This window comes from Oryctolagus cuniculus, unplaced genomic scaffold (genome assembly GCF_051225735.1).
Source record: "Oryctolagus cuniculus isolate XC-2025 breed Fujian yellow rabbit unplaced genomic scaffold, ASM5122573v1 ptg000044l, whole genome shotgun sequence".
Taxonomy (NCBI): Eukaryota; Metazoa; Chordata; class Mammalia; order Lagomorpha; family Leporidae; genus Oryctolagus; species Oryctolagus cuniculus.
This window is the reverse complement of record NW_028301709.1, coordinates 31687-103775: the sequence shown is the minus strand read 5'-3', so window position 1 is coordinate 103775 and position 72089 is coordinate 31687. Positions and strand designations below refer to the sequence as shown.

The 72089-nt window shown below is 40.6% G+C and overlaps 2 long non-coding RNA genes and 1 pseudogene across 8 annotated transcripts; 2 read left to right on the top strand and 1 right to left on the bottom strand.

Moving 5' to 3' along the window:
- Positions 1–38507: 38507 nt before the first annotated feature.
- On the bottom strand, positions 38508–64989 carry LOC149119043 (uncharacterized). 7 transcript variants are annotated; one of them, XR_016228858.1, is made up of 5 exons: positions 64491–64630; positions 63874–64006; positions 44525–44608; positions 41945–42080; positions 38508–38894 (listed from the first exon to the last, which is right to left on the bottom strand). It is a non-coding gene; the product is annotated as an uncharacterized LOC149119043 (long non-coding RNA). The 7 variants fall into 7 exon arrangements; XR_016228856.1 differs by having other exon boundaries at positions 38509–38894; positions 44561–44608; XR_016228860.1 differs by lacking the exon at positions 44525–44608 and having other exon boundaries at positions 38517–38894; positions 64596–64989.
- LOC149119044 (U6 spliceosomal RNA) lies at positions 39120–39187 on the top strand (annotated as a pseudogene).
- On the top strand, positions 64772–67989 carry LOC149119042 (uncharacterized). Its single transcript, XR_016228861.1, has 4 exons — positions 64772–64908; positions 65801–65902; positions 66581–66745; positions 67454–67989. It is a non-coding gene; the product is annotated as an uncharacterized LOC149119042 (long non-coding RNA).
- Positions 67990–72089: the final 4100 nt, after the last annotated feature.

Below are 72089 nucleotides of genomic sequence, written 5' to 3'. Positions count from 1 at the left end.
TCCATAATGATATTGGGTTTGATTTAGTTGCAAGGAAACCGGCTGTTCCCAGATTCATCCACCACTAAAGCTGACTGCCTGTGGAATTCTGACTGAATTAACCTGACAATCGCACTGAAACTGAAAAAACCAAATTTCAGCTGAGGCACCCAAAACAAAGACAATAGCCAGAATTGGAGCAAGCCAACAGCTGTGCCCTGTTTGAAAAAGACCATTCCTCCGGTGCCCTGAACTCCATATTGCAGCCTCAAAACCAAAGCTCACATCAGAAAATTCATTACAAACCATGATAAATAAGGAAATGTGAAAAAGCCAAAGAAATGCAAGAGTCCTTTGTGATATTTGAAAGGATTTAGACACAAAGAAACTGGCTGTTTCCAGATTCATACCACCCTTCCACAGACTGACTTTGGAATTCTGATTGAATTCACCTCAAAATCGCTCTCACACTCCATTTGGAGGGAATTAGAATCTGTCAACCTCAGCAGAGCGTTCCATGTCATTTTCCAAAACACAGAATCTCATCTTGGTTGTGTTGCCTATGGATTTCTAATCCTGAAAGCGCAATGCGCTGTGTTTTTTTTTTTTTCTTTCATAATGGCTACTCTGTCCAAAATCTTGCTTGTATTGCATCAGAATACAAAATTTGGGAATAAGAAGGCAAAACCAACTCAGACCCAGAAAACATTTAGGAAATGGCCACACAAGAAACCACAAATCAGCTGAGGCACCCAAAACAATGACAGCAAGCCACAAGTGGAGCAAGCCAACAGCTGTGTCCTGATTGAAAAGGGCCATTCCTTCTGGGTCTTGAACTCCAAATTCCAGGCTCAAAATCAAAGCTCACATCAGAAAAGTCATTACAAACCATGATAAAGAAGAAAAATGTGAAAAGAGCCAAAGAAATGCAAGAGTCCTTTTTGATAGTGGGCTTGATTTAGTCACAAGGAAACAGGCTGTTTCCGGATTCATCCAACCCTCCCAGCTGACTGGCTTATTTGTTTTGTTTTTTATTTCATAATGGATCTGCTGTCTAAACTCTGGTTTGTATTGCGTGAGAATACAAAATTTGGGAAGGAAGAAGGCAAAACCAACTCAGACCCAGAAATCATTTAGAAAATTGCCGCTCAAGAAACCAAAACTCGGCTGAGGCACCCAAAACCATGACAGAAAGCCAGAATTGGAGCAAGCCTACAGCTGTACCCTGTTTGTAAAAGACCATTCCTTCCGTGTCTTGAACTCCATATTCCAGCCTCAAAATCAAAGTTCACATCAGAAAATTCATTACAAACCATGATAAATAAGGGAAATGTGAAAAAGCCAAAGAAATGCAAGAGTCCTTTGTGATATTTGAAAGGATTTAGACACAAAGAAACTGGCTGTTTCCAGATTCATACCCCCCTTCCACAGACTGACTTTGGAATTCTGATTGAATTCACCTCAAAATCGCTCTCACACTCCATTTGGAGGGAATTAGAATCTGTCACCTCAGCAGAAGCGTTCCATGTCATTTTCCAAAACACAGAATCTCATCTTGGTTGTGTTGCCTATGGATTTCTAATCCTGAAAGGGCAATTTGCTGTGTTTTTTTTTTTCTTTCATAATGGCTACTCTGTCCAAAATCTTGCTTGTATTGCATCAGAATACAAAATTTGGGAAGGAAGAAGGCAAAACCAACTCAGAACCAGAAAACATTTAGGAAATGGCCACACAAGAAACCACAAATCAGGTGAGGCACCCAAAACAATGACAGCAAGCCAGAATTTGAGCACGCCAACAGCTGTATCCTGATTGAAAAAGAACCTTCCTCTTGTGCACTGAACTCCATATTGCAGCCACAAAACCAAAGCTCACATCAGAAAAGTCATTACAAACCATGATAAATAAGAAAAAAGAGAAAAAAAGCCAAAAAAATGCAAGAATCCATAATGATGTAGGGCTTGATTTAGTCGCTAGGAAACCAGCTGTTCCCGGATTATCCACCCTTCCAGCTGACTGCCTGTGGAATTCTGACTGAATTAACCTGAAAATCGCAGTGAAACTCAGTTTGGAGGCAATTAATATCTGTCACCTCAGCCAAAGTGTTCCATTTTATGTTCATAAACACAAAACTCACCTTGGTCATGTTACCTATAGATTTCTAAGCTTCAAACACCGATTTGTTGTGTTTTTTATTTCATAATGGCTATTCTGTACAAACTCTTCTTTGCATTGCATCAGAATACAAAATTTGGGAAGGAAGAAGGCAAAGCCAACTCAGACCCTGAAAACATTTGGGAAATTGCCACACAAGAAACCACAAATCGGCTGAGGCACTCAAAACAATGACAGCAAGCCAGAAGTGGAGCAAGCCAACAGCTGTGCCCTGATTGAAAAAGAACCATCCACTTGTGCCCTGAACTCAATATGCCAGCCTCAAAACCAAAGCTGACATCAGAACATTCATTACAAACCATGATAAATAAGGGAAATGTGAAAAAGCCAAAGAACTGCAAGAGTCCTTTGTGATATTTGGCTGGATTTAGACACAAAGAAACTGGCTGTTTCCAGATTCATACCCCCCTTCCACAGACTGACTTTGGAATTCTGATTGAATTCACCTCAAAATCGCTCTCACACTCCATTTGGAGGGAAATAGAATCTGTCACCTCAGCAGAAGCGTTCCATGTCATTTTCCAAAACACAGAATCTCATCTTGGTTGTGTTGCCTATGGATTTCTAATCCTGAAAGGCCAATGCACTGTTTTTTTTTTTTTCTTTCATAATGGCTACTCTGTCCAAAATCTTGCTTGTATTGCATCAGAATACAAAATTTGGGAATAAGAAGGCAAAACCGACTCAGACCCAGAAAACATTTTGGAAATCCCTGCTCAAGAAACCAAAAGTCAGCTGAAACACCCAAAACAATGACAGCAAGCCAGAATTTGAGCACGCCAACAGCTGTGCCCTGATTGAAAAAGAACCTTCCTCTTGTGCCCTGAACTCCATATTGCAGCCTCAAAACCAAAGCTCACATCAGAAAATTCATTACAAACCATGATAAATAAGAAAAAAGTGAAAAAAGCCAAAAAATTTCAAGAATCCATAATGATATTGGGCTTGATTTATTCGCAAGGAAACCAGCTGTTCCCGGATTCATCCACCCCTCCAGCTGACTGCCTGTGGAATTCTGACTGAATTAACCTGAAAATCACAGTGAAACTCAGTTTGGAGGCAATTAATATCTGTCACCTCTGTCAAAGTGTTCCATTGTATTTTCCAAAACACAAAAACTCACCTTGGTCATGTTACCTATAGATTTATAAGCTTCAAATGCCTATTTGCTCTGTTTTTTATTTCATAATGGCTACTCTGTCCAAACTGTTCTTTGCATTGCATCAGAATACAAAATTTGGGAAGGAAGAAGGCAAAGCCAACTCAGACCCAGAAAACATTTGGGAAATTGCCACACAAGGAACCACAAATCGGCTGAGGCACCCAAAACAATGACAGCAAGCCAGAATTGCAGCAAGCCAACAGCTGTACCCTGATTGAAAAAGAACCATCCTCTTGTGCCCTGAACTCAATATGCCAGCCTCAAAACCAAAGCTCACATCAGAAAATTCATAACAAACCATGAAAAAAAGAAAAAAGAGAAAAAAGCCAAAGAAATGCAAGAATCCATAATGATATTGGGCTTGATTTAGTTGCAAGGAAACTGGCTGTTCCCAGATTCATCCACCACTAAAGCTGACTGCCTGTGGATTTCTGACTGAATTAACCTGACAATCGTAGTGAAACTCAAGAAACCAAATTTCAGCTGAGGCACCCAAAACAAAGACAATAGCCAGAATTGGAGCAAGCCAACAGCTGTGCCCTGTTTGAAAAAGACCATTCCTCCAGTATCCTGAACTCCATATTGCAGCCTCAAAACAAAAGCTCACATCAGAAAATTCATTACAAACCATGATAAATAAGGGAAATGTGAAAAAGCCAAAGAAATGCAAGCCTGTGGAATCCTAACTGAATTAACTGAATTAACCTGAAAATCGCAGTGAAACTCAGTTTGGAGGCAATTAATATCTGTCACCTCAGCCAAAGTGTTCCATTTTATTTTCCAAAACACAAAAACTCACCTTGGTCATGTTACATGTAGATTTGTAAGCTTCAAACACCTATTTGTTGTGTTTTTTATTTCATAATGGCTACGCTGTCCAAAATCTTGCTTGTATTGCATCAGAATACAAAATTTGGGAAGGAAGAAGGCAAAGCCAACTCAGAACCAGAGAACATTTAGGAAATTGCCACACAGGAAACCAAAAATCGGCTGAGGAACCCAAAACAATGACAGCAAGCGAGAATTGCAGCAAGCCAACAACTGTACCCTCTTTGAAAAACACCATTCCTCCAGTACCCTGAACTCCATATTGCAGCCTCAAAACCAAAGCTCACATCAGAAAATTCATTACAAACCATGATAAATAAGGGAAATGTGAAAAAGCCAAAGAAATGCAAGAGACCTTTGTGATATTTGAAAGGATTTAGACACAAAGAAACTGGCTGTTTCCAGATTCATACCCCCCTTCCACAGACTGACTTTGGAATTCTGATTGTATTCACCTCAAAATCGCTCTCACACTCCATTTGGAGGGAAATAGAATCTGTCACCTCAGCAGAAGCGTTCCATGTCATTTTCCAAAACACAGAATGTCATCTTGGTTGTGTTGCCTATGGATTTCTAATCCTGTAAGGGCAATTTGCTGTGTTTATTTTTTTCTATCATAATGGCGACTCTGTCCAAAATCTTGCTTGTATTGCATCAGAATACAAAATTTGGGAAGGAAGAAGGCAAAACCAACTCAGACCCAGAAAACATTTGGGAAATTGCCGCTCAAGAAACCACAAATCAGGTGAGGCACCCAAAACAATGACAGCAAGCCAGAAGTGGAGCAAGCCAACAGCTGTGCCCTGATTGAAAAAGAACCATCCTCTTGTGCCCTGAACTCAATATGCCAGCCTCAAAACCAAAGCTCACATCAGAAAATTCATTACAAACCATGATAAATAAGGGAAATGTGAAAATGCCAAAGAAATACAAGAGTCCTTTGTGATGTTTCGCTGGATTTAGACACAAAGAAACTGGCTGTTTCCAGATTCATACCCCCTTCCACAGACTGACTTTGGAATTCTGATTGAATTCACCTCAAAATCGCTCTCACACTCCATTTGGAGGGAATTAGAATCTGTCACCTCAGCAGAAGCGTTCTATGTCATTTTCCAAAACACAGAAACTCATCTTGGTTGTGTTGCCTATGGATTTCTAATCCTGAAAGGGCAATGCGCTGTGTTTTTTTTTTTTTCTTTTCTTTCGTAATGGCTACTCTGTCCAAAATCTTGCTTGTATTGCATCAGAATACAAAATTTGGGAAGGAAGAAGGCAAAACCAACTCAGACCCAGAAAACATTTAGGAAATTGCCACACAAGAAACTACAAATCAGATGAGGCACCCAAAACAATGACAGCAAGCCAGAATTTGAGCACGCCAACAGCTGTGCCCTGATTGAAAAAGAACCTTCCTCTTGTGCCCTGAACTCAATATGCCAGCCTCAAAACCAAAGCTCACATCAGAAAATTCATTACAAACCATGATAAATAAGGGAAATGGGAAAAAGCAAAAGAAATGCAAGAGTCCTTTGTGATATTTGGCTGGATTTAGACACAAAGAAACTGGCTGTTTCCAGATTCATACCCCCTTCCACAGACTGACTTTGGAATTCTGATTGAATTCACCTCAAAATCGCTCTCACACTCCATTTGGAGGGAATTAGAATCTGTCACCTCAGCAGAAGCGTTCCATGTCATTTTCCAAAACACAGAATCTCATCTTGGTTGTGTTGCCCATGGATTTCTAATCCTGAAAGGGCAAGTTGCTGTGTTTTTTTGTTTTCCTTCATAGTGGCTCTCTGTCCAAAATCTTGCTTGTATTGCATCAGAATACAAAATTTGGGAAGGAAGAAGGCAAAGCCAACTCAGACCCAGAAAACATTTGGGAAATTGCCACACAAGAAACCACAAATCGGCTGAGGCACCCAAAACAATGACAGCAAGCCAGAAGTGGAGCAAGCCAACAGCTGTACCCTGATTGAAAAAGAACCATACTCTTGTGCCCTGAACTCAATATGCCAGCCTCAAAACCAAAGCTCACATCAGAAAATTCATAACAAACCATGAAAAAAAGAAAAAAGAGAAAAAAGCCAAAGAAATGCAAGAATCCATAATGATATTGGGCTTGATTTAGTTGCAAGGAAACTGGCTGTTCCCAGATTCATCCACCACTAAAGCTGACTGCCTGTGGATTTCTGACTGAATTAACCTGACAATCGTAGTGAAACTCAAGAAACCAAATTTCAGCTGAGGCACCCAAAACAATGACAGCAAGCCAGAATTGGAGCAAGCCAACAGCTGTGCCCTGTTTGAAAAAGACCATTCCTCCAGTATCCTGAACTCCATATTGCAGCCTCAAAACAAAAGCTCACATCAGAAAATTCATTACAAACCATGATAAATAAGGGAAATATGAAAAAGCCAAAGAAATGCAAGCCTGTGGAATCCTAACTGAATTAACTGAATTAACCTGAAAATCGCAGTGAAACTCAGTTTGGAGGCAATTAATATCTGTCACCTCAGCCAAAGTGTTCCATTTTATTTTCCAAAACACAAAAACTCACCTTGGTCATGTTACCTGTAGATTTGTAAGCTTCAAACACCTATTTGTTGTGTTTTTTATTTCATAATGGCTACGCTGTCCAAAATCTTGCTTGTATTGCATCAGAATACAAAATTTGGGAAGGAAGAAGGCAAAGCCGACTCAGAACCAGAGAACATTTAGGAAATTGCCACACAAGAAACCAAAAATCGGCTGAGGCACCCAAAACAATGACAGCAAGCCAGAATTGCAGCAAGCCAACAACTGTACCCTCTTTGAAAAACACCATTCCTCCAGTATCCTGAACTCCATACTGCAGCCACAAAACCAAAGCTCACATCAGAAAATTCATTACAAACCATGATAAATAAGGGAAATGTGAAAAAGCCAAAGAAATGCAAGATACCTTTGTGATATTTGAAAGGATTTAGACACAAAGAAACTGGCTGTTTCCAGATTCATCCCCCCCTTCCACAGACTGACTTTGGAATTCTGATTGTATTCACCTCAAAATCGCTCTCACACTCCATTTGGAGGGAATTAGGATCTGTCACCTCAGCAGAAGTGTTCCATGTTATTTTCCAAAACACAGAATCTCATCTTGGTTGTGTTGCCTATGGATTTCTAATCCTGAAAGGGCAATGCGCTGTGTTTTTTTTTTTTTCTTTCAAAATGGCTACTCTGTCCAAAATCTTGCTTGTATTGCATCAGAATACAAAATTTGGGAATAAGAAGGCAAAACCGACTCAGACCCAGAAAACATTTTGGAAATCCCTGCTCAAGAAACCAAAAGTCAGCTGAAACACCCAAAACAATGACAGCAAGCCAGAATTTGAGCACGCCAACAGCTGTGCCCTGATTGAAAAAGAACCTTCCTCTTGTGCCCTGAACTCCATATTGCAGCCTCAAAACCAAAGCTCACATCAGAAAATTCATTACAAACCATGATAAATAAGAAAAAAGTGAAAAAAGCCAAAAAATTTCAAGAATCCATAATGATATTGGGCTTGATTTATTCGCAAGGAAACCAGCTGTTCCCGGATTCATCCACCCCTCCAGCTGACTGCCTGTGGAATTCTGACTGAATTAACCTGAAAATCGCAGTGAAACTCAGTTTGGAGGCAATTAATATCTGTCACCTCAGCCAAAGTGTTCCATTTTATTTTCCAAAACACAAAAACTCACCTTGGTCATGTTACCTGTAGATTTGTAAGCTTCAAACACCTATTTGTTGTGTTTTTTATTTCATAATGGCTACGCTGTCCAAAATCTTGCTTGTATTGCATCAGAATACAAAATTTGGGAAGGAAGAAGGCAAAGCCGACTCAGAACCAGAGAACATTTAGGAAATTGCCACACAAGAAACCAAAAATCGGCTGAGGCACCCAAAACAATGACAGCAAGCCAGAATTGCAGCAAGCCAATAACTGTACCCTCTTTGAAAAACACCGTTCCTCCAGTATCCTGAACTCCATACTGCAGCCACAAAACCAAAGCTCACATCAGAAAATTCATTACAAACCATGCTAAATAAGGGAAATGTGAAAAAGCCAAAGAAATGCAAGAGTCCTTTGTGATATTTGGCAGGATTTAGACACAAAGAAACTGGCTGTTTCCAGATTCATCCCCGCCTTCCACAGACTGACTTTGGAATTCTGATTGAATTCACCTCAAAATCGCTCTCACACTCCATTTGGAGGGAAATAGAATCTGTCACCTCAGCAGAAGCGTTCCATGTCATTTTCCAAAACACAGAATGTCATCTTGGTTGTTTTGCCTATGGATTTCTAATCCTGAAAGGGCAATGTGCTGTGTTTTTTTTTTTTTCATAATGGCTACTCTGTCCAAAATCTTGCTTGTATTGCATCAGAATACAAAATTTGGGAAGGAAGAAGGCAAAACCAACTCAGACCCAGAAAACATTTGGGAAATTGCCGCTCAAGAAACCACATTTCAGGTGAGGCACCCAAAACAATGACAGCAAGCCAGAATTGGAGCAAGCCAACAGCTGTGCCCTGATTGAAAAAGAACCTTCCTCTTGTGCCCTGAACTCCATATTGCAGCCTCAAAACCAAAGCTCACATCAGAAAATTCATTACAAACCATGATAAATAAGGGAAATGTGAAAAAGCCAAAGAAATGCAAGATACCTTTGTGATATTTGAAAGGATTTAGACACAAAGAAACTGGCTGTTTCCAGATTCATCCCCCCCTTCCACAGACTGACTTTGGAATTCTGATTGTATTCACCTCAAAATCGCTCTCACACTCCATTTGGAGGGAATTAGGATCTGTCACCTCAGCAGAAGTGTTCCATGTCATTTTCCAAAACACAGAATCTCATCTTGGTTGTGTTGCCTATGGATTTCTAATCCTGAAAGGGCAATGCACTGTGTTTTTTTTTTTTTTCTTTCTAAATGGCTACTCTGTCCAAAATCTTGCTTGTATTGCATCAGAATACAAAATTTGGGAATAAGAAGGCAAAACCGACTCAGACCCAGAAAACATTTTGGAAATTCCTGCTCAAGAAACCAAAAGTCAGCTGAAACACCCAAAACAATGACAGCAAGCCAGAATTTGAGCACGCCAACAGCTGTGCCCTGATTGAAAAAGAACCTTCCTCTTGTGCCCTGAACTCCATATTGCAGCCTCAAAACCAAAGCTCACATCAGAAAATTCATTACAAACCATGATAAATAAGAAAAAAGTGAAAAAAGCCAAAAAATTTCAAGAATCCATAATGATATTGGGCTTGATTTATTCGCAAGGAAACCAGCTGTTCCCGGATTCATCCACCCCTCCAGCTGACTGCCTGTGGAATTCTGACTGAATTAACCTGAAAATCGCAGTGAAACTCAGTTTGGAGGCAATTAATATCTGTCACCTCAGTCAAAGTGTTCCATTGTATTTTCCAAAACACAAAAACTCACCTTGGTCATGTTACCTATAGATTTATAAGCTTCAAATGCCTATTTGCTCTGTTTTTTATTTCATAATGGCTACTCTGTCCAAACTGTTCTTTGCATTGCATCAGAATACAAAATTTGGGAAGGAAGAAGGCAAAGCCAACTCAGACCCAGAAAACATTTGGGAAATTGCCACACAAGAAACCACAAATCGGCTGAGGCACCCAAAACAATGACAGCAAGCCAGAAGTGGAGCAAGCCAACAGCTGTACCCTGATTGAAAAAGAACCATCCTCTTGTGCCCTGAACTCAATATGCCAGCCTCAAAACCAAAGCTCACATCAGAAAATTCATAACAAACCATGAAAAAAAGAAAAAAGAGAAAAAAGCCAAAGAAATGCAAGAATCCATAATGATATTGGGCTTGATTTAGTTGCAAGGAAACTGGCTGTTCCCAGATTCATCCACCACTAAAGCTGACTGCCTGTGGATTTCTGACTGAATTAACCTGACAATCGTAGTGAAACTCAAGAAACCAAATTTCAGCTGAGGCACCCAAAACAAAGACAATAGCCAGAATTGGAGCAAGCCAACAGCTGTGCCCTGTTTGAAAAAGACCATTCCTCCAGTATCCTGAACTCCATATTGCAGCCTCAAAACCAAAGCTCACATCAGAAAATTCATTACAAACCATGATAAATAAGGGAAATGTGAAAAAGCCAAAGAAATGCAAGCCTGTGGAATCCTAACTGAATTAACTGAATTAACATGAAAATCGCAGTGAAACTCAGTTTGGAGGCAATTAATATCTGTCACCTCAGCCAAAGTGTTCCATTTTATTTTTCAAAACACAAAAACTCACCTTGGTCATGTTACCTGTAGATTTGTAAGCTTCAAACACCTATTTGTTGTGTTTTTTATTTCATAATGGCTACGCTGTCCAAAATCTTGCTTGTATTGCATCAGAATACAAAATTTGGGAAGGAAGAAGGCAAAGCCAACTCAGAACCAGAGAACATTTAGGAAATTGCCACACAGGAAACCAAAAATCGGCTGAGGAACCCAAAACAATGACAGCAAGCGAGAATTGCAGCAAGCCAACAACTGTACCCTCTTTGAAAAACACCATTCCTCCAGTACCCTGAACTCCGTATTGCAGCCTCAAAACCAAAGCTCACATCAGAAAATTCATTACAAACCATGATAAATAAGGGAAATGTGAAAAAGCCAAAGAAATGCAAGAGACCTTTGTGATATTTGAAAGGATTTAGACACAAAGAAACTGGCTGTTTCCAGATTCATCCCCCCCTTCCACAGACTGACTTTGGAATTCTGATTGTATTCACCTCAAAATCGCTCTCACACTCCATTTGGAGGGAAATAGAATCTGTCACCTCAGCAGAAGCGTTCCATGTCATTTTCCAAAACACAGAATGTCATCTTGGTTGTGTTGCCTATGGATTTCTAATCCTGTAAGGGCAATTTGCTGTGTTTATTTTTTTCTATCATAATGGCGACTCTGTCCAAAATCTTGCTTGTATTGCATCAGAATACAAAATTTGGGAAGGAAGAAGGCAAAACCAACTCAGACCCAGAAAACATTTGGGAAATTGCCGCTCAAGAAACCACAAATCAGGTGAGGCACCCAAAACAATGACAGCAAGCCAGAAGTGGAGCAAGCCAACAGCTGTGCCCTGATTGAAAAAGAACCATCCTCTTGTGCCCTGAACTCAATATGCCAGCCTCAAAACCAAAGCTCACATCAGAAAATTCATTACAAACCATGATAAATAAGGGAAATGTGAAAATGCCAAAGAAATACAAGAGTCCTTTGTGATGTTTCGCTGGATTTAGACACAAAGAAACTGGCTGTTTCCAGATTCATACCCCCTTCCACAGACTGACTTTGGAATTCTGATTGAATTCACCTCAAAATCGCTCTCACACTCCATTTGGAGGGAATTAGAATCTGTCACCTCAGCAGAAGCGTTCTATGTCATTTTCCAAAACACAGAAACTCATCTTGGTTGTGTTGCCTATGGATTTCTAATCCTGAAAGGGCAATGCGCTGTGTTTTTTTTTTTTTTCTTTTCTTTCGTAATGGCTACTCTGTCCAAAATCTTGCTTGTATTGCATCAGAATACAAAATTTGGGAAGGAAGAAGGCAAAACCAACTCAGACCCAGAAAACATTTAGGAAATTGCCACACAAGAAACTACAAATCAGATGAGGCACCCAAAACAATGACAGCAAGCCAGAATTTGAGCACGCCAACAGCTGTGCCCTGATTGAAAAAGAACCTTCCTCTTGTGCCCTGAACTCAATATGCCAGCCTCAAAACCAAAGCTCACATCAGAAAATTCATTACAAACCATGATAAATAAGGGAAATGGGAAAAAGCAAAAGAAATGCGAGTCCTTTGTGATATTTGGCTGGATTTAGACACAAAGAAACTGGCTGTTTCCAGATTCATACCCCCTTCCACAGACTGACTTTGGAATTCTGATTGAATTCACCTCAAAATCGCTCTCACACTCCATTTGGAGGGAATTAGAATCTGTCACCTCAGCAGAAGCGTTCCATGTCATTTTCCAAAACACAGAATCTCATCTTGGTTCTGTTGCCCATGGATTTCTAATCCTGAAAGGGCAAGTTGCTGTGTTTTTTTGTTTTCCTTCATAGTGGCTCTCTGTCCAAAATCTTGCTTGTATTGCATCAGAATACAAAATTTGGGAAGGAAGAAGGCAAAGCCAACTCAGACCCAGAAAACATTTGGGAAATTGCCACACAAGAAACCACAAATCGGCTGAGGCACCCAAAACAATGACAGCAAGCCAGAAGTGGAACAAGCCAACAGCTGTACCCTGATTGAAAAAGAACCATCCTCTTGTGCCCTGAACTCAATATGCCAGCCTCAAAACCAAAGCTCACATCAGAAAATTCATAACAAACCATGAAAAAAAGAAAAAAGAGAAAAAAGCCAAAGAAATGCAAGAATCCATAATGATATTGGGCTTGATTTAGTTGCAAGGAAACTGGCTGTTCCCAGATTCATCCACCACTAAAGCTGACTGCCTGTGGATTTCTGACTGAATTAACCTGACAATCGTAGTGAAACTCAAGAAACCAAATTTCAGCTGAGGCACCCAAAACAATGACAGCAAGCCAGAATTGGAGCAAGCCAACAGCTGTGCCCTGTTTGAAAAAGACCATTCCTCCAGTATCCTGAACTCCATATTGCAGCCTCAAAACCAAAGCTCACATCAGAAAATTCATTACAAACCATGATAAATAAGGGAAATGTGAAAAAGCCAAAGAAATGCAAGCCTGTGGAATCATAACTGAATTAACTGAATTAACCTGAAAATCGCAGTGAAACTCAGTTTGGAGGCAATTAATATGTGTCACCTCAGCCAAAGTGTTCCATTTTATTTTCCAAAACACAAAAACTCACCTTGGTCATGTTACCTGTAGATTTGTAAGCTTCAAACACCTATTTGTTGTGTTTTTTATTTCATAATGGCTACTCTGTCCAAAATCTTGCTTGTATTGCATCAGAATACAAAATTTGGGAAGGAAGAAGGCAAAGCCGACTCAGAACAAGAGAACATTTACGAAATTGCCACACAAGAAACCAAAAATCGGCTGAGGCACCCAAAACAATGACAGCAAGCCAGAATTGCAGCAAGCCAACAACTGTACCCTCTTTGAAAAACACCATTCCTCCAGTATCCTGAACTCCATACTGCAGCCACAAAACCAAAGCTCACATCAGAAAATTCATTACAAACCATGATAAATAAGGGAAATGTGAAAAAGCCAAAGAAATGCAAGATACCTTTGTGATATTTGAAAGGATTTAGACACAAAGAAACTGGCTGTTTCCAGATTCATCCCCCCCTTCCACAGACTGACTTTGGAATTCTGATTGTATTCACCTCAAAATCGCTCTCACACTCCATTTGGAGGGAATTAGGATCTGTCACCTCAGCAGAAGTGTTCCATGTTATTTTCCAAAACACAGAATCTCATCTTGGTTGTGTTGCCTATGGATTTCTAATCCTGAAAGGGCAATGCGCTGTGTTTTTTTTTTTTTTCTTTCAAAATGGCTACTCTGTCCAAAATCTTGCTTGTATTGCATCAGAATACAAAATTTGGGAATAAGAAGGCAAAACCGACTCAGACCCAGAAAACATTTTGGAAATCCCTGCTCAAGAAACCAAAAGTCAGCTGAAACACCCAAAACAATGACAGCAAGCCAGAATTTGAGCACGCCAACAGCTGTGCCCTGATTGAAAAAGAACCATCCTCTTGTGCCCTGAACTCCATATTGCAGCCTCAAAACCAAAGCTCACATCAGAAAATTCATTACAAACCATGATAAATAAGAAAAAAGAGAAAAAAGCCAAAAAATTTCAAGAATCCATAATGATATTGGGCTTGATTTATTCGCAAGGAAACCAGCTGTTCCCGGATTCATCCACCCCTCCAGCTGACTGCCTGTGGAATTCTGACTGAATTAACCTGAAAATCGCAGTGAAACTCAGTTTGGAGGCAATTAATATCTGTCACCTCAGCCAAAGTGTTCCATTTTATTTTCCAAAACACAAAAACTCACCTTGGTCATGTTACCTGTAGATTTGTAAGCTTCAAACACCTATTTGTTGTGTTTTCTATTTCATAATGGCTACGCTGTCCAAAATCTTGCTTGTATTGCATCAGAATACAAAATTTGGGAAGGAAGAAGGCAAAGCCGACTCAGAACCAGAGAACATTTAGGAAATTGCCACACAAGAAACCAAAAATCGGCTGAGGCACCCAAAACAATGACAGCAAGCCAGAATTGCAGCAAGCCAATAACTGTACCCTCTTTGAAAAACACCGTTCCTCCAGTATCCTGAACTCCATACTGCAGCCACAAAACCAAAGCTCACATCAGAAAATTCATTACAAACCATGCTAAATAAGGGAAATGTGAAAAAGCCAAAGAAATGCAAGAGTCCTTTGTGATATTTGGCAGGATTTAGACACAAAGAAACTGGCTGTTTCCAGATTCATCCCCGCCTTCCACAGACTGACTTTGGAATTCTGATTGAATTCACCTCAAAATCGCTCTCACACTCCATTTGGAGGGAAATAGAATCTGTCACCTCAGCAGAAGCGTTCCATGTCATTTTCCAAAACACAGAATGTCATCTTGGTTGTTTTGCCTATGGATTTCTAATCCTGAAAGGGCAATGTGCTGTGTTTTTTTTTTTTTCATAATGGCTACTCTGTCCAAAATCTTGCTTGTATTGCATCAGAATACAAAATTTGGGAAGGAAGAAGGCAAAACCAACTCAGACCCAGAAAACATTTGGGAAATTGCCGCTCAAGAAACCACAAATCAGGTGAGGCACCCAAAACAATGACAGCAAGCCAGAATTGGAGCAAGCCAACAGCTGTGCCCTGATTGAAAAAGAACCTTCCTCTTGTGCCCTGAACTCAATATGCCAGCCTCAAAACCAAAGCTCACATCAGAAAATTCATTACAAACCATGATAAATAAGGGAAATGTGAAAAAGCCAAAGAAATGCAAGAGACCTTTGTGATATTTGAAAGGATTTAGACACAAAGAAACTGGCTGTTTCCAGATTCATCCCCCCCTTCCACAGACTGACTTTGGAATTCTGATTGTATTCACCTCAAAATCGCTCTCACACTCCATTTAGAGGGAATTAGGATCTGTCACCTCAGCAGAAGTGTTCCATGTCATTTTCCAAAACACAGAATCTCATCTTGGTTGTGTTGCCTATGGATTTCTAATCCTGAAAGGGCAATGCACTGTGTTTTTTTTTTTTCTTTCTAAATGGCTACTCTGTCCAAAATCTTGCTTGTATTGCATCAGAATACAAAATTTGGGAATAAGAAGGCAAAACCGACTCAGACCCAGAAAACATTTTGGAAATTCCTGCTCAAGAAACCAAAAGTCAGCTGAAACACCCAAAACAATGACAGCAAGCCAGAATTTGAGCACGCCAACAGCTGTGCCCTGATTGAAAAAGAACCTTCCTCTTGTGCCCTGAACTCCATATTGCAGCCTCAAAACCAAAGCTCACATCAGAAAATTCATTACAAACCATGATAAATAAGAAAAAAGTGAAAAAAGCCAAAAAATTTCAAGAATCCATAATGATATTGGGCTTGATTTATTCGCAAGGAAACCAGCTGTTCCCGGATTCATCCACCCCTCCAGCTGACTGCCTGTGGAATTCTGACTGAATTAACCTGAAAATCGCAGTGAAACTCAGTTTGGAGGCAATTAATATCTGTCACCTCAGTCAAAGTGTTCCATTGTATTTTCCAAAACACAAAAACTCACCTTGGTCATGTTACCTATAGATTTATAAGCTTCAAATGCCTATTTGCTCTGTTTTTTATTTCATAATGGCTACTCTGTCCAAACTGTTCTTTGCATTGCATCAGAATACAAAATTTGGGAAGGAAGAAGGCAAAGCCAACTCAGACCCAGAAAACATTTGGGAAATTGCCACACAAGAAACCACAAATCGGCTGAGGCACCCAAAACAATGACAGCAAGCCAGAAGTGGAGCAAGCCAACAGCTGTACCCTGATTGAAAAAGAACCATCCTCTTGTGCCCTGAACTCAATATGCCAGCCTCAAAACCAAAGCTCACATCAGAAAATTCATAACAAACCATGAAAAAAAGAAAAATGAGAAAAAAGCAAAAGAAATGCAAGAATCCATAATGATATTGGGCTTGATTTAGTTGCAAGGAAACTGGCTGTTCCCAGATTCATCCACCACTAAAGCTGACTGCCTGTGGATTTCTGACTGAATTAACCTGACAATCGTAGTGAAACTCAAGAAACCAAATTTCAGCTGAGGCACCCAAAACAATGACAGCAAACCAGAATTGGAGCAAGCCAACAGCTGTGCCCTGTTTGAAAAAGACCATTCCTCCAGTACCCTGAACTCCATATTGCAGCCTCAAAACAAAAGCTCACATCAGAAAATTCATTACAAACCATGATAAATAAGGGAAATGTGAAAAAGCCAAAGAAATGCAAGCCTGTGGAATCCTAACTGAATTAACTGAATTAACCTGAAAATCGCAGTGAAACTCAGTTTGGAGGCAATTAATATCTGTCACCTCAGCCAAAGTGTTCCATTTTATTTTCCAAAACACAAAAACTCACCTTGGTCATGTTACCTGTAGATTTGTAAGCTTCAAACACCTATTTGTTGTGTTTTTTATTTCATAATGGCTACGCTGTCCAAAATCTTGCTTGTATTGCATCAGAATACAAAATTTGGGAAGGAAGAAGGCAAAGCCGACTCAGAACCAGAGAACATTTAGGAAATTGCCACACAAGAAACCAAAAATCGGCTGAGGCACCCAAAACAATGACAGCAAGCCAGAATTGCAGCAAGCCAATAACTGTACCCTCTTTGAAAAACACCGTTCCTCCAGTATCCTGAACTCCATACTGCAGCCACAAAACCAAAGCTCACATCAGAAAATTCATTACAAACCATGCTAAATAAGGGAAATGTGAAAAAGCCAAAGAAATGCAAGAGTCCTTTGTGATATTTGGCAGGATTTAGACACAAAGAAACTGGCTGTTTCCAGATTCATCCCCGCCTTCCACAGACTGACTTTGGAATTCTGATTGAATTCACCTCAAAATCGCTCTCACACTCCATTTGGAGGGAAATAGAATCTGTCACCTCAGCAGAAGCGTTCCATGTCATTTTCCAAAACACAGAATGTCATCTTGGTTGTTTTGCCTATGGATTTCTAATCCTGAAAGGGCAATGTGCTGTGTTTTTTTTTTTTTTTTTCATAATGGCTACTCTGTCCAAAATCTTGCTTGTATTGCATCAGAATACAAAATTTGGGAAGGAAGAAGGCAAAACCAACTCAGACCCAGAAAACATTTAGGAAATTGCCACACAAGAAACCACAAATCAGCTGAGGCACCCAAAACAATGAGAGCAAGCCAGAATTGGAGCAAGCCAACAGCTGTGCCCTGATTGAAAAAGAACCTTCCTCTTGTGCCCTGAACTCAATATGCCAGCCTCAAAACCAAAGCTCACATCAGAAAATTCATTACAAACCATGATAAATAAGGGAAATGTGAAAAAGCCAAAGAAATGCAAGAGACCTTTGTGATATTTGAAAGGATTTAGACACAAAGAAACTGGCTGTTTCCAGATTCATCCCCCCCTTCCACAGACTGACTTTGGAATTCTGATTGTATTCACCTCAAAATCGCTCTCACACTCCATTTGGAGGGAATTAGGATCTGTCACCTCAGCAGAAGTGTTCCATGTCATTTTCCAAAACACAGAATCTCATCTTGGTTGTGTTGCCTATGGATTTCTAATCCTGAAAGGGCAATGCACTGTGTTTTTTTTTTTTTCTTTCTAAATGGCTACTCTGTCCAAAATCTTGCTTGTATTGCATCAGAATACAAAATTTGGGAATAAGAAGGCAAAACCGACTCAGACCCAGAAAACATTTTGGAAATTCCTGCTCAAGAAACCAAAAGTCAGCTGAAACACCCAAAACAATGACAGCAAGCCAGAATTTGAGCACGCCAACAGCTGTGCCCTGATTGAAAAAGAACCTTCCTCTTGTGCCCTGAACTCCATATTGCAGCCTCAAAACCAAAGCTCACATCAGAAAATTCATTACAAACCATGATAAATAAGAAAAAAGTGAAAAAAGCCAAAAAATTTCAAGAATCCATAATGATATTGGGCTTGATTTATTCGCAAGGAAACCAGCTGTTCCCGGATTCATCCACCCCTCCAGCTGACTGCCTGTGGAATTCTGACTGAATTAACCTGAAAATCGCAGTGAAACTCAGTTTGGAGGCAATTAATATCTGTCACCTCAGTCAAAGTGTTCCATTGTATTTTCCAAAACACAAAAACTCACCTTGGTCATGTTACCTATAGATTTATAAGCTTCAAATGCCTATTTGCTCTGTTTTTTATTTCATAATGGCTACTCTGTCCAAACTGTTCTTTGCATTGCATCAGAATACAAAATTTGGGAAGGAAGAAGGCAAAGCCAACTCAGACCCAGAAAACATTTGGGAAATTGCCACACAAGAAACCACAAATCGGCTGAGGCACCCAAAACAATGACAGCAAGCCAGAAGTGGAGCAAGCCAACAGCTGTACCCTGATTGAAAAAGAACCATCCTCTTGTGCCCTGAACTCAATATGCCAGCCTCAAAACCAAAGCTCACATCAGAAAATTCATAACAAACCATGAAAAAAAGAAAAATGAGAAAAAAGCCAAAGAAATGCAAGAATCCATAATGATATTGGGCTTGATTTAGTTGCAAGGAAACTGGCTGTTCCCAGATTCATCCACCACTAAAGCTGACTGCCTGTGGATTTCTGACTGAATTAACCTGACAATCGTAGTGAAACTCAAGAAACCAAATTTCAGCTGAGGCACCCAAAACAATGACAGCAAACCAGAATTGGAGCAAGCCAACAGCTGTGCCCTGTTTGAAAAAGACCATTCCTCCAGTACCCTGAACTCCATATTGCAGCCTCAAAACAAAAGCTCACATCAGAAAATTCATTACAAACCATGATAAATAAGGGAAATGTGAAAAAGCCAAAGAAATGCAAGCCTGTGGAATCCTAACTGAATTAACTGAATTAACCTGAAAATCGCAGTGAAACTCAGTTTGGAGGCAATTAATATCTGTCACCTCAGCCAAAGTGTTCCATTTTATTTTCCAAAACACAAAAACTCACCTTGGTCATGTTACCTGTAGATTTGTAAGCTTCAAACACCTATTTGTTGTGTTTTTTATTTCATAATGGCTACGCTGTCCAAAATCTTGCTTGTATTGCATCAGAATACAAAATTTGGGAAGGAAGAAGGCAAAGCCGACTCAGAACCAGAGAACATTTAGGAATTTGCCACACAAGAAACCAAAAATCGGCTGAGGCACCCAAAACAATGACAGCAAGCCAGAATTGCAGCAAGCCAATAACTGTACCCTCTTTGAAAAACACCGTTCCTCCAGTATCCTGAACTCCATACTGCAGCCACAAAACCAAAGCTCACATCAGAAAATTCATTACAAACCATGCTAAATAAGGGAAATGTGAAAAAGCCAAAGAAATGCAAGAGTCCTTTGTGATATTTGGCAGGATTTAGACACAAAGAAACTGGCTGTTTCCAGATTCATCCCCGCCTTCCACAGACTGACTTTGGAATTCTGATTGAATTCACCTCAAAATCGCTCTCACACTCCATTTGGAGGGAAATAGAATCTGTCACCTCAGCAGAAGCGTTCCATGTCATTTTCCAAAACACAGAATGTCATCTTGGTTGTTTTGCCTATGGATTTCTAATCCTGAAAGGGCAATGTGCTGTGTTTTTTTTTTTTTTCATAATGGCTACTCTGTCCAAAATCTTGCTTGTATTGCATCAGAATACAAAATTTGGGAAGGAAGAAGGCAAAACCAACTCAGACCCAGAAAACATTTAGGAAATTGCCACACAAGAAACCACAAATCAGCTGAGGCACCCAAAACAATGACAGCAAGCCAGAATTTGAGCAAGCCAACAGCTGTGCCCTGATTGAAAAAGAACCTTCCTCTTGTGCCCTGAACTCAATATGCCAGCCTCAAAACCAAAGCTCACATCAGAAAATTCATTACAAACCATGATAAATAAGGGAAATGTGAAAAAGCCAAAGAAATGCAAGAGACCTTTGTGATATTTGAAAGGATTTAGACACAAAGAAACTGGCTGTTTCCAGATTCATCCCCCCCTTCCACAGACTGACTTTGGAATTCTGATTGTATTCACCTCAAAATCGCTCTCACACTCCATTTGGAGGGAATTAGGATCTGTCACCTCAGCAGAAGTGTTCCATGTCATTTTCCAAAACACAGAATCTCATCTTGGTTGTGTTGCCTATGGATTTCTAATCCTGAAAGGGCAATGCACTGTGTTTTTTTTTTTTTCTTTCTAAATGGCTACTCTGTCCAAAATCTTGCTTGTATTGCATCAGAATACAAAATTTGGGAATAAGAAGGCAAAACCGACTCAGACCCAGAAAACATTTTGGAAATTCCTGCTCAAGAAACCAAAAGTCAGCTGAAACACCCAAAACAATGACAGCAAGCCAGAATTTGAGCACGCCAACAGCTGTGCCCTGATTGAAAAAGAACCATCCTCTTGTGCCCTGAACTCCATATTGCAGCCTCAAAACCAAAGCTCACATCAGAAAATTCATTACAAACCATGATAAATAAGAAAAAAGTGAAAAAAGCCAAAAAATTTCAAGAATCCATAATGATATTGGGCTTGATTTATTCGCAAGGAAACCAGCTGTTCCCGGATTCATCCACCCCTCCAGCTGACTGCCTGTGGAATTCTGACTGAATTAACCTGAAAATCGCAGTGAAACTCAGTTTGGAGGCAATTAATATCTGTCACCTCAGTCAAAGTGTTCCATTGTATTTTCCAAAACACAAAAACTCACCTTGGTCATGTTACCTATAGATTTATAAGCTTCAAATGCCTATTTGCTCTGTTTTTTATTTCATAATGGCTACTCTGTCCAAACTGTTCTTTGCATTGCATCAGAATACAAAATTTGGGAAGGAAGAAGGCAAAGCCAACTCAGACCCAGAAAACATTTGGGAAATTGCCACACAAGAAACCACAAATCGGCTGAGGCACCCAAAACAATGACAGCAAGCCAGAAGTGGAGCAAGCCAACAGCTGTACCCTGATTGAAAAAGAACCATACTCTTGTGCCCTGAACTCAATATGCCAGCCTCAAAACCAAAGCTCACATCAGAAAATTCATAACAAACCATGAAAAAAAGAAAAAAGAGAAAAAAGCCAAAGAAATGCAAGAATCCATAATGATATTGGGCTTGATTTAGTTGCAAGGAAACTGGCTGTTCCCAGATTCATCCACCACTAAAGCTGACTGCCTGTGGATTTCTGACTGAATTAACCTGACAATCGTAGTGAAACTCAAGAAACCAAATTTCAGCTGAGGCACCCAAAACAATGACAGCAAGCCAGAATTGGAGCAAGCCAACAGCTGTGCCCTGTTTGAAAAAGACCATTCCTCCAGTATCCTGAACTCCATATTGCAGCCTCAAAACAAAAGCTCACATCAGAAAATTCATTACAAACCATGATAAATAAGGGAAATGTGAAAAAGCCAAAGAAATGTAAGCCTGTGGAATCCTAACTGAATTAACTGAATTAACCTGAAAATCGCAGTGAAACTCAGTTTGGAGGCAATTAATATCTGTCACCTCAGCCAAAGTGTTCCATTTTATTTTCCAAAACACAAAAACTCACCTTGGTCATGTTACCTGTAGATTTGTAAGCTTCAAACACCTATTTGTTGTGTTTTTTATTTCATAATGGCTACTCTGTCCAAAATCTTGCTTGTATTGCATCAGAATACAAAATTTGGGAAGGAAGAAGGCAAAGCCGACTCAGAACAAGAGAACATTTACGAAATTGCCACACAAGAAACCAAAAATCGGCTGAGGCACCCAAAACAATGACAGCAAGCCAGAATTGCAGCAAGCCAACAACTGTACCCTCTTTGAAAAACACCATTCCTCCAGTATCCTGAACTCCATACTGCAGCCACAAAACCAAAGCTCACATCAGAAAATTCATTACAAACCATGCTAAATAAGGGAAATGTGAAAAAGCCAAAGAAATGCAAGAGTCCTTTTTGATATTTGGCTGGATTTAGACACAAGGAAACTGGCTGTTAGCAGATTCATCCCCCCCTTCCACAGACTGACTTTGGAATTCTGATTGAATTCACCTCAAAATCGCACTCACACTCATTTTGGAGGGAATTAGAATCTGTCCCCTCAGCAGAAGCGTTTTATGTCATTTTCCAAAACACAGAAACTCATCTTGGTCGTGTTGCCTGTAGATTTCTAATCCTGAAAGGGCAATGCGCTGTGTTTTTTTTTTTTCTTTCATAATGGCTACTCTGTCCAAAATCTTGCTTGTATTGCATCAGAATACAAAATTTGGGAATAAGAAGGCAAAACCGACTCAGACCCAGAAGTCTTTTAGGAAATTGCCACTCAAGAAACCACAAATCGGCTGAGGCAACCAAAACAATGACAGCAAGCCAGAAGTGGAGCAAGCCAACAGCTGTGCCCTGATTGAAAAAGACCATTCCTCCAGTGCCCTGAACTCCATATTGCAGCCTCAAAACCAAAGCTCACATCAGAAAATTCATTACAAACCATGATAAATAAGGGAAATGTGAAAAAGCCAAAGAAATGCAAGAGTCCTTTGTGATATTTGAAAGGATTTAGACACAAAGAAACTGGCTGTTTCCAGATTCATACCCCCCTTCCACGGACTGACTTTGGAATTCTGATTGAATTCACCTCAAAATCGATCTCACACTCCATTTGGAGGGAATTAGAATCTGTCACCGCAGTAGAAGCATTCCATGTCACTTTCCAAAACACAGAATCTCATCTTGGTTGTGTTGCCTATGGATTTCTAATCCTGAAAGGGCAATTTGCTGTGTTTTTTTTTTTTTTCTTTCATAATGGCTACTCTGTCCAAAATCTTGCTTGTATTGCATCAGAATACATAATTTGGGAAGGAAGAAGGCAAAACCAACTCAGACCCAAAAAACATTTAGGAAATTGCCGCTCAAGAAACCACAAATCTGCTGAGGCACCCAAAACAATGACAGCAAGCCAGAAGTGGAGCAAGCCAACAGCTGTGCCCTGATTGAAAAAGAACCATCCTCTTGTGCCCTGAACTCAATATGCCAGCCTCAAAACCAAAGCTCACATCAGAAAATTCATTACAAACCATGATAAATAAGGGAAATGTGAAAAAGCCAAAGAAATGCAAGCCTGTGGAATCCTAACTGAATTAACTGAATTAACCTGAAAATCGCAGTGAAACTCAGTTTGGAGGCAATTAATATCTGTCACCTCAGCCAAAGTATTGCATTTTATTTTCCAAAACACAAAAACTCACCTTGGTCATGTTACCTGTAGATTTGTAAGCTTCAAACACCTATTTGTTGTGTTTTTTATTTCATAATGGCTACGCTGTCCAAAATCTTGCTTGTATTGCATCAGAATACAAAATTTGGGAAGGAAGAAGGCAAAGCCGACTCAGAACCAGAGAACATTTACGAAATTGCCACACAAGAAACCAAAAATCGGCTGAGGCACTCAAAACAATGACAGCAAGCCAGAAGTGGAGCAAGCCAACAACTGTACCCTCTTTGAAAAACACCGTTCTTCCAGTATCCTGAACTCCATACTGCAGCCACAAAACCAAACCTCACATCAGAAAATTCATTACAAACCATGCTAAATAAGGGAAATGTGAAAAAGCCAAAGAAATGCAAGAGTCCTTTGTGATATTTGGCAGGATTTAGACACAAAGAAACTGGCTGTTTCCAGATTCATACCCCCCTTCCACAGACTGACTTTGGAATTCTGATTGTATTCACCTCAAAATCGCTTTCACACTCCATTTGGAGGGAATTAGAATCTGTCAACCTCAGCAGAAGCGTTCCATGTCATTTTCCAAAACACAGAATCTCATCTTGGTTGTGTTGCCTATGGATTTCTAATCCAAAATGGGCAATGCGCTGTGTTTTTTTTTTTTTCTTTCATAATGGCTACTCTGTCCAAAATCTTGCTTGTATTGCATCAGAATACAAAATTTGGGAATAAGAAGGCAAAACCGACTCAGACCCAGAAAACATTTTGGAAATTGCAGCTCAAGAAACCACAAATCAGCTGAGGCACCCAAAACAATGACAGCAAGCCAGAATTTGAGCACGCCAACAGCTGTGCCCTGATTGAAAAAGAACCTTCCTCTTGTGCCCTGAACTCCATATTGCAGCCTCAAAACCAAAGCTCACATCAGAGAATTCATTACAAACCATGATAAATAAGAAAAAAGAGAAAAAAGCCAAAAAATTTCAAGAATCCATAATGATATTGGGCTTGATTTATTCGCAAGGAAACCAGCTGTTCCCGGATTCATCCACCCCTCCAGCTGACTGCCTGTGGAATTCTGACTGAATTAACCTGAAAATCGCAGTGAAACTCAGTTTGGAGGCAATTAATATCTGTCACCTCAGTCAAAGTGTTCCATTGTATTTTCCAAAACACAAAAACTCACCTTGGTCATGTTACCTATAGATTTATAAGCTTCAAATGCCTATTTGCTCTGTTTTTTATTTCAAAAAGGCTACTCTGTACAAACTCTTCTTTGCATTGCATCAGAATACAAAATTTGGGAAGGAAGAATGCAAAGCCAACTCAGACCCAGAAAACATTTAGGAAATTGCCACACAGGAAACCACAAATCGGCTGAGGCACCCAAAACAATGACAGCAAGCCAGAATTGTTGGAGCAAGCCAACAGCTGTACCCTGATTGAAAAAGAACCATCCTCTTGTGCCCTGAACTCAATATGCCAGCCTCAAAACCAAAGCTCACATCAGAAAATTCATTACAAACCATGATAAATAAGAAAAATGAGAAAAAAGCCAAAGAAATGCAAGAATCCATAATGATATTGGTTTTGATTTAGCTGCAAGGAAACCAGCTGTTCCCAGATTCATCCACCACTAAAGCTGACTGCCAGTGGAATTCTGATTGAATTAACCTGACAATCGCAGTGAAACTCAAGAAAGGAAATTTCAGCTGAGGCACCCAAAACAAAGACAATAGCCAGAACTGGAGCAAGCCAACAGCTGTGCCCTGTTTGAAAAACACCATTCCTCCGGTGCCCTGAACTCTATATTGCAGCCTCAAAACCAAAGCTCACATCAGAAAATTCATTACAAACCATGATAAATAAGGGAAATGTGAAAAAGCCAAAGAAATGCAAGAGTCCTTTTTGATATTTGGCTGGATTTAGACACAAAGAAACTGGCTGTTAGCAGATTCATCCCCCCCTTCCACAGACTGACTTTGGAATTCTGATTGAATTCACCTCAAAATCGCACGCACACTCATTTTGGAGGGAATTAGAATCTGTCCCCTCAGCAGAAGCGTTCTATGTCATTTTCCAAAACACAGAAACTCATCTTGGTCATGTTGCCTGTAGATTTCTAATCCTGAAAGGGCAATGCGCTGTGTTTTTTTTTTTTTCTTTCATAATGGCTACTCTCCAAAATCTTGCTTGTATTGCATCAGAATACAAAATTTTGGAATAAGAAGGCAAAACCGACTCAGACCCAGAAAACATTTAGGAAATTGCCACTCAAGAAACCACAAATCGGCTGAGGCAACCAAAACAATGACAGCAAGCCAGAAGTGGAGCAAGCCAACAGCTGTGCCCTGATTGAAAAAGACCATTCCTCCAGTGCCCTGAACTCCATATTGCAGCCTCAAAACCAAAGCAGACATCAGAAAATTCATTACAAACCATGATAAATAAGGGAAATGTGAAAAAGCCAAAGAAATGCAAGAGTCCTTTGTGATATTTGGCAGGATTTAGACACAAAGAAACTGGCTGTTTCCAGATTCATACCCCCCTTCCACAGACTGACTTTGGAATTCTGATTGAATTCACCTCAAAATCTCTCTCACACTCCATTTGGAGGGAATTAGAATCTGTCACATCACCAGAAGCATTCCATGTCATTTTCCAAAACACAGAATCTCATCTTGGTTGTGTTGCCCATGGATTTCTAATCCTGAAAGGGCAATTTGCTGGTTTTTTTTTTTTCTTTCATAATGGCTACTCTGTCCAAAATCTTGCTTGTATTGCATCAGAATACAAAATTTGGAAAGGAAGAAGGCAAAACCAACTCAGACCCAGAAAACATTTAGGAAATGGCGACACAAGAAACCACATATCAGCTGAGGCACCCAAAACAATGACAGCAAGCCAGAATTTGAGCAAGCCAACAGCTGTTCCCTGATTGAAAAAGACCATTCCTCCAGTGCCCTGAACTCAATATGCCAGCCTCAAAACCAAAGCTCACATCAGAAAATTCATTACAAACCATGATAAATAAGAAAAAAGAGAAAAACCAAAAAAATGCAAGAATCCATAATGATATAGGGCTTGATTTAGTCGCTAGGAAACCTGCTGTTACAGGATGCATCCACCCCTCCAGCTGACTTCCTGTGGAATTCTGACTGAATTAACCTGAAAATCGCAGTGAAACTCAGTTTGGAGGCAATTAATATCTGTCACCTCAGCCAAAGTGTTCCATTTTATTTTCATAAACACAAAAACTCACCTTGGTCATGTTACCTGTAGATTTCTAAGCTTCAAACGCCTATTTGTTGTGTTTTTTATTTCATAATGGCTATTCTGTACAAACTCTTCTTTGCATTGCATCAGAATACAAAATTTGGGAAGGAAGAAGGCAAAGCCAACTCAGACCCAGAAAACATTTGGGAAATTGCCACACAAGAAACCACAAATCGGCTGAGGCACTCAAAACAATGACAGCAAGCCAGAAGTGGAGCAAGCCAACAGCTGTGCCCTGATTGAAAAAGAACCATCCTCTTGTGCCCTGAACTCAATATGCCAGCCTCAAAACCAAAGCTGACATCAGAAAATTCATTACAAACCATGATAAATAAGGGCAATGTGAAAAAGCCAAAGAAATGCAAGAGTCCTTTTTGATATTTGGCTGGATTTAGACACAAAGAAACTGGCTGTTTCCAGATTCATCCCCCCCCTTCCACAGACTGACTTTGGAATTCTGATTGTATTCACCTCAAAATCACTCTCACACTCCATTTGGAGGGAATTAGAATCTGTCACCTCAGCAGAAGCGTTCCATGTCATTTTCCAAAACACAGAATCTCATCTTGGTTGTGTTGCCTATGGATTTCTAATCCTGAAAGGGCAATGCACTGTCTTTTTTTTTTTTTTTCTTTCATAATGGCTACTCTGTCCAAAATCTTGCTTGCATTGCATCAGAATACAAAATTTGGAAATAAGAAGGCAAAACCGACTCAGACCCAGAAAACATTTTGGAAATTCCTGCTCAAGAAACCAAAAGTTAGCTGAAACACCCAAAACAATGACAGCAAGCCAGAATTGGAGCAAGCCAACAGCTGTGCCCTGATTGAAAAAGAACCTTCGTCTTGTACCCTGAACTCCATATTGCAGCCTCAAAACCAAAGCTCACATCAGAAAATTCATTACAAACCATGATAAATAAGAAAAAAGTGAAAAAAGCCAAAAAATTTCAAGAATCCATAATGATATTGGGCTTGATTTATTCACAAGGAAACCAGCTGTTCCCGGATTCATCCACCCCTCCAGCTGACTGCCTGTGGAATTCTGACTGAATTAACCTGAAAATCGCAGTGAAACTCAGTTTGGAGGCAATTAATATCTGTCACCTCAGCCAAAGTGTTCCATTTTATTTTCATAAACACAAAAACTCACCTTGGTCATGTTACCTGTAGATTTCTAAGCTTCAAACGCCTATTTGTTGTGTTTTTTATTTCATAATGGCTATTCTGTACAAACTCTTCTTTGCATTGCATCAGAATACAAAATTTGGGAAGGAAGAAGGCAAAGCCAAATCAGACCCAGAAAACATTTGGGAAATTGCCACACAAGAAACCACAAATCGGCTGAGGCACTCAAAACAATGACAGCAAGCCAGAAGTGGAGCAAGCCAACAGCTGTGCCCTGATTGAAAAAGAACCATCCTCTTGTGCCCTGAACTCAATATGCCAGCCTCAAAACCAAAGCTGACATCAGAAAATTCATTACAAACCATGATAAATAAGGGCAATGTGAAAAAGCCAAAGAAATGCAAGAGTCCTTTTTGATATTTGGCTGGATTTAGACACAAAGAAACTGGCTGTTTCCAGATTCATCCCCCCCCTTCCACAGACTGACTTTGGAATTCTGATTGTATTCACCTCAAAATCACTCTCACACTCCATTTGGAGGGAATTAGAATCTGTCACCTCAGCAGAAGCGTTCCATGTCATTTTCTTTTTTTTTTTTTTTTTTTTTTTTTTTATTTTTTTGACAGGCAGAGTGGACAGTGAGAGAGAGAGACAGAGAGAGAAAGGTCTTCCTTTTGCCGTTGGTTCACCCTCCAATGGCCGCCGCTGCAGCCGGCGCACCGCGCTGATCCTGGCAGGAGCCAGGAGCCAGGTGCTTTTCCTGGTCTCCCATGGGGTGCAGGGCCCAAGCCCCTGGGCCATCCTCCACTGCACTCCCTGGCCATAGCAGAGAGCTGGCCTGGAAGAGGGGCAACCGGGACAGAATCCGGCGCCCCAACCGGGACTAGAACCCGGTGTGCCGGCGCCGCAAGGTGGAGGATTAGCCTATTGAGCCACGGCGCCGGCTCCCATGTCATTTTCCAAAACAAAGAATCTCATCTTGGTTGTGTTGCCTATGGATTTCTAATCCTGAAAGGGCAATGCGCTGTCTTTTTTTTTTTTTTCTTTCATAATGGCTACTCTGTCCAAAATCTTGCTTGTATTGCATCAGAATACAAAATTTGGAAATAAGAAGGCAAAACCGACTCAGACCCAGAAAACATTTTGGAAATTCCTGCTCAAGAAACCAAAAGTTAGCTGAAACACCCAAAACAATGACAGCAAGCCAGAATTGGAGCAAGCCAACAGCTGTGCCCTGATTGAAAAAGAACCTTCGTCTTGTACCCTGAACTCCATATTGCAGCCTCAAAACCAAAGCTCACATCAGAAAATTCATTACAAACCATGATAAATAAGAAGAAGTGAAAAAAGCCAAAAAATTTCAAGAATCCACAATGATATTGGGCTTGATTTATTCACAAGGAAACCAGCTGTTCCCAGATTCATCCACCCCTCCAGCTGACTGCCTGTGGAATTCTGACTGAATTAACCTGAAAATCGCAGTGAAACTCAGTTTGGAGGCAATTAATATCTGTCACCTCAGTCAAAGTGTTCCATTGTATTTTCCAAAACACAAAAACTCACCTTGGTCATGTTACCTATAGATTTATAAGCTTCAAATGCCTATTTGCTCTGTTTTTTATTTCATAATGGCTACTCTGTCCAAACTATTCTTAGCATTGCATCAGAATACAAAATTGGGAAGGAAGAAGGCAAAACCAACTCAGACCCAGAAAACATTTGGGAAATTGCCACACAAGAAACCACAAATCAGCTGAGGCACCCAAAACAATGACAGCAAGCCAGAAGTGGAGCAAGCCAACAGCTGTACCCTGATTGAAAAAGAACCATCCTCTTGTGCCCTGAACCCAATATGCCAGCCTCAAAACCAAAGCTCACATCAGAAAATTCATAACAAAGCATGAAAAAAAGAAAAAAGAGAAAAAAGCCAAGAAATGCAAGAATCCATAATGATATTGGGCTTCATTTAGTTGCAAGGTAACTGGCTGTTCCCAGATTCATCCACCACTAAAGCTGACTGCCTGTGGATTTCTGACTGAATTAACCTGACAATCGCAGTGAAACTCAAGAAACCAAATTTCAGCTGAGGCACCCAAAACAATGACAGCAAGCCAGAATTGGAGCAAGCCAACAGCTGTGCCCTGTTTGAAAAACACCATTCCTCCGGTGCCCTGAACTCCATATTGCAGCCTCAAAACCAAAGCTCACATCAGAAAATTCATTACAAACCATGATAAATAAGGGAAATGTGAAAAAGCCAAAGAAATGCAAGCCTGTGGAATCCTAACTGAATTAACTGAATTAACCTGAAAATCGCAGTGAAACTCAGTTTGGAGGCAATTAATATCTGTCACCTCAGCCAAAGTATTGCATTTTATTTTCCAAAACACAAAAACTCACCTTGGTCATGTTACCTGTAGATTTGTAAGCTTCAAACGCTTATTTGTTGTGTTTTTTATTTCATAATGGCTACTCAGTCAAAACTCTTGTTTGTATTGCGTCAGAATACAAAATTTGGGAAGGAAGAAGGCAAAGCCAACCCAGACCCAGAACACATTTAGGAAATTGCCACACAAGAAACCACAAATCAGCTGAGGCACCCAAAAGAATGACAGCAAGCCAGAATTGTTGGAGCAAGCCAACAGCTGTACCCTGTTTGAAAAAGACCATTCCTCCAGTGCCCTGAACTCCATATTGCAGCCTCAAAACCAAAGCTCACATCAGAAAATTCATTACAAACCATGATAAATAAGGGAAATGTGAAAAAGCCAAAGAAATGCAAGACTCCTTTGTGATATTTGGCAGGATTTAGACACAAGGAAACTGGCTGTTTCCAGATTCATCCCCCCCTTCCACACACTGACTTTGGAATTCTTTTTGAATTCACCTCAAAATCGCACTCACACTCAATATGGAGAGAATTAGAATCTGTCACCTCAGCAGAAGCGTTCCATGTTGTTTTTAAAAACACAGAAAATCATCTTGGTTGTGTTGCCTATAGATTTCTAATCCTGAAAGGGCAATTTGCTGTGTTTTTTTTTTTTTCTTTCATAATGGCTACTCTGTCCAAAGTCTTGCTTGTATTGTATCAGAATACAAAATTTGGGAATAAGAAGCAAAACCGACTCAGACTCAGAAAACATTTAGGAAATTGACGCTCAAGAAACTACAAATCAGATGAGGCACCCAAAACAATGACAGCAAGCCAGAATTTGAGCACGCCAACAGCTGTGCCCTGATTGAAAAAGAACCTTCCTCTTGTGCCCTGAACTCAATATGCCAGCCTCAAAACCAAAGCTCACATCAGAAAATTCATTACAAAGTATGATAAATAAGAAAAAAGTGAAAAAAGCCAAAAAATTTCAAGAATCCATAATGATATTGGGCTTCATTTATTCGCAAGGAAACCAGCTGTTCCCGGATTCATCCACCCCTCCAGCTGACTGCCTGTGGAATTCTGACTGAATTAACCTGAAAATCACAGTGAAACTCAGTTTGGAGGCAATTAATATCTGTCACCTCAGCCAAAGTGTTCCACTGTATTTTCCAAAACACAAAAACTCACCTTGGTCATGTTACCTATAGATTTATAAGCTTCAAATGCCTATTTGCTCTGTTTTTTATTTCATAATGGCTACTCTGTCCAAACTATTCTTAGCATTGCTTCAGAATACAAAATTGGGAAGGAAGAAGGCAAAACCAACTCAGACCCAGAAAACATTTGGGAAATTGCCACACAAGAAACCACAAATCAGCTGAGGCACCCAAAACAATGACAGCAAGCCAGAAGTGGAGCAAGCCAACAGCTGTGCCCTGATTGAAAAAGAACCTTCCTCTTGTACCCTGAACTCAATATGCCAGCCTCAAAACCAAAGCTCACATCAGAAAATTCATTACAAACCATGATAAATAAGAAAAAAGAGAAAAAGCCAAAGAAATGCAAGAATCCATAATGATATTGGGCTTGATTTAGTCACAAGGAAACTGGCTGTTCCCAGATTCATCCACCCCTCCAGCTGACTGCCTGTGGAAATCTGACTGAATTAACCTGACAATCGTAGTGAAACTCAAGAAACCAAATTTCAGCTGAGGCACCCAAAACAATGACAGCAAGCCACAAGTGGAGCAAGCCAACAGCTGTGCCCTGTTTGAAAAAGACCATTCCTCCAGTGCCCTGAACTGCATATTGCAGCCACAAAACCAAACCTAACATCATAAAATTCATTACAAAGCATGATAAATAAGGGAAATGTGAAAAAGCCAAAGAAATGCAAGAGTCCTTTTTGATATTTGGCTGGATTTAGACACAAGGAAACTGGCTGTTAGCAGATTCATCCCCCCCTTCCAGAGACTGACTTTGGAATTCTGATTGAATTCACCTCAAAATCGCTCTCACACTCAATTTGGAGGGAATTAGAATCTGTCCCCTCAGCAGAAGCTTTCCATGCCATTTTCCAAAACACAGATACTCATCTTGATCGTGTTGCCTATAGATTTCTAATCCTGAAAGGGCAATTTGCTGTGTTTTTTTTTTTTTTTCTTTCATAATGGCTACTCTCCAAAATCTTGCTTGTATTGCATCAGAATACAAAATTTGGGAATAAGAAGGCAAAACCGACTGAGACCCAGAAATCATTTAGGAAATTGCCACTCAAGAAACCAAAAGTTAGCTGAGGCACCCAAAACAATGACAAAAGCCAGAATTGGAGTACGCCAACAGCTGTGCCGTGTTTCAAAAAGACCATTCCTCCGGTGCCCTGAACTCTATATTGCAGCCTCAAAACCAAAGCTCACATCAGAAAATTCATTACAAACCATGAAAAAAAGAAAAATGAGAAAAAAGCCCAAGAAATGCAAGAGTCCTTTGTGATATTTGGCTGGATTTAGACACAAGGAAACCAGCTGTTTCCGGATTCATCCACCCCTCCTGGCTGACTGGCTGTGGAATTCTGATTGAATTCACCTGAAAATCGCACTCACTCTCGATTTGGAGGAAATTAATATCTGCCCCTCAGTGGAAGGGTTCTATGTCATTTTCCAAAACCCAAAAACTCATCTTGGTCATGTTGCCTATGGTTTCTAATCATCAAAACCCAGTATGTTCTGTTTTTCAATTTCATAATGGATCCTCGTTCTAAACCCTTGTTTGTATTGCATCAGAATACACAATTTGAAAAGCAAAAAGGCAAAACCAACTCAGACCAACAAAACATTTAGGAAAAAGTTGCTCAAAACGAAAAATTGGCTGAGGCACCCAAAGCAATGACAGAAAGCCAGAATTGGAGAGAGCCAACAGCTGTGCCCTAATTGAAAAAGACCATTCCTCTGGTTCCCTGAACTCCTTAAGCCAGCCTCAAAACCACAACCCACATAAGAAAATTTATTACAAACCATGATAAATAAGAAAATGTGAAAAATGCAAAAAAGAAAAAGAAATGTAAGAGTCCTTTGTGATATGGCGCTTGTTTTAGTACAAGGAAACCAGCTGTTTCCGGATTCATCCACCCCTCCCAGCTGACTGACTGTGGAATTCTGATTGTATTCACCTGAAAAGAGAGAACATTTATAAGTATATTGGGACTGTGGAACCTGTCATTTACCAATCACATGTTAGACTGAATCATAGACCAAATATAGGGAAGAAATCCTATGCATGTAAACCTTGTGGGAAGTCATTCAGTATTAAATTCTGCCATACCCTCCATCACAGCACTCATATTGTGGAAAACCCTCATGTGTGTAATGATTGTGTGGAAACCACTCACCAGAAGTCAGATCTCATTAGACATCAGAGAATTCACACAGGGTTGAAATCTTACAAATGTAATGACTGTGGGAAGTTCTTTGGCCAGAAGAAACACCTCATAAATCATCAGAGAATTCACACAGGTGAGAAACCTTATGAATGCAATGACTATGGAAAATCCTTTGGCCAGAAGGCAAACCTCATAAATCATCAGAGAATTCACAGAGGGGAGAAACCTTATGAATGCAATCATTGTGGAAAAGCCTTTGCTGAGAAATCAAAGCTCACAAAGCATCAGACAATTTGTACTGGGGGAAACCTTATGATTGCAACGACTGTGGAAAAACCTTTGCTGAGAAGTCAAACCTCAGAAAGTATCAGAGCCTTCACACCATGGAGAAAGCTTATAAATGAAATGACTGTGGAAAAGCCTTTGGTTCCATCCTTGCATACCAAGGATAAATCCCACTTGGTCTGGGTGGATGATCTTTCTGATGCATTGTTGGATTCAATTGGCCAGAATTCTGTTGCAGATCTTTGCATGTATGTTCATCAGGGAAATTGGTCTATAATTACTTTCTTTGTTGCACTTTTTTCAAGTTTAGGAATGAAGGTGATGTTGGCTTCATAGAAAGAATTTGGGAGAATCGCCTCTCTCTCAATTGTTTTGAATAACTTGAGAAGAATTGCAGTTAGTGCTTTAAATGTCTGTTAGAATTCAGCAGTGAAGCCATCCAGTCCTGGGGTTTTCTTGGCGGCGAGGGTCTTTATTACTGATATCATTTCCATCCTGTTATGTGTTTGTTTACGTTTTCTATATCTTTGTTGCTCAATTTAGGTAGGTTTTATGGATGGAAGGATGGTGGAAAGCCTCTTTGCTGTACTTCATAACTCATAAGATATCAGAGTATCCACACAGGGAATTTTCTACTTGACATTTTTGTGCAAGTTATATCTCATGAAATATTAGAGAATTCACCAAGGGGAGAAATGCATGAATGTAATACATGTGAATAGCCTTTGTGGTGCAAATCAGACCTCATCAAACATAAAAGAATTCTCATGGGGAGCAATTTTATGAATGTAATGACTCAGAGCCTTTTACCATAATTCAGCCCTCATTGTACATCATCAAATTCATATAGGGAAAAACTCCTTTGAAAGTAAAATCCCTTTAATTAGAAGCCATACCTCATACGACAACAGGGAATTCACGTGGGAGAGAAACCTTATGGGTGTAATGAGTGTTGGAAAGCTCTGCCCAAATATCTCCTTATATCAGAATGCACAACATATATATCTAATGAATGAAATAAATGTGAGAAAGTCATTTCACATAGGTAATGCCTCATAATCCATCATGGAATTTGAACAAGGGAGAGACCTTAACAATATAATGAATGTGGAAGAGCTTTTCTCCAAAATTCATGTAAGTATTGTGACAAAACCTTTTGCTGGAAATCACATCCTATCCAACAGAGACTCATGTAAAGGAGAAAGCTTATAAATATTATTAGAGTCAGAAGTCAATGGTACATCAGAGAATTGACACAGGTGGTTTCTTAGGCGTATACTGATTGTGCAAAAACATTTTCTTTATTTCAGGCTTGTATAGATACAGAATTCACAAAAGGTGATAGTCTTTGCATGCTGTAAATACAATAAAACCTTTAGCCAGAAATTAGACATCAACAGACTTCAGAGAATTCATAAGGAACAAAAGTCTATGCAATGAATTTGGAAAATGTATTTCTGTTATATATCAGTCTTCAATTCCCATGAATAGACTCACAAATGAGAAAACATGCATGCATAGAAAAGTTTTGTACCATAAATTATCTCTAGATGGTAAACTAATATATCACACAAAAGAAAAATCATGAGTGTAATGGAATTGGGAAACCCTTTGCTATAAGGCAGATTTCCAGAAAGCTTAGCAAGATTACAGAAAAGTCTCTGAAAATGTAACATGTCTGAAAGATTTGTTGGCATCACAAACTGGAGGATAGCTCAAGTGCATGTGTTTTTGTGCCTGGCATCCAAATTGATATCTCTTTTTCTTTGATGAATTCCATGTTTATTTATTTAGCAGATTTAGAGACAAAGGATTCCTGTCCATTGATTTACTACTATATGCCCACAATTGCCATGGTAAGGTATATGGCAAAAACTGAGTGCTGGGGTCTGTGAATCTGATTCATCACTGATAACATTGAAGACATTGGTTCCTGGTTCTTATGCTGCTATGCATGGAAATGTTTCTCTAATTTCATTTTCAAATAGTTCATTGTTAATATAAAGAAATGCTTCTAATTTTTAAAATTTCATTGAAATAATTTGTGATTAATGTGTCCTAGTCATGCATTATTACAGGGTGTAGTGCAATATTTGCACACATTTATGCAGTAAAAAGTGATCAAGCTAAGCAACTACAGTTTTATTAAGTTTTTAAAGAGTTATTTATTTGAAAGACAGAGTTACAGAGAGAAGTAGCAGCAGAGAGAGAGAGAGGTCTTCCTCTGCTGGTTCACTCCCCAGATGGCCGCAATGGCCGGAGCTCTGCCAATCTGATGCCAGGAACCAGGAGCTTCTTCCAGATCTCCCACTTGGGTGCAGGGACCCAAGGACTTGGGCCATCTTCTACTGCTTTCCCAGGCCATAGCAGAGAGTTGGATCAGAAGAGGAGCAGCCAGGACTAGAACTGGTACCCACATGGGATGCTGGTGCTTCAGGCCAGGGTGTTAGCCCACTGTGCCACAATGCTGGCCCCCAAGCAACTACAGTTTCTAATTCTTCTCCATGATTTGAGACTACCAGCTCCTCTCTTTCAGTTCTTTACACAGAACCTAATATGGTTGAATGTAGTCATCTCATTATATTATGGGACACCAGAAGTTCTTTCTGCCTCTTTGATTTTTGATACCTATTATCCAATCCCCCTCTATCCCTAGCTGCTTCCCTTCTCAGCCTCTAGTAATCACAGTTCTGTGTTCAGATCCATTATTTTCTTTCACTTCCACATGTGACAAGGACCAGGTGACATTTGTGTTCCTGCTTCTGGCTTATTTCAATTAATTTAATAATATTTTGTTCTTTTTTTGTATCTAAAAGAGGTTGCCCTGTCCATTGTTTTTCACTGATGGACAGCTAGATTGGTTTGAAATCCTGGCTGCAGTGAACTGTGTTATAGTGGCTGTGTTATGGGAAAATTGCTGTATCTTTTATATGCTCTCCTCCTTTCCTTCTAATAAAATTTCCTTATTATATATAGCCAAGAGCAAGATAACTCTCACATGGTAGGTCAATTTTTATCTTATTTGAAATTTTTGTTATTTATTTGAAAGAGTTACAATAGAGGTAGAGACACAGAGAGGTCCTCCATCAGCTGGTTCACTCTACAGATGACTACAAAGGCCAGAGTTATGCCATTCTGAAACCTGGAGACAGGAGCTTCCTCTGGGTCTCCCACATGGGTGCATGGGCCCAAGGACTTGGGCCATCTTCTACTGCTATCCCAGGAGATAGCAGAGAGCTGTATTGGAAGAAGAGCAGCTGGAACTAGAACTGGCACCCAAATGGGATGCTGGCCCTTCAGGCCAGGGCTTTAACTCACTGCACAACAGCGCCGGCCCAATTTTTATCCTTTTTAAGGAATGACCATACTGTTCTGCATAACATCTGTACTAACTTGTGTTTTCACCCACCATATATGACGGTTTTCTTTTCCCATGTGCTCTCTAGCATTTGTTATTTTTTATCAGTTTGGCATAAAAATGATATAGTATTGTTCACGTTTTTGTGTATTTTGAAATCAGTTAATTTGTTTATTAAATCTTTATTATTTGAAAGGTGGATTTAGAGAGAGAGGGAAAGACATAGATAGCTTTCATCTGCTGGCTCACACCCCAGAGAGTTTCAACAGTTGAGCCTGGGGCATGCTGGAGTCAGGAGCTTCATCCAAGTCTCCCACATCAGTGGCAAGGACCCAAGTCCTTCGTCCATCTTCTGCTGGTTTCCCAGGTGTTTAGCAGTGAGCTAAATTGGAAGTGGAGATTCCTAAACTCAAAGTGGAACTCACATGATATGCTGGCCTCACAGATTGCAGCTTTCCCCACTTGGCCACAATGCCAGCCCCTCTATCAATTTAATTCCTCAAAAATAGCTCAGTAATGTTGGCATCTATCTCATTTTGTTTTTTCTCTGTTATTATTCAACTTATTGATGTCTTATTTTTGTTCACATTATTCCTCTCAATTGCTCTACCTGAGGTGAGTAGGGCTGCTGTGTTGCTTAAATGAAGTGTATGCTTTAGATTACTCATTTAATGAGTGCATGTCATTCACATAGCACTTCACTGAAGTTCTACTATGTCCCAAATCCTCTTCTAGGCACAGAATTTAGACCACTTTTCTCTTAGGCCCAGATCTTGCCTTTAACATACTACTTGGAATTTAGTAGCTCATGAAATCTGCAGACTGCATAAATGAATGAATATCTTAAGGGCTGTGCTTTTGTGGAGGAACTTCATAGGAGACTGAAGGAATAAAATAAATCAAAAGTATCCACAGTATATAGAATGTATACTATTTTACAAGTCACAGAGAAGAGGAAGAAGACGGAAAGTAGTAAGACTAGAAAGTTTGTAGCAAGACTAACAGGCGCTGGTCAAGAACTTAATAAGCACATTAGGAAAGCAGTAAGGTTTCTTTTTTTTTGAGGAAAAGTTTTTATTTCTAGTGATGAAATTGGCAACAGAACATTATGAAAGTTTAAAATTACAAAGAGAAATTGTCTATAATTAATAGATTCAAAATTTGACAATCAGTGAATATCATTATTAGTCATTACCAACAACAGTTATTGATTTGAAAGGCAGAGTGACAGGAAGAGGGAACCACTGTTTCACTCCCCAGACACTTGCAATAGCCAAAGCTTGACCAAGCCAAAACCAGGAACTGGGAATTCATTCTGGATGTCCCATTTGGGTGCAAGGACCCAAGCACTTCTGCCATCCTCCGTCTCCTCCCAGGGTGCACACTAGCAGAAACTTGCCTCAAAGCAGAGAAGCTACCACTCAAGCCAGGCATTTGTATATGGGATGTGGGTGTGTGGTGGTGATAGCAAGCCCTCATAGATAAAAAAAAAAAGACAAAGTTATTTCTATGCCAAGGAAATTACTCTGTAGTCTTTCTCTTATAAACTACGTATTGCTGAACCTAGATAATTTTTCCTTTATTTAACAATGACATGAAAATGTCAGTTGAGTTGGCTTTCCTGAAGACCTTGTTTCTTGAATATTACTTGCTAGCTGAGATAAATTCTTTTCATCTCTTTCTCGCTTCGGCAGCACATGTGCTCGCTTCGGCAGCACATATACTAAAATTGGAACGATACAGAGAAGATTAGCATGCCCCTGCGCAGTAAGGTTTCTTTACCTCCCTGTAGACTCTGCTCTCCAGAGGTGAACAGGGTCCTCTAAACCCACTTGCTGCACACACAAACACCTGAGGGTTGTATTCTCCCACAGGTGTTGGAGACTGATATGGTGCTCTGATTTATATTTACATAATGGCTAGTGACATCGGGCATATTCACATGTTTTGACCATTTACATTTCTTCTGAGAAATGTCTATTCAGATGTTTCTTCACTGTATTTTTTGGAGTTTTTCCAATTCATGTAAATGTTCTGGAAATCTGTAAACATTCAGAGTTTTAATTTTTCCTGCCATCTGTTCATTGTATCTACACTCTGATGTTTACTTTGTTGTGAAGAAGTATCTTAGTTGGATATACTCAAATGTCTCTGTTTTTATTTTTGTGACTATTGCTATTGGAATCTTACCCAAAAGCTATTGTGTGTTGACAATATTTAGAGTTCCCCTATGTTTACTTGGGTTTGGGTCTTATGATTACATTTTAATTCACTATGAGTTCACTTTCACATAGTGTAAGAGATGTTGGAGTCTCTTTTCAGGCTTCTACATATGGATAATCAAGTTCCTCTGCACCACTTGTGAAAGAGATTCTTCTTTCTCCAGTTCATTTTAGTTCCTTTGTTAAATATGAGTTGCTGGTAGAAATTTGGGTTTATTTCTATGCTACCAAGTCTTTTCCATTGAACTATGTGTCTGTTATTATATCAGTGCTAACACTTCTTCTTTTTTTTTTTTTGCAGTTTATTTATTTGAAAGGCAGAGTTACAGAGAGGTAGAGGCAGAGAGAGAGAGAGGTCTTCCATCCACTGGTTTACTCCCCAAATGGCCACAATGGCCGGAGCTCTGTTGATCTGAATCCAAGTGTCAGGAGCTTCTTCCAGGTCTCTATGCAGGTGCAGGGGCCCAAAGACTTTGGCCATTTTCTACTTTTTTCTCAGGCTATACCAGAGAGGGGTATAAGAAGTGGAGCAGCTGGGAAACATACTGGCACCCATATGAGATGCCGGCACTGCAGACAGTGACTTTACCTGCTTTGTCATAGTGCTGACCCCTGTAATATGTCTTAAAATATGGTGTGATGTCTCCAGCTTTTTTTTTTGCTTTATAATATTGCTTTAGATGTTAAGCATCTCTCATGTTTCTATGTGAATTTTAGCATCATTTTTTCTAGCTCTGAGAACATCGTTGGTATGTTGATTGGGATTGCATTGAATTTGCAAATTGCTTTTGGTAGTATGGATATTTTGGTATTATTCTTCCCATTCACAAACATAAGTTTTCTGTGAGACTGTCAAAAAGCCTTGACAAAAATTGGACTTTATTACACAAAAATTCATCACTTTTTGGGATCATTTAAATCCATAATTTTGCACTAATATTTGATAAATCATTAAAGACTTTGAGCATTTTAGTAGGAGAAATTAAAATATTTATCAATTTATTCAAATATTGTTTAGATGTGATATTCAAATATTGTTTAGAGCCATTGTCTGTATTCCCTCTAAATTAGGATCTTTTTGCTTTTTGCCTGTTAAACTTGTCCCTTGACTCAACAACCCTTTTTAATGTAATGTAAACTGAAAATGTCATTTCATAAGCTAAAAAAAATGACAAAGAAGGAAAAAGAAGGGAGGGAGGTTGAGTATATAATTATGTTCTCCGAATTTTTTCTATAAAACATATTGAATCATTTAAAAGCTAATTAAAATTAAACTCAAAATTGGACCATTATGACCAATATTTAAAACAAGTGATTAAAAACTGTAGATGTCTTCAATTTTGATTATCATTCTTCTTTAGAATATCTGAAAGAAATCCAGTTTCTCACTTTAAAATATACCAGTGTGTTAGAATTCAGTATTAAATGACTTTGTTTAAAAGTGTTATTTAATCTATTGCTTTAAGTAGTAATACTATGGCCATTGTAAAACAAAATCCTTATCATTTTTCATAAAACAGAAAGGGCCTTTAAAACATCATCACTAAAAATATTAAGAGACCTAAAATATAACATTCTTAAAACCCAAGTGATACCATTCAAAATTTTCAAATATGCAGGGATAGTTCGTGTCAAGTAACTAAATAATTGTTAAGTGTATATATGGAATAGCTTCTATAAATTCTTTTGGCAAGGGCTGGCACTGTGCCATAGTGGGTGAGGCTGCCACCTGCAGTGCTGGTGGCATCAGCACATGCCCATAGGGGCATCAGTTCAAGACCTGGATGCTCCACTTCCTATCCAGCTCTCTCCTATGGCCTGGGAAAGCATTATAAAATGGTCCAAGTGCTTGGGCCCCTGCACCTGCATAGGAGACCAGGAAGAGGCTCCTGGCTCCTGCCTTCCAGTCAGCACAGCTCCAGCCATGGAGGCCAACTGTGGAGTGAACCAGTGAATGGAAGACCACTCTCTCTGCCTATCCTTCTCTCTCTGTGTAATTCTGACTTTCAAATAATATAAATAAATCTTCAAAAAATTCTTTTGGCAAATAGATGAAGCTACTTGTTATACATTTCAAATAAATAGCAAACATACTAGAAAAATATATTGAATAAAATTTAAGCAACTCATAGCTATACACAGAAATTTCTCACCATAACAACATAGCAACCACTAAATTTCCAAATTCAATTTTCCACAACTTAGAATCTTTAACTCCAGATGGACTACAAAATTGACAGAACAGTGGCCTATGTATCAGGATACCTAATGCTAATACAGAATTATCCCTGCCACAACTTACCTATGTGACCTTGAACAGTTCACTTAACTTCTCTGGGCTTGGCATTTAGCATCCTCATGTGATAAAGGAGGCTTGGATAAGATCAGTTGTACTCTATCTTGAGACTTCAATGATCTCTCAGTTTCCAAACAGGCACCTTAAGGGAAAGTAAACCTTTAGATCAAAGCTTACATTTTTAAACATAAATATATTTTAAACTGTCTCTACAACTAGTACAAAACAACACATTCAAATGTGTACCATGCCACTTTTCAATATTTGGGAATAATTAATGCATCATTTTAGAGCATTGTCTTGAGGCCAGTGCTGTGGTGTAGCCAGTAAAGCCACTGCATGCAGTGTGGGCATCCCATATGGAGGCCGGTTCAAGTCCAGGCTGCTCCACTTTCCATTCAGCTGTCTGCTATAGCCTGGGAGAGCAGTAGGAAGTTGGCCCAAGTCCTTGGGCCCCTGAATCTGCATGGGAGACCCTGAAGAGGTCCTGGCTCCTGGTTTCAGATTGGCATATCTCTGACCTTTTAGGCCATCTGGGGAGTGAACCAGCAGATGGAGGACCTCTCTCTCTCTCTCTCTTCCTCTTGTTCAATATCTGTGTAACTCTGACTTCCAAATAAATAAATAAATAAATCTTTTAAAAAATCAAAAGAATATTGTCTGGCACACAGTGAACCACTAAGTACAAGATATTATTAGTAATATTAGATTGAAATGTTGAAATAAAGTAGGCAATAAGCCTTAAGATGCAAATTAATACCAAGAAATATAATCTCAAATTTCTGTGTTCAACAAGGTAGTCTCTTTTCACTACTAACTTTATACTAAATAAGATATTTTGATATTTTGTTAAGAGTAAATTTATCGGGGGCCAGCGCCGTGGCTCACTTGGTTAGTTCTCCACCTGTGGTGCTGGTATCCCTTATGGGCAAAGTGTTCTAGTCCTGGTTGCTCCTGTTTCAGTCCAGCTTTCTGCTATGGCCCAGGAAGGCAGTGGAGGATGGCCCAAGTGCTTGGGCCCTGCACCCGGATGGGAGACCAGGAGAAAGCACCTGACTCCTGGCTTTGGATGGGCACAGCTCCAACTGTGGCAGCCATTTGGGGACTGAACCAATGGAAGGAAGACCTTTCTGATTTCTCACTGTATATAACTCTACCTGTCAAATAAAAAAATTATTAGTTTTTCATAAAAACTGCAGTATTGAAAAAGTTCTAAAATCCCTCTAATTCTAAATGTCTGTGACTGCTAACTCATTAGCACATATTGCATTCTTTACATCTGGGTAATCATGACAATTCACTTTTAAATGATTAACAGATCTGCTGTTATATATAAATACATGCTTTTCCGAAAATCATACAATAAGCAGGCTACATACTGTACTTCAAGTAAAACTGCCATATCCAGTCCTACAATTGTAAATAAGACAGTTTCAATTGTTCAGCATTATCAATTATAAATTCCAATAGTGTAGCAATAGTCATAAGAATAAAGGATCCAATGCTGTGGTGTAGCAAGTAAAGCTGTGGCTTGCAGTGCTGACATCCCACATGGGTGCCAGTTCAAGTCCTGGCTACTCAAATTACTATCCATCTTTTTATGCAAGTAAGACTTACTATCCAGCAGTAGAGGATGGCCCAGGCCCTTGGGCTCCTGCACCTGCATAGGAGACCCAAAAGATGCTGCTAGCTCCTGGCTATGGATTGGCACAGCTCCAGCCATTGTGGCCAAATGGGGAGTGAACTAGTGGTTGGAAGACTGCTCCCTCTCTCTCTCTCCTTCTCTGTGTAACTCTGACTTTCAAGTAAAATAAATGAATCTTTTTTTAAAAAGGATGAAATAAAAAGGAAGATGAAGATTACAAAATTGTTTAATTTTTTTTAATAAATATAAATTTCCAAAGTACAGCTTTTGGATTACAGTGGCTTCCCCTCCCCAAAACATCCCTCCCACCCATAATCCTCCTATTTCCTGCTTCCTCTCCCATCCCAGAAGATTACAAAATTGTATGAAGGACATTTGTACAGTAAACAAATATACTGATTTCCAATGCAATATTTGAATACTTGAAGCAGGAACGCTAAGTACTTCTTTGCCAAAATAACATGTTTTGTCCAGTGTAAAACCCATTTGCCATCCCAATACACAAAGGGATTTGGGGCAAGAAGGAAAAAAGAAGTCCACACATGCAGAAATTTTAAGCAAAACAAAATAGAGAATGTATTTAGTTTCATGAAAATCACACAAGAATTAATAGTATTCCACCCATTTCCAACAAATATTTTTAAGTTTAATGAATGAATAAATTTTCAGTTACATAGCAGAAAACTTCTACCCTCTCCCATAAAACTGAAAAAGAAACTTTTTAAAAGTAAAAACTGATGAAAGAATTCTGCAATACATGTTAATGTTAAGTAGCCCAGCAGAGTTTATTTAGAAATACAAACACACACACAGAAAATAAATACATTAAAATCTTACTGAATAGTCCAGTAATAGTTCAGGATCCAATATGTGTGCAAAAGATTCTGGATTTCCCAGTCACTTTGTATAGGAAATGATGTGCTTTGCTATGTAGCATGTACCTTTAGATTCCTGAACACCTCCACTTTGCTTCTTACCCTGAGTCCCAGCAAATACAGGAACACAGCTGTTGAGTCATTCATTTTCTGGATTTGGGAATATCAAAGAATTAATGAGTATAGAAAGTTGTACAGCAGAGACCAAATATCCAAGGGAGTTCAGGAAAATCAATTGAACAAGTCAAACTACTATGAATGTATACTGAATGCTCTGTTTTTAATATGTCTTACTTACCTAAAAAGACATGAGGGCTATTGCTCTCTCTCTTAATACAACTAAGGAGAAGATATCACCAATGCTCAAGAAAAATGAATACACAGCAGAGCTAATACAAAATCCCAAAATTCCAAAATAGAAAAACTGGATATGCACTCCTTACACACACCCTGAAGTGACAATGAAGTAGAACAAATCTAAAATTAGAAAAAATTCTTTTTTTAAAGATTTATTTATTTATTTTAAAGTCAGAGTTGCACAGAGAGAGGCAGAGAAGAGAGAGGGGTCTTCCATCCACTGGTTCTCTCCCCAGTTGGCTGCAATGGCCAGAGTTGTGCCAATCCAAAGCCAGGAGCAAGGAGCTTCTTCCAGGTCTCCCACATGGGTGCAGGGGCCCAGGACTTGGGCCATCTTCTACTGCTTTCCCAGGCTTTAGCAGAGATCTGGATCCATATGAGCTGCCAGCACTGCAAGTGGTGGCTCTACCCACTATGCCACACCACTGGCCTTGAAAATTCTTGTCAAATTAAGAACATTTAACCTTTGTTTTAGAGTGCATTATTAAAATATCTAAACTGGGGGAATACATAATTTCTTTCTTTAGAAATCAGAAGAGAAAAAGAACACTTCAAGCCTACTGTGACACCACACAGAAGGAATGGAGAATCATGACCTCAATTAGCCTAGGGACAGAATAAAAGGGAGGGAAATAGGAACAACAGAATTAAGATGAATAAGCTTTGAGAGCTGAGGGAATCTGAATGTAAAGAAAAGGCATGCAGTTAACTGAAACAATAGAGATAAGTCTGAGAGGAAAAAACATTGTTAAGTCATATTAATGGGGCCAGAGCTGTGACTTAGTAAAGTAAAAAAAAAATCTCAAATTTGTTTTTAAATTATATAATTAAAAAAGATTAAAAAAGATGTTCAATCTTAAGTCTCTACAGCATAAGATATACATCGATTTTCCCAGGTTCTATTTGCATTTATTAACAAAGTTTCATGGGTATAATCACTAAAGTGGCTCCAATAAGTCTTTTTATAAAAATTATTTTTTATTTTGACAGGCAGAGTGGACAGTGAGAGAGACAGAGAGAAAGGTCTTCCTTTTTCTGTTGGTTTACCCCCTAGTGACCGCTGCCGCCAGTGTGCTGCGGCTGGCACATGGCGCTGATCCAAAGCCAGGAGCCAAGTGCTTCCTTCTGGTCTCCCATGCAGGTACGGGGCCCAAGCACTTTGGCCATCCTCCATTGCACTCCTGGGCCATAGCAGAGAGCTGGACTGGAAGAGGAGCAACTGGGACAGAATCTGGCTCTCCCAGCAGGACTAGAACTTGGTGTGCCTGCACCGCAGGTGGAGGATTAGCTTATTGAGCCATGGCGCCTGCCTCCAATAAGTCTTAACCTGGGATGCAACTAAATTTAACAAGGATACTCAATAGGAATTTTAGAAGAATTCCAAAATATGTATCAGAATAAAAATACTTTACTTGGTACATCTCATTTTAACTATACTATTGTCTAAATTTCCAAATGTCAGATGTACTAAAAAAATCCCCAAAGCAGCAGAGTTGGTCCGACATGATGAGGAATAAAATAAAGAAAATGAGAATTCGCAGATCCCAGATTAAAATAACCAAGAAGGCCCAATAACAGAAAACTCAATGTCTTCATACACTAACATTTATTACCTCAGATTTATTTAACAAAAAGGTGATTATTCCAGCTACATCCCATTAGGTAGCCCAATTTTACCTGCTAAATCCATTTAAAAAAAGCACCTCATGATATATTACTAAAATCATATTGCTATATGCCATCCACCATGTCCACTGTACCTTATACCTAATGTTAACAGATTTGATGAAAATCAGTAGATAAATGATGTGTTTTAACCAAGTGTGGGAAATGTCTTTTGTTCAACGTTTTTCCAAAAACCCCTCAGTCTCAGTTTGCCTTCACATTGAAAAGACACTTCTGAGGTTTACTAATCAGTCCAGCTTCTTCGCGCCTCCCTCCAATGAAAGGGGCTAAAATCCATCAAAATAAACTCTAGGCACTGTCCTTGTGCTCCCAGTGACTTTTTCACTCTAGGGGCTCACAAACCTTCTAAATTCTTTAGATCACCTGTGATGTCCATTAGTTCTCAAAGACTATGATGCAAGTAATTTCCCCTCTTGGAACCTTGTTATTAACTGTGCTGTATGAGAAATGAAGTCTCCTACACACCTTGTGCTTACGATTCTCCAAACCATGTTGCCTGCTAGGACTTTGGCCATGAATATAGGACAGCAATACCTGAACATGATTACTGAGATCTCCTTAATAAAGGATAGACTGGGGCCAGCACTGTGGTGCAGTGGTGTAATCCTTTACCTGCAGTGCTGGCACCCCATATGAGCACCAGTTCTAGTCCCCATTTCTCCTTTTCCCATCCAGCTCTCTGCAATAGCCTGGGAAAGCAGTAGAAGCTGTTCCAAGTGCTTTGGTCCCTGCCAAAATGTGGGAGTCCTGGAAGCTCCTAGCTCAGATTGGCCCAGCTGCAGACATTGCAGTCATTAGGGGAGTAAATGAGCATATGGAAGACCTTTCTCTCTGTCTCTTCCTCTCACTGTCTGTAAGTACACCTGTCAAATACGTAAATAAATTCTATATATATATATTTACATTTATTTATATATATTTATGTATATAAATATATTCATATATAAAATATATTATGCTTTATCATATAATATATTATATAATATATAATAATTATAAACAGATAATATTATATAATTTACTATAACTATTATATATATTATATATATATATTATTGAGATGACTTCAATAGCCAGAGTGTGGCCAGGTTGAAGCCAGGAGCTCCTCCTCCAATGTGTGTGGCAGCAACCCAGGCACTTGGACCATCTTTCACTGCTTTTTCAATCCATTGGTATGGAGCTGGATCAGAAATAATTATATATTTATATATAAATAAATTCATATATAATATTTATATATAATTATATATTATATATTTATGATAATTATATGTAATTCCATATTATGTATAGAAATATATAATATATATTATAATATATAAATATATATACGATGGATCAAAATGCGGCATTCTCCATTTGGCAGAAGAGACAGGCTCCAATATCTACTGTCTATGTCAGTATGTCAGTATATTGCAGGAGGTAACCCCTCTACCAAATAAGAAAAGCTATTTCAGTTCAGCTGGACATCATTCTGCTGACTGTTGACCTTATTACTGTTAGTCTGGATGCTTTCATTGGTTGCAATCCAGAGACCCAATTTTCCCATAGATATAAACATCAGCAAACATGAAAATTTGGTAAGAAAAGCTTAAACTGAGAGTTATGATTAATAACTATTTTAACAAAATTTCTCAGAACCCATCTAATCCAAACCTTGGACAATTGGGAGCTGTTGTACTTAGCCCACCCATAATCAAAATGGATTCTAAATCCTTCAACTGCAAGGAGAGTATCATAGACATTAATGCTCCAAACGGATCCAGTTCCCTGCTAATGTGTCTGGAAAAGCAGCACAGGGTGACTCAAATATTGGGGCTCCTGCACCCATGTGAGAGACCTGGAAGAAGCCCCTGGCTCCTGATATCAGTCTGTCCTAGCCACAGTCATTGCAGCCATTTGAGGAGTGAACAAACCAGGAGGAAGATCCATCTCTCCCACTCTCTCTTTCTAGTGCTGCCTTTCAAATTCATAAATAGACCTTTAAGAAAGTCGATCACTTCAATAAATTTGCCATTGCTCAGTCATGATGACTTTTACTACCTTAAGTTCTTTTTCAAAAGATTTATTTATTGGAAAGCCAGAAAGAGGAGCTGGTGGTTGTGGTGCAGTGGACAAAGTTGCTATCTGTTACATTGGCATCCTGTATGTGCACCAGTTCAAGTACCAGCTATTCCATTTCTGATCCAGCTCCTTACCAATGGACTGAAAAAGCAGGGAAAGATGGCCCAAGTGCTGGGATGCTGCCACGCACATCGGAGGAAAAGCTCCTGGCTTCAACCTGGCCACACTCTGGCTATTAAAGTCATCTCAAAAATGAATTAGGTGGTGGAAGATTTCTGTCTCTCCCTCTCTCTGTAACTCTTTCAAATAAGTAATTAAATATTTTAATATGATAAAAAATGGCAGAGAGACACAGAGACAAAGAGAGAAGGAAAGAGAAGCAGAGAGATCTCCCATCTGCTGGTTCACTTTCTATATGGCTACAACTGTGCAAGACCAGGTTTCAAGTCCCCATTGAGGTTACAGTTCTCCAAATTAGATGACAAGAAGGAAAGATTTTGAGCTATTATCCATTTCTTCCCAGGGATATTAACATGAAACTGATTTGGAAGTGGAGTACCCAAAACTCAGATTAGCACTGCAATATATGATGCGGGCACCTGTTGTGATGGCTAACAAATTGGAAAACCTAGAGGAAAAATCAACAGATTCCTGGACATACACAATATACCAAAATTGAGTCATGAAGACACATAGAAAAGCTAAACAAATCAAAAACCAAGACAGAGATTGGATGAGTAATAAAGACCCTCCCAAGAAAGAAAAGTCCAGGATCAGACAGCCTCACTATTGAATTCTACAAGTCTTTTAAAGAACTAATGCTTCTCAAACTATTCAACACAATTGAAAGAGAGACAATCCTCTCAAACTCCTTCTATTAATCTGACAATGACTGATTCTATCATTTATTTATACATAATGTTGAGAAAATCAGAAGTATTTGTTAGGACTTCTGCTAAAATGCACTAGATTTATAATTTTTAAATACATCTTTCCTAGATGTAATGCAGTCCTTTGCTACTTTAGAGTATCAGAAATTTAAAATGTTGGACTGGTGCTGTGGTGGAGCAGGTTAACACCCTGGCCTGAAGCTCCAGCATCCCATATGGGGGCCAGTTCAATACTCAGCTGCTCCACTTCTGATCCTGCTCTCTGCTATGGCCTGGCAAAGTAGTAGAAGATGGCCCAAGTCCTTGGGCCCCTGTACCGATCTGGGAGACCTGGAACTAGCTCCTGGCTCCTGGCTTCAGATCAGCACAGCTCTGGCAGTTGCAATCAATTAGGGAGTGAACATCAGATGGAAGACCTCTCTCTTTCTCTCTGGCTCTCCTCTCTGTCTGTAACTCGACTTGTAAATAAATAAATAAATAAATCTTTAAAACAATTAAGAAATTTAAAATGTGAAAGGTTTTTAAAAAATGTATTTCTTTATTGTGAGGCAGAGTGACAGATATAGAGAGGAAGAGAAAGAGAGGTCTGCTATCCACTGGTTCACCCCTAAATGGCCAGAATGGCTGGAGCTGGGCCGATCTGAAGCCAGGTGCCAGAAGCCAGGAGTCAGCAGCTTCCTCCAGGTCTCTCACATGGGTGCAGGGGCCCAAGCACTCAGGGCATATTCCACTGCATTCCTAGGCCATTAGCAAAGAGCTGAATTGGAAATGCAGGAGCAGGGACTCAAACTGGTGCCCATGTGGGATGCTGGTGCTGCAGGTGGATGCTTAATCTACTATGCCACAGAGTGGGCCCAGGGAAAGGTTTTAGGAAGACATCTTTCATGTAGACTAGGCTGCAATATTGCAAGGTAAGGTTTAGCTTTTATTTCCACACATCAGTATTCATCTTTTAGCAACTATAAATCCTGAATATCATACATATAAACATAAATATAGGTAACTGCAGATTTTGTTGTCATTCTTTCTAATTCTCTTTTAATGTCTGCTAATAGGCCATCTTATGGATTATTATATTGATGTTACCTGTACACAACCATCAGGCATTTCCACTGTTGAATGTGTTTATGTGTACAGGTAGTTTTGTTTGTGTGTACATGAATGCACATTTGATGGAGATAGCACTGACAGTAATACTGTGAGAACTCCTAATGCTGATTTCAAACTTTCTGTCCTCCGCAGAGATGGCTGTCATTGAAGTAGACCACAGGGCCCCTTTGCTGTTGTGGACTGAAATGTGCCTCCCTAAAACTCAAACACTGAAGTGCTAACCACCAACATAACTCTACCTGAAGAAAGTGCTTTTAAGCAGATCAAATGATAGATGTGTCTGTCACATCAGAGAAGGGCTTCTGGAAAAATCGAGCCTATTAGCATCTTGATCTGATATTTTCAAACTCTACAACTCTGAGAAGTAAAATTCCATGATTTAAATCATATTCTCTGTGGTATTTTCTTAGCAAATTAATATATCCTCATTTCTGCTAGCATTTTCTGCTGTCATCTAGAAGGTCCTTGTGATCAGCAGAGAAATATAGAAAGTAAAAACTATGATTTTAGATTACCAAGTATCTACTAACATAAAAAAGATATCCCAGAAGCAACCTACTACCATCCTCCAGGACCCAGAAAAAAAAAAAAAAACAGGAATGAGTCAAGTTGTGGGGCAGTAGAAAAGTGAATAATGAAAGATCACAGCAGAAGTAAATAAGGAAGGGTTTGATGCTGTGGTGTAGTAGGTTAATGCCTTGTCCTGCTGTGCATGCATCCCATATGTTGTTGCTAGAAGACCAGGTTCTCCACTTCCAATCCAGCTCCCTACTAATGCACCTGGGAAATTGGTGGAAGATGGACCATGTTCTTGGGTGCTGGCACCCACATGAGAGACTTGGAAGAAGCATCTGGCCTTTCAAATAAAGAAATCTTAAAAAAATAGAAGCAGTGTTAGCACTGTTGGAAAAACAGACACATAGTTCAATGGAAAAAATAGGCAGCTGAAATAAACTGACTTTTCTACAGCCAACCCCTATTTAATAAAGGAAATAAAACAAACAGGAGAAAGAAGAATCCCTTTAGCAAATGGTTTAAAGGAAAGTGATTATCCATATGTAGAAGCCTGAAAAGATACCCCAACACCTCATACACTATGTAAAAGCAACTCAAGGTAAATTAAAAGTCTAAATATAAAACCAAAACCTTGAGAGCTTGTTTTGAGGTTCTAGCAGAGGAGCGCAGCTACTCGTATACCCTTGACCGAAGACCGGTCCTCCTCTAGCGGGGAAGGTCGTCCTCTTCGACCGAGCACACAGCTTTGGGAGGGACGCACGTGGATTGGTGAGGGAGGAAGGGGACACCCGCCTAGCCAGCCAGATCAGCCGAAGCAACCCTGGCGATCAATGGGGTGACAGATGTCGCAGCCAGATCGCCCTCACATCCTGAGTTCATGCCGGAGCTGAGGGAAGGAAGCAATGCCGTCAGATCTGGCCGCTCTGCGGGAGTCTGAGGAACAACTCGCACCAGGTGGCCGCCGTTCCGTTGTCATGGGTAAAGGAGACCCCAACAAGCCGAGGGACAAAATGTCCTCCTATGCCTTCTTCGTGCAGACGTGCCGGGAAGAGCACAAGAAGAAACACCCTGACTCTTCGGTCAGTTTCACAGAATTCTCTAAGAAATGCTCAGAGAGATGGAAGACCATGTCTGCAAAGGAAAAGTCCAAGTTTGAAAATATGGCAAAAAGTGATAAAGCTCGTTATGACAGGGAGATGAAAAATTACGTTCCTCCCAAGGGTGATAAGAAGGGAAAGAAAAAGGATCCTAATGCTCCTAAAAGACCACCATCTGCCTTCTTTCTCTTTTGCTCTGAACATCGCCCAGAGATCAAAAGTGAACACCCTGGCCTGTCCATTGGGGACACTGCAAAAAAATTGGGTGAGATGTGGTCTGAACAGTCAGCCAAAGATAAACAACCATATGAACAGAAAGCAGCTAAGCTAAAGGAGAAATATGAAAAGGATATTGCTGCATACCGTGCCAAGGGCAAAAGTGAAGCGGGAAAGAAGGGCCCTGGTAGGCCCACAGGCTCAAAGAAGAAGAATGAACCTGAAGATGAGGAGGAAGAAGAGGAAGAGGAAGAAGATGAAGATGATGAGGAAGAGGATGAAGATGAAGAATAAATGGCTATCCTGTAATGATGAGTGTGGAGTGTGCGTGTGTGCTCAGGCAGTTGTTTTGCTAAGAATGTGAATTCAAGTGCAGCTCAATATTAGCTTCAGTATAAAAAAAACTGTACAGATTTTTGTATAGCTGATAAGATTCTTTGTAGAGAAAATACTTTTTTTAAAAAATGCAGGTTGTAGCTTTTTGAGGGGCTACTACATACAGTTAGATTTTAAAGCTTCTGATGTTGAATGTTCCTAAATATTTAATGGTTTCTTTAATTTCTTGACTTGTGTATGGTAGCACAGCAAAGTTGTAGGAATTAGTATCATTTGTAAATTTGGATTTTTTGTTAGGATGTTGCATTCTGTGTTGTTTTTTTTAAAAAAAATTTGTAATAAAATTATGTATGTTAAAAAAAACCCAAAACCTAAGTAAACCTATGAGAAACTGTAAAACATTAGCATAGACAACAGTTTTGGGTCAGATTCCAAAAGCACAAGTAACAAAATAAAATATACAAATTTGAGCATATCAAATTAAGATACATCTTCATAACAAAGTAATCAACAGAGTGAAGATACAATGGACAGAATGGCAGGAAACATTGAAAACTCTGACTATGACAAAACATTGATAGCCAGAACATACATATATAGAACTGGAAAAACTCCAAACAAGAAGCAAAATGTACACGTAAGAAATGGGCAATGATCAGAATAGATGTTTCTCAGAAGAAGAAATCTCAATGGTCAAGACATAGATGAACATGCCCAATATCACTAGCCATTAGGGAAATGTAAATCAAAACCAATAGCAGACTCCATCTGTGGGAGAAGACAATGCTTGGGTTTTCATTTGTGCAACAAGTGGGTTTAGAGGACCCTGTTCACCATTAGAGGGCAGAGTCTACATGGAAGTAAAGAATCCTTAATACTTTCCTAATGGGCTTGTTGAATTCTTGACTAGTGCCTATTACCTTTGCCACAACCTTTCCAGTCTCACTACTTTCCTTCTTCCTCTTCTCTATAGCTTGCAAAAACAGTATATCTTCTATATACGGAGGATACTTTTGTTTTGTTTTATTCCTTCTGTCTCATGATGTTCCTCTAAGAAATCACAACCCTCCAAATATTCATTCATTTATGCAGTCTGCAGTTTTCATGGGCTACTACATGGCAAAGTACTAGGTTAAAGGAAAGGTATAGGTCAGGAACTGAGCAAAGTTCACAATGATGTAGCCATTGGGGAAATGAACCTGATGGAAGACATCTCTCTCTCTCTCTCTCTCTCTCTCTCTGTCTCTCCTTCTCTCTCTGTGTAGCTCTGATTTTCAAATAAATAAATAAATCTTTAAAAACTAACTAAATAAATATACTAATAACCTGGTGGCAACACCTTTCTATCAGAACATGTGAAGCACTCAAACACAGTTTGTCCCAGAAAGTCAGCCATAGTTTTCAAGGGCACATCTTCTACTCCATTTGTGGACATCTCTGTGTGGCGTAAGGGGTACTTATTTCTTCCATTCTTCTTTCTTACCACTCTCACAGTTATAACTTCTATTGATGCTTCCACAGAGCAGTCTTTATGAAATTGTAGAACTAATATCCTCCCATTTCAAAAATGTCATGGGTTTAACCACAGAACCCAAAATAAGACAAGTAACTGGCCTTCTTAATTACACAGTGTGGAATGTAAGATTCTCAGTGGATCACTGGGTAACTGTAAAGTACTGGGCAGAGAAAAAGATGTTACTTATCTGTATTTATGATGTTGTAATTCTCCACTTTATGCAAACTCAGATTAAAAGGGCTCCAGTTAGTGGGCAACACTGTTGCATAGTGGGTAAAGCTACTGCCTGCAGTGTCAGCATCCTATCTGGGTGCCGGTTGGGATCCTGGCTGCTGCACTTCCCATCCAGCTCTCTGCTGTGGCCTGGGAAAACAGTAGAAGATGGCCCAAATCCCTCATCTCCTGCACCCACCTATGAGACCTGGACAAAGCTCCTGGCTTCTGGTTTTGGATCCAAACAGCTCCAGCCATCCATCTCTGCTTCTACCACTCTGTAACTCTGCCTTTCAAATAAATAAATAATTATTTTAAAAACCAGCTTCATCCCAGAAGAAGCTCCTGGCTTCAGACTGGCACAGCTCCAGCTGTTGCTGCCAATTGGGGAGTGAACCATCGGACAGAAGACGTCTCTCTCTCTTTCTCTCTCTCTCCTCTCTCTGTGTAACTCTTTCAAATGAATAAATAAATCTTTAAAAAAGTAGCTCCAGTTATTGACAACACAGTAGACTTGCATTAATTTTAGTTCTCTTCTTATTTTGCAAAGGGATCAGTGGCAGGTCAAAACAGTTGACAGCCTTGCTAACAGGAGAAGAAATAGCTGAAGACAGAATATGAAAAGCAGCCAAATACATCATCAAAGAAAGAGAAGTGGACCCCATCCAACACAAACCTTTAAAAGTGGATGCTCACAATTAATGAGTGAAACAGCTGCCCACTGAAATCTTATCTAGGGAGGGAAGATGTCCTAAGTTCTGCTTCTGTAAACTCCAGTCATAAAGCTATCCTAATAAATCTGTCCCTGGCATCTCTTTTACAAACATACTGGACCCCCTGACCATTGGAAATGTGGACCTAAGTCATGAAGGCTGCCATTTAAACCCACCAATGCTGTAACAGCTAAGAAACTTGAATTTGATGCTCAGTTCTCAGGAAATCATTCCAGCTGAGCCTAGGGCCATTAATAGAAACTCCTTGGATCCTCCACTGTCTCTGTGCCTGTTTGAAAGAAGGGAGTTTTCCCACCCCAGGTTTCTGGAACAGCTTCAAATTCCACATTGGAAATATCTGATAATTAATATGAGAGGGATCAATGCACACTTCACACTGCTCCCCACCAGGAAGATGAGGTGCAAGATGAGAGCAGTGGGGCAGATCCTAGTCAGACCCTCCTTCCCACCCCTCTGCTGCCCCAGGCTCCCTGCTGAAGGCCACCCAGCCCCACCCTGCAGGAACCAGCCCAGGAAACATCAAGAGGCCTGGCCAGACTGCATTCTGAGACCACCCACAGTGGGAACCCAGCTTATTTAACTGTGGAGAGCCGGAGTCTTTCTGCCTTCTTTCCCTGCGTGTGCATGTTCCCAGAATGCTGCCCCCTATCTCCTGTAACCACTAAATAAAGCACATTAGGGACAGTTTGGGTGAGGTCCTGCAGGAGAGATTCCAGGCACTGGGAGCCTGGGAAGTGGAGGTGGGAGACAGAACAGCCTGGGTCCCAGTCCTGACCTCGGGGGAAGCTGCCATGATCGATGGCATCCTGGCACCCACCCTTCTCCCACACATGTCCCCGCCCCTTCCTGCATGCCAAACCTGCAGCAGAAAGTCCCTGGAGCAGGTACCCTTTCTTCCGGACACGCGGGGAGCGATTCGGGGAGTGGCGGGAAGAGACTCCCTGGTAAGTGGGACCCACAGGTGGAGGATGAAGAGGGAAGACGCAGCAGGAGGCAGGCTTAGGGTGAGCACTTGGAAACTGCCTGGGATCGCACGTGCAGAGCAGGAAATGGAGTAAATGCCAGAGAAGGAGAAGCACAGCCCCCAGGGCTGACCCTGATCAGGGAATGAACTCCCTCTGTTCCAACTCAGGCCCCAGGGAATGGCAGCAGCACACGCATGTGCACAGGCATTCAGAAGGCATAATACATCCGAGCTCCTGGGAACTCTGGGAAATGGAGTACAGGCCGCAGCATCCCTAGAGACACCAGCTGACCCTCCCAAAGGCTGTAGTCAGGGCTGGGTGCCCACAACCAGAGGGCCTTTGCTTTTATTCAGTCCCTCCTTCCTTTCCTTCCCCCCACCAAAATCTCAGGGATCAGTTGCTTTCTTCCTTTCCTGAATCAAATCTGAAAGAGTGACACTCACTGCTGCTAACTGACCCCAAATCCTGGCTCCCTCATAACCTCTGTCTCTTCCAGAAAAATCTTATTTACTACTTTGGCCCTAGAAATCATAAATGACTATGATAGAATGTAGCTTTTAACAGAGGTGTAGAAGGCATGGTTTAATATCCAGTTTTGAGAATACAATTTTCATTTGTGTTTTATTGATGTTTATAGTTCTTTTAAGATTTATTTATTTATTTGGAAGTCAGAGTTACAGAGAAGGAGAGGCAGAGACAGAGAGAGAGAGAGGTTTACCATCTGCTGGTTCACTCCCCAATTGGCAGCAGCAGCACAGCACCGACCCCTTATAGTTCTTTTCAAATCATTTTAAACTGTCTTTTTATTCATCTAGTACAGAGACAGAAGAATGGACACAGAGCTAACATAGCTGCGTATTCAGAGACAGGTTAAGGGGTTAAATGCCTTATATCATAGCATTTATACCTTAGATTAATTCTGGGGACAGTATTATCTGGAGTTTACAAAATAGAAACTGAATGGAAAGAGCTTAGAAAAGCATGGTGTTTTTTAATATCATAAAAAAGTCTAAGTTAAGGGCCAATCAAGGGGCCAGCACTGTGGCATAGCATGTAAAGCATTGACATTCCATATGGGTGGAGGTTGAACCCGGCTACTCTGCTTTCGATCCAACTCTCTGCTATGGCCAGGGAAAGTGGTGGAAGATGGCCCAAGTCCTTGGGCAGCTGCATCTGTGTGGGAGACCCAGAAGAAGCTCCTGGCTGCTGGCATCAGATCAGTACAGCTCGAGCCATTGTGACCAATTGGTGGGTGAACCAAAAGATGGAAGATGTCTCTCTGTCTCTCTCTCGCCTTCTACTCTGTGTAACTCTGACTTTAAAATAAATAAATAAATCTTTTTTAGAGAGCCAATCAACATATAACACTAGCTTAAAAATCTTTTCTCTTGGGTCTCAGTTTTTAAAATCTGATTTATCAAAAGGAAAAAATGTGAGTGAGATGAAGAGTACCTACAAAAATAATTTACTGTAATTATTTACTGTAATAATTTACTGTAATGATGTACTGTAATTTACTGTAATATTTTACTATAAAGAACCACATAGGATTATAACTTGTCTAGAAAACAAAGGAGATTCAAAGTTGCTATTATTTCATGGTTATTTTTTCTTATTTTTAATATCAAGATAGTATATAAATATTATGCACTCCTAGGTATTTGTGTGTTGTTTGATATGTTTTATTTTTTAATCAGAAATTCAAAGAGATAACTGGGTAACATGGAGTTCTGTGTTTCTGATTACTTCTCTCAATTAGAGATCATGGGATTAGAGTTAGTGCTAGATTAACAATGCTTCAATCTTTATCCACTGACTTCACACCAGCATTTACTATGTTAAACAATATTCTTTGGGTAGATGGCTCTTTCTTGCCAGACTGTAAACTTCATGGGGTCTAGAAACATATTTGCTTTGACACTAAAACTCAGCATCTTGACAGTCAGTCTTTTAGTTGAATAAATACATGATATACAAAATAAATATTTCTGCCCCTCAAGAACTGCCTAAGAGAGAAGAAAATAGAAATCAATTTGATGACTCTCAGTATTAGGTGAATATATAATTTGTCATTCTGACATAAGCCTTGTCATAAAAAGGGCATATGAATAATCACACAGAGTTGAAGTGTATGAACACCTAGGGCCAAGTGGATTAAAAGTTCAGCCTAGCTATGTAAGGCATTCCATGTCAATAGGAGAGGAAGGAGGAAGAGGGGAGAGAGTGTAGGTGGGAAGGTGGTTATGGTGGGAAGAATCACCATGCTCATTACTTAGCAGCAAAGAGAGAATCTGTGATCATTTGTTGCTTAAGAAAGGGTGATAGGCATTATTTAATTAAAATGCAGGCATCACTGTTCTCCTGTCTCTGAAATAGGAAGTCTATAACTCAGAATTCCTTGCTGTTTCATCAAAAACAATTCAAAACAAAAACCTAATTAAGCATAAGTGGAAGTTGTGCATTAGAAGTCTATTCTAATCTCTAGGAGGTTCAGGGGTTGGAAAATTCATCTAAAATCTTGCTGCCAAATGTCCCACACATTTTCCATGAACACTACCCTTAAGCATAAGCTTTTTTAAAAAAAAGATTTATTTATTTGAAAGTCAGAATTACAGAGAGAGGAGAGGCAGAGAGAGAGAGAGAGAGAGAGAGAGAATCTTCCATCTGCTGGTTTACTCCCCAATTGGATGCAATGGCCAGAGCTGAGCTGATCCAAAGCCAGGAGCTAGGAGCTTCTTCCAGGTCTCCCATGTGGGTTCAGGAGTCCAAGGATGTGGGCAATCTTCTACTGCTTTCTCAGGCCACAGCACACCTGGATTGGAAGTGGAGCAGGCTGTACTCCAACCGGTGACCATATGGGATGCTGGCACTGCAGGAGGCAGCCTTACCTGCTACACCACAGCACCAGCCCCCATAAGCCCTATCTTCTGCAGAACCAGCACCCCAGACACCAGCCACCACATAGCATCCCATGGCACATTCAACCCTGGCAATGTTCTGCAGCTCTTGCTCCTCTCCACTTTCACTGGAAGAATCTGCAACTCCTTGTTTTCATGCAAGTAATTCTGATTCAGATGATGCCCCTGACACAATTGGCTGGCAAGTGCCATGGCATGTGTCCACGGCCTAGCTAAATGCAAAGCTGGAACATTTTAAACTTTTCACTGCCATGGTGAGACACGGACTCCATCTAATGAAGTAGGGGATTTTTCAGGGAGTCTAGAGAATCAAATATGACAAAATGACAAATCTTAACCAAAGAGTGCCATGGTACAGATGAAGAGAACCCAAAATGTATTTTTCTATCTTTTCTTTTCTGAGTTAAGTGCCTAAAAACAAAGCCAATGAGGGTTAAACAGACCCATTCTGAAAATTCCTTAACAACTTCATTTTCATCCAAATTAATATATTACTTGAAGGAAATAAATTTTACATAAATGAAAATGCAGTACCACAGACAATTGTACAGAACATAGCCCTTCAGTTAGCTTCACACCATCTGGGTCCATTAATGTGTTCTTCCAGAACCCAAGCTGCAGTACAATAGAACCACAGCCTCTGACATTCCTCCTCCACCCTGATGGATCTTGGGTTTTCCTCCCACCTCCCCTCTCCTGTGAATACATCAGTAGCAGGATAAATGGAATCCAAAGATACGATGATGTTATTTAACAAGGAATAAACATAGTGTTTTAGTCAGTACAATCCTCAATACTACAATAATAATTCCGAGTTCACTGACTATGAAACTAAGTATATGAAATCTATTCCTAAGTAATCGTACTATCGAGAGCTGAATGTAGACTTTCAGAGTGAAAGAAAGAGAGAATTGTGTAGACATGTGTATCTCTATAATAGAGATTTACCGCTGTACTTTATAGACAGTACACTATGTTTGTATTTTCTTGTTTTTTTTTTTTGTTGTTGTTTTTTTTGTTTTTGCAGTCTGGAATAGTTTATTACATCCAGCTTTTCACTTTGGAAATTTTATGATTAGACACTAATATACAACAAATTTTGAATCCTTACAGACAATATAGAGCACCCTAGGCCCTCCCAAGGGCAGAAAACAGACCAAGAGCTCAAAGACTATCTGCAACTGCAAGAAGCAGATGAAGATATCGTCAGAAAGATACATATTCCTGCAGTGTGGCTGCTGAGCAGTTCTGCCCTTATGGATCTCATCTCTGTTTCAGATCATTAAAGAAAGTTACATGCTTTCTGACATTTCTAAAGATTTCAATAATGAGAATCTAATATATGTTCACTATGCTAAGAGCTTCAGAACAGCCCAAAGATGTGGGCCATCTATTGCTTTCCCAGGCCATAGCAGAGAGCTGGATCAGAAGAGGAGCAGCTGGGACTAGAACCGGAGCCCATATGGGATGCTGGCACTTCAGGCCAGTGCTTTAACCTGCTGTGCCACAGCACTGGCCACAACGTAGTATTTCTAATAGAAGAGATGGTTAAGTCATTAACTCCTCTAAAATACAAGTTAAGTATTAGTTTTGAAACTCTGATTCATTCATGAGAAAAGCAAAAGGTTAATTTTCACTCTTTGCTTCTGGGTATGTAAATTTTCTTCTAAGAAATTAATCATGACTTTTACATCTCAGACCCTATTATGAGTAAGTAGAGAATATTGTGGGGTCATACGCTCATTCTATCAAAGGAACATTTCTCCAATTAAAGAAAACATTATGGCCATCCCATATGGGCACTGGTTGGAGTCCTTGCTGCTCCACTTCTGATCTAGCTCCTGGCTATGTCCTGGGAAAGCAGTAGAAAATGGCCCAAGTGCTTGGGCCCATGCACATGCATGGGAGAACTTGAAGCTCTTAGCTCCTGGCTTCAGATCAGGGCAGCTCCAGCCATTGCAACCAGCTGGGGAGTAAACCATCAGATGGAAGACCTCTCTCTCTCTCTCTCTCTCTCTCTCTCTCTGTGGGTGGGTGTTTGTAACTCTTTCAAATAAATAAACAAATCTTTAAAAAAAAAGCCAGGGGTCAGGGAAATTTCATCCAGGTCTCTCACTTGGGTGCAAGACTCAAGGATTTCTACCATATTCTACTGCTTTCTCAGTATGTTTTCAGAGACCTGCATCAGAAGTAGAACATGCAATGGGGCCCATAGAGGATGCCAGTGCTGCAGGTGTTGCTATAACCCATTTTGCCACAGTGCTTGCCCCGTAACAATTTTTAATTCCTAGGAATTAACAGGGAAGAAAGAAGTATGGCAGGATACCTTTTTTAAAAAAATATTTTATTCATTTGAAAAAGTTATATGGAGAGGTAGAGAGTGAGCTGATCAGAAGCCAGGAGCCAGGAGCTTTTTCTGGGTCACCCACATGAGCAAAAGGGCCCAAGGACTTGGGCCATCCTCTACTGTTTTCCCAGGTGCATTAGCAGGAGGCTGGACTGGAAGTGGAGCAGCTGGGACTCTACCAGCACTCATATGGGATGCCTGTATTTCAGGCCAGGGCTTTAACCTGATGTGCCACAGTGCTGGCTCCAACAGGTGACCTTTTACTCTCAATAATCTCTTCTTGGTATTGGCAGCAGTTTGTAATTTTTTGTTTATTTGCCTTCTTCTTAATCTATATTTTTAAAAAAATTACAAAAAGTTCCAGCACCCTGAGAACCTCCATCACAAGGGCATACAATCAGATGTTTGTCCAGAAAAGGGTGGTGTAGATGCAAGGTGGAAAATGCAAGGTGAGTTGATTCATCTTTCTCAGGCTGTGGTTTCCATGGGCAACTTTTACAACCAACTGCCTTATTTGTTCCTCTTCCACAGAGTGGAAAACATGTTAAGTCATCCTATTTAGCCAAAAGCCAGTGGCAGCACTTCAATACGTCATCAATCCAGGGACAGCATTGTGGCACAAAGGAGTAAGTTGCCAACTGCAACAGCAGGATGCCTTATGGCACTGCTTTGAGACTCACCTCCTTCACTTCTCGTCCAGCTCTTTGCTTGGGAAAGCAGCAAAGATTGCCCAAGAGTTTGGGTTCCTGCACCCACATGGGGGACTGGGACAGAGTTCCAGGGTCCTGGCTTTGGCCTGGCTCACCCCAGCTATTGTGGCCATCTGGAAGTGAGCCATCAGATGAAAGATAGATCTCTCTCTCTCTCTCTCTCTCTCTCTCTCTTCCTTTTACCTAAACATACATTACATACATAAATGAAGATGCATAAATGTAGCAACCTTTTGAGTAAAAGTCTTCTGATTATTGCAGGTACTGTCTCAATGCATAAAAATATTCAGACACAAAAATTATAAACTGATTTATATTTATATTTCTCAACCACATACTTTTCAGAAAAAATTGTCTGCCACTCAGCATCAGGTATCAGTCTGAAAGCATTCATTAAAAAATCAAGTAATTTAACTAAACACAAAAACCTCTAGTATAGGCTGCATATAAACCAGTGGCTTCCATGGGTATACACAGATTGATTTTTGTTAATTTACAGGGATCACTGCACTTCCCTGGCACGGAGCTGTCTGAAGAGTTTAAACACTGATGGGTGTGGCATTATTTCTGATATTTGCTTATTATCCAGAGTGCATTTATTCAATATCTATCATGAACTCCACACTCTATATATAAATCTATTTTAAATATGTTGATATTTAATGGTACTTACACACTTAAAAACTGAGCTAATCCTCCTAACTTCTCTCTGGAATAGCTATGCCTTTGACATTGCCTTTTTTCACACATATGGAAATGCATAATATGCTTCTGTATGGTACTTCAGAATTTATAAAAGGCTTTTCAGGTTAGATTTACATAACATCATGTGAAAGTGGCCAAAGGACACAGTCTTCTCATTACAGAGGGGAGAGGTATGAAGTGACTCTCCGAACAGTTATTCAGATTCTGTCAATCAGGTTCAGAACCTTCTTAGGTATCAGATACACATCTAGATTTTTTTCCCTACTGTCTCTTTGTCAGAATTCCCAGCTTATGAGTGAACTTCAGTCTGAATGAATGCTATTATTCAAAGTTCTAAGTGAAAAAGTTACTGAGGTTTGTATTGGTGAGTAAAGCATGTATCTAAATGTTACTTGATTTAATAATAAGTATTGAATGATGAAACTGAATATAAGATTATGCAAATTTTTAAGATGAAGAGCATATATTTAAAACCACATTCTTACATTTTGCAAACATGTTGAATCACCTTACTGGAGCATGTGTTTGGCATAGTGGTAAAGCCTTCCACATCCCAGTCAGAATGCCCAGGGCTCAAGCCCTAGCCCTGCTTCTGCTTCTGGCTTCCTGCTAACAGAACCCTGGGAGGCAGCAGCTGATGGCTCAAGTACTTGAGTCCCTGCCACCTGTGTGGGAGACCCACACTGAGTTCCTGGCTTCAGCCTGACCCAGCTCTGGTTGGTGCAGACATTTGAGGAATGAGCAGTAAATGGAAGGGCTCTCTCTGCCTTGCAAATAAACAAAAATAAATATACAGACATTTACTTAAGGTGTCTTGTTCACATCTAAATGATTTCCCTTTTCACAGTAAAATGCCTAACTGTCCTCTTTAGTAACAATGCATGTTTTGCTCTCCATGTCCACTCCTGAGCTCCAAGTACTGGCAGCTCACCCTAGCATGCTGACTGGTTCCAATGTTCAAGTACTCATCTCCCATTCTCTTTTGGTGGGTCTACCGGAAAGAAAGGAGAGTATCTACAGTAGTTAATATCTTACTGTTGCTCTTGCTGTCCACCTGCAGGCCTGAAGGATGATCAGCTGAATACACACTGTGATGTTCTGGACGTAGTTTCCAAACTTCAGTCACTTTGCAGCGGAGGGACTCTGTCCTCGTCAATCACCTGATAGCCTGCAGGAGTAGGGAGAAGCTGTGTTTGAAGAATTCACAAATACAGTGCATTGAAGCCAACCACTACCACCCCCACCACACCCCTACTTCAGGGTTCTGGCAAATCCCAAACCAGGAGTTTGGGACCAGCAGTGGTTCAGGAGGTGACCTCAACTCCTTACTCTGAACAGCTCCAAAGTGCCTGGTGCACCCAGCGGGAGCTCAGCACCTCGACCTCCCACCCTCCTGCCCTTGCCACCAGGACGCCCGGCTCCCAGAGCCTCCAGGAGGCCTGCAGCAGACCTGCAGGTCCAGGCGCACTGGGTTGTGCATCCAGAGCAAACCCAAAATACAGGCCCAGCTCAAGTGTCACCTCCCCACAAAGTCTCTGTATCCTACTCCCTCCCGGAAGGCTGCGGGCCAGCACTCAGAACTGGGAGTCGCGGCATTTGGGGTTCACTCATGCTCCCATGAAGGAAGATGCCCCATGGGAACCCCGCTCCACCTGTGGGCAGGGCTGAGGAAGGAAAGGCCGAGTCAGCCTCCACCCTAGGACTGCAGCCTGGGAAAGTCCAGGGCCCCAGCGCCCTTGCCGGGCATGGGGTCTCACTAAGTGTGCTCTGAGCCAGGGCCTCAGCCATCAGCAGCTCTCTTGCTTCCAGAATCTGCTGCAGGACAGCTCAGGCTCCGCCCAGCGGGGGAACCTCAGGCCAATCCTTCCTGCCCTGGGGCAGGACCAGTGCTGCCAGACCCGCCCCATGTAGCCTGGCTATAAAGGCGGTGGTCATTGTTGGGCAGCTGGTAGTTGCGGTGTAGGCCGGTGATGTGGGTCGTTTAACTTCTTGGCTGTTTTGTACCTTGGGGCTAGAATGCAGGTGGAGGCCCCAGAGTCAGGAGGGTCAGAAGAAGAAGAGACAGACCTGGTGAGTGCGACCGCCCACCTCTCCCACCGGCCCTGCTGGCTGAGGCTTGCAGCACGTGCTGCACTTGGGGAAGTAATGAAGGCCAAGTCTCATCAGGAAAACCAAGTGTGCGGTGCTGATTTACTCACTGACACAGCATCTGTGTGGTCTGCATGGGCAGACAGGGGGAAAGGTTTCGTAGGAGGGCGCTGTTGGCACACTGGGCCGCATGCAGCTGCCTGCTATAGGCATCCAGGGCAGCAGAGTCCTGCAGGGTCCCTAGAGTCCTGGCCATGCTGTGCCTTCCATCATCCACCCTCCTGCACTGATGCTGGGGGAAGTGCTTCTGCGGTTCATATCTGATTGGAATCCATGTTCATTTTCTCATGATGGGCTGATCTCACACAGTGACAATCATGGGACAAATCACTGTTCTGCAGCATCTTCCTACCAGGAGCATTGCAGGTAGACAGGGGGCAACGGGTGACCAATGGCACCTCCTGTGCATGGTCTCTGGCCCATCCAGGACCGAAGGTGGAAAGGAAAGGAGAGGAGCCGGCTCAAGGCAGTTCTGCTGTGGGTTCCATCAGGTGCAAATTGTCTCCCGATTGCGGTTAACCTTGCAGGGAAATTGTCTCCTTTTGTGGGCCAGAGACAGCATCTGCTTTATTAGCTGTGCAGTGTATTGATAATTAAAATTTGGGCAGTCCTATCTTTAGTCCTCAGAGCGTAGTTACATTCTGAGGAACTGAAGAAACTGCTCAGTACTTCGGGGCTGAGTGTAATATTAGATGGGCAAGCCTGTTGTTGGCTTTTGGTTTATAGCTACTGGGCAACTTTATTTGGTAAAAATACATTCAGGCTCAGTAGTGTATTCAAGGATAACCACTTAGTGAATTGTCTTTTTTTTAAGAATAAGAGTATTGAAGACCAGGTTGAGCTACCTATGGCAAAACTCCACCATTCCTGGGAAGGCCACAATTGGCAAGAAAAGCAGGTAGCAAGCTTTCATCAAGTAAGTTGAGATTCCTGTGTTTGCAATCTGAAGAGCTCACTGCTGAGCTGGGAGGGGAACTGCTCTGAGCACAACTCATTAGAGAACTGCTCTTGCAGACCTTCCCCGAAGGAAGCACTGTTGTGGTCAGAAGCATTCCAGGAGCTGCTGGCCAGCAATTGTGAATTAGGCTTGAATTGAATCCATTGCAGGTATCACAAGAGTGCAGAAAGGCTGTGTCCTCAAATCAGCAGCTCACCAAGGAGAATTTGACTTAACCTAGAAGGTCTGTTTATCTCCATTTATTTTGCAGCATATTCACACCAGGTGGGGAAGATAAATCAGCCTTCAGCTCTGCAATGGCAGTGCTCTTGGTTGAGGCTGAGGATGCTTTTCATTGCATGCAGTGTTTGCAAGAGACTTAGTTCCCTGAGGATTTATGCCTCTCCTGTAAATACATTTTTGGCATTAAAACAAACTGAAGTATTTCTGTTTTAGTACTATGGAACCAACTGAAGTATTTTACCTACAGGCATCTTTGTCTTTAAAGAGCTAAATCCTCAGGATTACAGGGTTGAGTAAAAACTAGAGAATAGCTAATCCTAGTACTAGAAAAGCACAAGGGATTATTTGATCATTAGCTTCCTCATATTCCTCATGTTTCTTTTTATTTTTCTACCTTCTCTTCCCTACATACAGATGGTCTGGCTGTATTGGAGGCTTTTCTAAAAACTGAATTCTGTGAAGAAAATATAGGCTACTGGCTGGCTTGTGAAAACTTCCAAAAATGATCCACCCACCCCAGAACCATCCTTATATGCAAGAAAAATATATACACTCTTCTTAGAAAAAGGCCCAAAAGAGGTAAGACACAATTCCTCATTTCAGCATAAAGAGTACACTCTTGACATCAAGATGCAGCAAAAGAAGTAAAGACATAAGACTAAAGCAAGGGCCAGGGAATCTGAAAAGCTTCCTCTCCTGGTGTCCTGTCTTTCAAATAAGTCTCCCCAGACCTGGCAGGTGGAGCTCATCACACATTACCGCTTCTAATTTTCACTTTCAAAGAGCAGAGCCCCCTTCTCTAACAAAGGATAATGAGTGATCTTTGTCTCAGATGAACATGCTTTCAAACCAAAACTCTTATTATCCAAAATATAAGAGAAGCTATGACTCCCAGCTTTACAACTGCCTGGAAAAGGGTGTATTGCTTGATGGAGAATAACTTTCTGAAGTTGTATTTATTTGCAAGGCATAGTTACAGAGAGAAAAAGAGAGGGAAAGACAGAGGTCCATCTGCTGACTCACTCCCTAAATGGCCACAATGGCCAGGGCTGGGCCAGGCTGAAGCCAGCAGCTTCCTCCAGGTCTCCCATGTGGGGGCAGAGGACCAAGTGCTTGGGCCATTCTCTGCTGCTTTACCCAGCAAGGAGCTAGGGAAGAAGCAGAGCAGCTGGGAGTCAAACTGGCATCCATGTGGGATGTTAGTGCTGCAGGCAGCAGTGTAACTTGCTATGCCACAACACCAGCCCCCAGAAAGAACTCTTATCCCTGGTCTTTCTTTTGAGTCAGAATGCTCCCAGGACTTGTGTTGAAAACCAGAGATCACCACAGAACCCCATGAGAAGAAAAAGGAGCCCCAGAGTAGAGGACATGTTCTGTTTCCTAAGGCAGAAGTTTTTGACTGCCAGAGACAAACATTCAGTTCAGCCTGGGTGTTTGGGAAACATCCCTCACAACTGTTGATTCCAGTTCAGGTAGTAAATCAGGAAGCTGGTGACTGTCCAGGAGATGCCTGTATCAGAACAGCTTCCACCACCGTGAAGACATAGGCAGGAAATACGTGGTCTATTTGGGGTGGGTCTCACTGGAAAAGCAGGACTCTGAGATGGAAGATAATGCAATGGAATGCTGTTGTTCTAGACTCACTTAAAATCAATAGGTCTGGGATTCTGTGGCCTTAGCTACCTAGCTCTACATCTTTCCTTAAATCCATCCACATTACCACATGGTTTTAATTCTAGGTTTTAAGTCCAAACTAATGTAACATGTTTATTATGTAGAATCATCCATTCTATTGTTGTGTATTGCTGAAGCTGAAGTGATGTTTGAATTGTTAAATGGTATATAAAATAGTGAGTGCTCATGTGTAGAAAACCACAGTGGCTGTTCCAGTGCCAAAAACTCTTGAAGGCAGTTAAGCTTTGAAGTGGTCTTTGAATATTTGAATACATTTATTTTGATAACTAATGTCATTGAATACTCAGAGTCCAGGTGTGAGTTGATTTGATTTTGGTAACTGGAAATATGACCAACATAAGATCTTTGTAGTAGAGAAGAAGCATGCATTACTGAATCTGTTCAGGGATCACAAAGTGACCTGAATTGACCAGTTTGGGGTGGAAATCCCTAAGGCACGACTGGGCCTGGGCCGGGCTGCTGTCAGTGGGGCAGAAGGAGAGGGGAGATGCCTGGGACCTGTGGGCCAAGGCTGCAGGTGTTCCTATTGGCCCCTGGTCACCCGTGGGGCCTCAGCCCCTCTCACAATGGAACCGCACATGCACCTCAGATCGTTTTTACCCCTAATTCCACTTTAAAGAAAAGTTTATCAAGGCTGGCACCATGGTTTGGGGGTGCAACCAGAACTGCAGGGCCTGCATCACAGTTGCTGATTGAAGTCCTTGCCGCCCAAATTCCTGTCCCACTCCAGCCAACAGGTGCAGTGGTGATGGACAGGTGCTTGGACCCCACACCACATGGGAGATGGGAGGGGGCTCATCGGCCTTCAACCTCACCCAAACATTGGGGGATCAAACCAGCAGATGGAAGACCCCTGTCTCTATGCCTTTCAAATAAATCTCTTAAAATAAATAAAAAAGAAATGCAAAAATAAAAAGAACCAGCTAAATAGAAGTGAACTGTATGGAGACAAACACCAATATTACATTACTCAACTCTCCACTGCTCCAATGAACAAAGAAGACAAATAAGAGGGATATAGGCCTCCCCTTTTTTGTTATGCTTCCCTTGGTTCTAACTAGCATGGGCTTGCAGAAAATGCACAAGGAATCCATTCTCTTCTGTGGTCAATACATGATCTCAGAATTTCCCTTATTCATTTGCGTAACAGATTTTGATTATGTTACTCTAAGGAAAGGGAAGGCAACAAAACTGCCCTTTTCCCCCATTTTAAAAATCTATTATTTATTTGAAATGCAGAGTTACAGAGAAGTGGTAGAGACAGATCTTCCATCTGCTGGTTCACTTCCCAAATTGGCCTCAGCTGAGCCAATCTAAAGCCAGGTGCTTTTTCCAGGCCTCCCACATGAATGCAGTAGTTCAAGCACTTGGGCCACCTTCTGATGCTTTCCCAGGCACATTAGCAGGGAGCTAGATTGGAAGTGGAGCAGCTGGGACTTGAATCAGCACCCATATGGGATGCTGGCACAGCAGGCCATGGCTTTACCCACTGTGTTGGTACTGTGTGTGTGTGTGTGTGTGTGTGTATGTATTTTTATTTCAAAGACTCATTTATTTATTTGAAAGGCAAGGTTAGAGAGGGAGAGACATAAGAAAAGAGATCTTTCAACCTCTGGTTCACTCCCCAAATGTCCACAACAGCAGAGGCTGGGCCAAGCCAAAGCCTGGAGGCTGAACAGCAGATAATCTTTAGTTATTAATTTAAAATGAATAGGCTGTAGCTGGTGCTGTGGCATATAAGGTGAAGCCACCACCTGCAGTGCTGGCATCCCCTATGGGCACTGGTTCATGTCCCAGCTGCTCTGCTTCTAATCTAGCTCCCTGCTAATGTGCCGGGGAAAGCAGCAGGAGATGGCCCAAATACTTGGGTGCCTGAATCCATGTGGGAGAACTGGAAGAAGCACCTGGCTTTGGATTAGCCCAGCTCCAGCTGCTTGCAGCCATGTGGGGAGTAAAACAGCAGACAGAACATCTCTGTCTATTTCTGTGTCTCTCTCTATAATTCTGTCTTTCAAATTAATAAATAAATCTTTAAAAAGGGTTTATTAACATATACTATAATCCAATCCAGGAACAGTAAGAGAAGCATTAAATATTGCTACCTATATTTTTATTTATTTTTTATTTTTTTTAATTTTTTAAACTTTTATTTAGTAAATATAATTTTCCAAAGTACAGTTTATGGATTACAAAGGCTTCCCCCCCATAACTTCCCTCCCACCAGCACCCCTCCCATTTCCCACTCCCTCTCCCATTCCATTCATATCAAGATTAATTTTCAATTATCTTTATACACAGAAGATCGATTTAGTTTATATTAAGTTAAGATTTCATCAGTTTGCAGCACACAGAACATAAAGTGTAAAATACTGTTTGAGTACTAGTTATAGCATTACTTCACATTGGACAACACATTAAGGACAGAGATCCCACATAAGGAGTAAGCACACAGTTATTCCTGTTGTTGACTTAACAATCTGACACTCTTGTTTATGGCATCAGAAATCTCCCTGGGCTCTAGTCATGAGTTGCCAAGGCTATGGAAGCCTCTTGAGTTCACTGAGTTCGATCTTACTTAGACAAGGTCATAGTCAAAGTGGAAGTTCTCTCCTCCCTTCAGAGAAAGGTACCTCCTTCTTTGATGGCCTGTTCTTTCTACTGGGATCTCACTCACAGAGATCTTTTATTTAGGTCCTTTTTTTTTCTTTTTTGCCAGAGTGGCTTTCTGCTGCTCCTCCGCACGCGGAGGAGCCACACCGGACCGGATGCTTGTTGTTCCCTTTTTTTACAAGTCCTTTCTATAGTAAAGTAAGAATAAGTAAACAGCAAACTCCCAAAGCAAGAATGAGTAGAGAGAAGTGAGAAAGAACAAAGTAACGAACTTCCCCACGACTCTCCAACGCACTCTCCAACCAACCCACACCACCATGCTGTCTCTCTCCTCCTATATAGTCCTCTCCACCAATCCGTGCTCTGCTACCCACACGCCAAGCGCGCCGCTCTCCTCCAATCAGGAGCGGCTATTGCAGCTTATCAAGTTGGTAAGGGGCAGCTGGGTAGAAGCTGTACGCTCCTCTCCCAGCACCACATTGTGGGAGAGAAGATGCATAGAATAAGTCTTAATTCCAGTAACAGTATAGTCTGAGTTGCTCCCCACAGATCCCCCTTTCTTTTTATTTTTTTGGCGTTGATACGCGCCTGTGTAAAGTTCAGCGTGATCTTCATGCTATTGACTGTCTTGTTTGTCGTGCTACTTCAGAGTTCGTTGGAAAATGTCCCATATTCAAGATCCCAGGGATTGGTTATTCATTGTTTTTCTTCCTCAAATAGAGTTTTTTTCTTCTAGCTCTTCTGCTGGTAGGTTTACCAACCGAATTCTTCTCTCAGGGGTCCATATTGGTTGTGCCGCACCTGTGGAAAAAAACAAACGGCGCCTCGTATTCTTCTGAGTAAGGGGAATGGGCCTTTCCATTGGTTGTCCTGTAAATCCTTCCACATTACCCACTGTATTGATTCCTTATCAGCTGATTGAGCATGCATTTCTGCAGGTGTTTTACCGTTCTTTTTCTTGTTCAAAAAATTAATTGTATAAAGAGCTAGGGCCAAGGCATCCTTGTTGGATGTGGCCATTTCCCCTATTCCCCCTTTTTGTTTAATTATTAAATTTTTTAAATATAAGTGAGTGCGTTCTACCACAGCTTGCCCTTGTGGATTGTATGGAATACCGGTAATATGGGAGATTCCGAATTCTTTCAAAAATGCAGCAAAACGAGTTGATGTATATGCTGGTCCGTTATCCATTTTGATCACATGAGGAACTCCCCAGGCTGCAAAAGCCTGCAAGCAGTGTTGGATTACTTGTGTACTCCTTCTTTATTCATGGCTGTGGCCATAACTACACCTGAATATGTATCTACAGTGACGTGAACACAGCTTTGTCGCCCAAAAGAGGGGATATGTGTAACGTCCATCTGCCAGATATGTCCTGGTTTAAGGCCACGGGGATTGACTCCCGCAGGAATCTTTGGAACTATGGTAACAACGCACTTTTCACAGGATCTAATAATATCTTCTGCTTGCTTGCGGGGAATATTAAATTTAAAACTTAAAGTGTGGGTGTTAACATGCCATTTAGAGTGATATTCTTTAGCTTGTTCCAAAGCGGTGCATGCAAGCAAGAATCTTGAATAATGATCTGCCATCATGTTTCCTTGAGTAAGTGGGCCAG